Source organism: Lathyrus oleraceus, chromosome 6 (genome assembly GCF_024323335.1).
Source record: "Lathyrus oleraceus cultivar Zhongwan6 chromosome 6, CAAS_Psat_ZW6_1.0, whole genome shotgun sequence".
NCBI lineage: Eukaryota > Viridiplantae > Streptophyta > Magnoliopsida > Fabales > Fabaceae > Lathyrus > Lathyrus oleraceus.
In genome coordinates, this window is record NC_066584.1 from 473236462 (window position 1) to 473308550 (window position 72089).

At 39.9% G+C, this 72089-nt stretch overlaps 2 protein-coding genes, 1 non-coding gene and 1 pseudogene across 3 annotated transcripts; 3 read left to right on the forward strand and 1 right to left on the reverse strand.

Moving 5' to 3' along the window:
- Nucleotides 1–12741: 12741 nt before the first annotated feature.
- Nucleotides 12742–12848, forward strand: LOC127098779 (small nucleolar RNA R71). Its single transcript, XR_007793475.1, has one exon. It is a non-coding gene; the product is annotated as a small nucleolar RNA R71 (small nucleolar RNA).
- An 8196-nt stretch (nt 12849–21044) lies between these two features.
- LOC127093971 (agamous-like MADS-box protein AGL62) lies at nt 21045–21703 on the reverse strand (annotated as a pseudogene).
- A 1531-nt stretch (nt 21704–23234) lies between these two features.
- LOC127096323 (probable ADP-ribosylation factor GTPase-activating protein AGD14) lies at nt 23235–42864 on the forward strand. Its single transcript, XM_051034908.1, has 2 exons — nt 23235–23385; nt 41933–42864. Exon 2 carries the CDS (start codon nt 41971–41973, stop codon nt 42862–42864), a length of 894 nt encoding a protein of 297 aa, XP_050890865.1. The 5' UTR covers nt 23235–23385; nt 41933–41970.
- A 181-nt stretch (nt 42865–43045) lies between these two features.
- LOC127096324 (glucan endo-1,3-beta-glucosidase 5) lies at nt 43046–43714 on the forward strand. The gene has a single exon (XM_051034909.1). The coding sequence runs from the start codon at nt 43046–43048 to the stop codon at nt 43712–43714; it is 669 nt and encodes a 222-aa protein (XP_050890866.1).
- The last annotated feature ends 28375 nt before the right edge of the window (nt 43715–72089 follow it).

A 72089-nucleotide genomic window follows, 5' to 3' on the forward strand; every position in this document is an offset into this window, starting at 1 on the left:
TCTTTGGTCTTGTTCTTCTGAGCTTCAGCTTGACCGGAGGACAATCCTCTTTGAGAGGCAAATGATGTACCACAATGTCTGTGTCAAGCCCTGGCATGTCCTGATAAGACCAAGCGAAGATGTCAACATACTCTTATAGCAATTCAATCATCCCCTTCTTCACATTATCTTCCAAAGTAGCCCCTATCTTGATTTCTCTCTTGGCGTCCTCGGTGCCGAGATTAATCACTTCAACAGACTCTTGATGCGGTTGAATGACCTTTCCTCCTGTTTTAATAACCTGGCAAGTTCTTCAGGGAGTTCACAGTCTTCATCACCCTTTTCTTCAGCTTGAAAGATTGGATTTTCAAAGTCGAAGCGAGCCATAGCAGAACTGTTATCAATAGGATCCGGTGACGTGCATCTGCATGAGTGATGGTATGTGCTTATGAGTGTGAACAAGAAGTGGAAACTAAACAAAACATTGCCAAATGTATATTTTTTTTATATTTTTGATTTTTGGAAACTGCAAAAATAGAAAGACAGTGAACAAAATATTTGAATGCAAAAAGACGTCCTTTATTTATGATAAAAAAATGCAGGTATCCACATAGATGAGCCCTACAATGAGTCATCACGCCCTGGGCGGAACGTAAGACTTGGATATGCATGAATAAACAAAGAAAATTACTCTTTAAGAAGAGTGACTTGGATAATCTCTTCAGAAGACCAGTTGCGGAGAACTTCACTCGGGACCCTTGGACGCACCCAGTTGTCAATGTCGCAATCATTATCCCCATCTTCTTTGTTGATTGTAGAGACCTGGCTGTACTGAATGATGCCAGCACTGGAGAAAGTAATCGGCCCCTGATGAGTCTGAGGCGTTGAAGTTGTAGAAGTCAATGTCGGCTGATACCCAATCCCAAACTTGTCTTCCTTTACAGGTAAATCCACCAGACGTCCCCAACCGGGAGCAACACCTGAATTTACCAAGGCATATGCCTGCTTGAAGGACGACAAAGATGCACCTACTTCAACCTCTTCCACTGGAGCTGCATCCTTGACTTGAACTGCCTCAAAGGCCTGACACAGGGTCTCATGAATCTCACCTTCTACCTCTACATACTTGACTATAGACAGGTTACTGACCAGAATATCCTCCTCACCACAGACAGTGATAATTCTTCCGTTGACCGGGAACTTGATCTTCTGATGCAAGGTCGAGGAGACTGCCCCGGCATTGTGGATCCAAGGACGACCCAGCAAACAGCTATACGAAGGACTGATATCCATCACATAGAATACGATGTTAAAGGTTTGTGATCCAATCTGAATTGGCAATTCTACCTCTCCGAACACCGACCTCTTAGAACCATCGAAGGCTCTTACCACAAGATCAGAAGGCTTCAAGATCAAACCTTCTACATCTAACCTTGACAGGGCTCTCTTGGGTAGCACATTGAGAGAGGAACCTGTATCCACCATAACATGGGATAGCACAGTGTCTTTACACTCCATCGAGATGTGCAAAGCCTTGTTATAATCGCGTCCAGCTGGCGTCAAGTCAGAATCAGTAAAACCCAACCCGTTGTTTGCATGAACATTTACAACGATCCCTTCTAGTTGGTTCACTGAGATCTCCTGAGGCACATATGCAACATTAAGGACCTTCAGGAGTGCCTCCCTGTGTGCCTCCGAACACAGCAGGAGTGAGAGAATAAATATCTTGGATGGCGTCTGAATCAACTGATCGACTACCTTGTAATCGCTTTTCTTTATAATTCTCAAAAGTTCGTCCACATCCTTCGCAAAAGCAGGCTCAGAGCCAGCATGTGGTGCAGAGGTACCCTCATTCACAACTTGCTTGCCTTTGGCCTTCGTCGCGGCGTCAGCACTATCAGGTTGGGTAACTGGTGGTGAGAACAGTCTACCACTTCTGGTGAATCACCCGATTCCACCAACATTGTCCACTGCGGGATCTTTTATCTCAATTCCAGGTTCACACTTCTGATCCTGCACCTCTTCTACTTTCAGTGGCTCCTCCACTCCAGGATCATGCATGTACACACTCCCCCCGTAATGCCAAGGAATAGCCCTTTCGTTGGTGAAAGGTAAAGGACCAGGGGTCGTGATGGTCATAGTGGATTGATGCGATCACACTGGTGGTACCGGTTGCGCTACTGGCGCACTGATCTAAGCGATCGGGTAGACAATTGTGATAGTGGCAATGTCATAGTCATACTCATAAATCTTATTTATTGAAGTACAAACATCTGAAACATCGGAATCAAGTCCAGCAAGTACATCAGAATCAAACACCATGTTTGGAATATCAGCAACAGCATCAGAAAAATTAATTACATCATTGGGAATTACAAAATCAGCAGGAACAACATTTGTAAATTCTTCAGCATCTTCAGGAAAGAGATGATCAACATCTGCATTCTCAACAACCCCTTCAACAGACCTTTGGGCAGATAAGTCTTCAGCTTGGAGGATACCATCGTCAAGCAAGGTCTGGATACCCTGCTGCAACTTCACACAACCCCCACTCTGTGCAACACAACCCAAACAACCTCTCCCACAGCCGGGGAAAACATCTGTCTTTAGCAAGTATTCTTTGATTTCTAACAGCGGAGTCTTCAGCTTCAACACCTCCTTGACTAATTTGACTTCTCCTTCAACCATGTTAACATTTGCTCTACCATGTTGCGGCATAGGATTGTTGACAACATTAGGAGTCGGCGCAAAGTTAATGGCCTTTGAATCAATAAGGTCCTGAATTACGTGCTTAAAAGCTTTACAGTTCTCAATAGTGTGGCCAGGTGCCCCAGACTGGAAATTACACCTAGCATTGGCGTCATAACCCACTGGAAGCCTGCCAACGGGAGGAGCCAAAGTGCGTAACTACACAAGTTGCAAATGTTGAAGGTTGGGAAGCAACTGGGCATACGACATCGGAAGAGTGTCGAAACGCCTATCCATCATCCTCTGTCTCTGTTGATAAGCAAGTCTGTTACCCTTTTGTTGTTGGTATTGATTTTGTTGACGTTGTGGTTGTTGTTGTTGCACTGGTGCTGCAGCCGGAATGGTCACAGCTGCAACATAAGGTTGTTAATGGTAATTCTGAAAGTTATTCCTCCGGTTACCCCTGTTCTGATAAGAAGATATGGCATTTGCATCCCCTTCTCTCCTCTTCTGTCCTCCTAAGAACGGCTTCTTTGACCCCGAAGATGATCCAACCCCGTTTTGGATCTTACACGTCTTCAAGTAGTTCTCCACCCTCTCACCAGTAGAGACCACATCAGCAAAATTCGAGGCGTTGCAACCCACTAGACGCTCCAAATAAGATACAGGCAGTGTGTTCATAAAGATGTTGGCCATCTCTTTTTCCAACATCGGAGGCTGAACACAGGAAGCCAACTCTCTCCAGCGTTGAGCATACTCTTTGAAGCACTCGTTACTCTTGAGAGACAGATTCTGGAGCTGAGTCCTGTCAGGTGCCATATCCGCATTGTACTGATATTGCTTCACAAAGGCCTCAGCCAAGTCTCTCCAGCAGCGAATATGGGCTCTGTCCAGCCTCATATACCACTCTAAGGATGCCCCAGCTAGGCTGTCCTGTAAGAATTACATGAGCAGATTCTCATCATCAGAATACGCGATCATCTTGCGGAAGTAAGCTTGTACATGAGTCTTCGGGCAAGAGTTGCCATTGTACTTATCAAACACGGGGACTTTGAATTTTGGCGGAACTCTCACGCCTGGGACCAGCCCCAAGTCAGCAACATCCACACCAAGAGCATTATGCCCTTCCACAGCTTTCAACCTCTCTTCCAGTCTCCGAAACATAGGGTCCATACCATGGCCCATGCCAAAGTCCTCCTGAAGCAGGGGGAATTGATCCTCTTGATCATCATGGATGGGTTGTTGACCAAGGTTGCCATGTGGGATTGGGATAGGCCCCGGTCCATTGGGTCCATTAGCCTCTCCAGCAGGAGGATCAGCCACAACCTCCGGTTGAGTAGTAGGGGGATTCCCCTGTACCAACAATCTAATCTCCTGCTGTCCCTGAGCCACTCCTTGGACCACTTTCATGAACTGATTCATGTGAATCCTCATCTCAGCGAGCTCTGCTTGTAAACCTCTCATTGCTCTCTGTTGATTCCTTCGGGTACCGTATCGGTGAATGCCTGAGTCAGCTATCCTAATAATGGAATACCAAACAAGATGAGAAGACTGCGGCGGTACCTGTTATGCAAGACATGCTAATGAATATGCAAATGCAATGACATGTTTATCAATTTCAAAGCGTATTCTACCCCCTTGATTCTAGTCTCACATTAGATAAACAGTGTAAGAAAACCCCGACTAGAATCAAGAAGAAGATATAAACCCCTAGGAATAGATAAACATGATGCATGCAATGCTTATGATTTAATTTTTATATCAGAGGAACTTTAAAGTCTTATTTACAAATTTTGGAAATATTAAACGTTTATCACATACGGAAATATCACATCAATTAATATTTGGAAATGTTTTTACGCCAAAGAAGTACAGTCTTGGTAACCAAATACAATATAAGAGAGAAGGAAAATGAACATCTTATGGATCCCTAGAAGCAATCGTCCAAAGCCCTCGAGACCGGAAGATAAGCTGCACGAAGCCTCTTCACCTCCCTCTCATAGGCTGCCTCCATATCTGCCTTCTCTTTGGCGAGTCGATCATACTTCCTCTTCCAAAACTTGGAAGACTAAGGAAGTAAAGAAGTCAATGCGTCATCAGGATCATCCATAACCTGGTGCTCAAGGAACTCTATCAAAACATCCTTCTCTCTGATCTGCTGAAGCAACTCCTCTCGTTCACGGATCCAAGCACGCGAACGGTCTTCGTCTCTCAACTCCTCTACTCCTTGGCTAGGGAGGGTTGAAGGCTCATCCACAACCAAAGGTGTGGGTCTTGGATACTCATAAGGCATGAGGTACTCGGAAGCTCTCCTCCTAACCCAATAGGTATAGGGTTCCAAAGCGATACAGTTCTTCGGACCTAGCTCCTTCCTTCCTTTCTTATGGATCTTGCGCCAAGCGCGGACCATCCTGCCCTTCAAGCCTTGGGGATCTTTACCCTTCTGAAAGAACATGCCCTCTAACAGAATGATATTGGGTTTATCCTTTAGGGGGAACCCAAGCTGACGACGTGCCAAAATAGGGTTGTAGTTAATTTCACCGCATGTACCAAGAAGAGGTACATTTGAGAATTCACCACAAGAGTCGATAATTTGCACACCATCATATACACGGTTGTACCAAAAGATATCATCATTAGTGAGAGACATAAGTCTCGTGGACCACCGTAGACATCCTTTGTTCTCCTTGAAGGCGGTCGTCTGCGGCAAGTGCGAAATAAACCACTTGTACAACAGAGGCAAACAACACACAATGGTACCATCGCCCTTTGCATTCCTCATATGCAAAGAGAAATAAGTGTCACCCAAAAGAGTAGGAATGAGATTAAGAGTAGAGAAAATCCTAATGGCGTTCACATCCACAAACTTGCCGATGTTGGGGAATAACACTAGCCCATAGATGAGAAGTACAAATATGGCCTCAAAGGCGTCCTCAGTCATGGCCTTCCCAAACATAGTAGCTTGATCAATGAGGAAATAAGACGGGAGACCTTGAATTCCACCTTTGGTAGTCATATGAGCACCAATAATAGATTCATCTATACGCAACAGATCAGCAATCTCTTGAGAAGAAGGAACTCTCTCCAAGCCACTGAGCGGCAACTGGTCTAGGATAGGTATGCCCACAAGATAGGCATACTCCTCAAGCGTGGGTAAAAGCTGGAAATCCGAAAAAGTGAAGCAACGGTACAAGGGATCATAGAACTGCACCAACACACTCATTAGACCTTCATCCACTTGAGTACCCATAATAGACAGAAGCTTCCCATGACGAGCCTTGAATTCCAAGGGATCTAATACATAAGATGTCAAACTCCTTAACTCTTTCAAGTCGGGTTGTCTGAAACTGTATTTCTTCGTATTCCTTCTTTGCTTATCCATGTCTTAAAATTTGCAAATAGACCTCTTAAGTTCCTTGAAAGTTTTCTCATTGTTGATGATATGGATGTGTATGAATGCATGAATGCATGGATGCAACAATCACACTCAAGGATCAAGCAAATCACACCACACAAAGGTCATGGGATGGATCAAGTCATCCTTAATATCAATCATCCATTTTGGTGGATTATGGTTTACACCTTATCAACACCTAAGTTCCATTGATATTAAGGATACACAAGAACGGATTAACCACGAATCAAGGGTTTGTTGCGAGTCGCGAGCATGGAGTCTTGGTTAAGAACCACCCAAAGGGAGTGTACTATGGTTAAACCTGACAATCATGTTCTACAAGAGGTTCCGATAGTTATCATCCCATCTTTCGGATATTATCGGATAAACGACTACTAGTATTCCAAAAATATTCTCAAGAGAGACTCTTATGAGTGTAGTATCACGTAACAATCGTATCAAATCTTACACTTGAACGATCTTCGCACTACGTCCTAAAAATAGGCCAAGATGGGCGTGGTAAACTAAGTTCCTTGGCTTCTAAGGCATATATTGGAAAGAGTAATGCCTAACCACGACTACTCGTGTGACATTATTGATCCCAACATAACCTCCTCCAAGTGAATGGGCTTGCAAGTCAACTTGCTAAGGAATAACTCCACACAAGTCAACAAGATTATGACATTCTCCTATCCTAAGTGCACTCGAGTTCGGGTATAGAAATCATCTCACGAAGATCACCAAGCATACAAAGAATTAATATTCAAACAATTCAATCATTACATACAATACAGTAATCCCAAATTGCACAAAAATATGTCACAAAGCAATATACCATACAATACAACAAATATGAAAAGTAGGCAAAACCCACTAGGCAAATGATAGTCCCCAGCAGAGTCGCCACTTTTCTGTAGCGGGGTATTCGTTACCATTAGAGATATTGACTAAATCCAAGGTAAACCATACAAGTCGAGTCGCCACCGCACTTCTATTTATCCAAAGGAATGGTTAGAAAGCGAACAAAAACCTAAAAGTTTTATCGAATCAAAAACTAGTAAAAATGTCAGAGATCTGGCTAAGGGGGTTGGTTATGCAATGGGAAGGTTTTAAGCATCCAAAACATCCTAGGTACTCCTAGGGAGCCCTTTTCATAAGTGTTGTTCTAGTCTAAAGGGTGTAGGTATATCTAAAGTACTATTTACTAAAAGGAAGGTTAAAAGAAAATGACTCGCAAGGATGTCGCATCCACTGCCTACGTATCTCATCTGAGTATGAGAATCAAAGTCTTCGTAGCTCGGCTACCTATGGGTTAAAGAGAAGTGTGCTCGGTAAGACGTCGCGTCTTATGCCTACGTATCTCATCTGGAATGAGAATCAGAGCAAAACGTAGTTCGGCTAACTAGGGGTTAAGGATTGTCATCTGAACATGGACTTACAAAAGAGGACACCAGCTGTGTCAAAGAAGGGTGGACAGTGTGTTCAACTTCCTAGCAGTAGGTGTCGCAGCTCTCTGAATCGAGTCTTAGGCAGTTACCTCTTTGCAATAGAACGGACTGACATGCCACAAGATCGGAGACGCACGGAAGGTCTAAAAATGGGGAAGCTCTGCTCTAGAGTTGTCATGCAATATGGACCTATGTGTTAGGATTTACAAAGGGGAACATTTACCTAATGTTAGCATGCAAAGAATAAGGGAATTCTACCTATGTTATCATACAAAGGGTTCTATCTAATGGGTGCTACCTAAACAGAACAAGAGTCGACGGATGGACCGCGGAGAGGAGTTACGGATAAGGGTAGATGACGATGCCGGAGGCAATCGACTTACAGGTAGATGGCGATGCTTGAGGCAATCGACTTACAAGAGGATGGATGAAAACGTGCTGGTTCTGTTAAGTTTTGAAAATGATTACTCGACGTTGGATCGAGCTTTTGATCTTATTTTGAAATGGTTATCGGATGTTCGTTTTAATTCTTGTATTAACAGGTGACTAAAGAAATAAAGAAATAAATATTATACACTTTATGGGAGAGGGGTACATTTGTTATGAATGAGGATTGTTCATGGCAAACAAACAATAAGAATATATGCCTCATACATCATACAAGTAGGCAACAGTTATCAATCAGATCGGATAAATAAACAATATATAGTCAAACCAAAAGTCAATTAATAAGACTAGGTTAGAAATAAATCAAGAATAAATAGTAAATTAATCAAGAAAATTATGAAAAATTAAACTAAATAAGGTGGGGTCAGGACATCATCATCCCCCAAAAATATTTTAAAAATAATGAAAATTGACACGTGAATTAATTAAAATAAAACAGAAGTCAAATTAAAAGTCAACCAACCAAACTAGGTCAAAAATAAATCCAAAATAAATTGAAAATGTGAAATAAAATTCCAAGAAAAGGTCAGGTTGACTATGAGACAGTGGTCAACCTTCATCTCAAAAATCAAATGCTAACAATAATTTTAAGTTATAAAAATAAAATCAATAAAAAAAAGTGTGTTAAAAGGGACCATTTAGAATAAATAATTAAAATAAAATATTAATATTAAAAAAATAGGAAAATTAAAATTATATAAAATTAAATAAAACGTTAATAAAAGTGAAAAATATTTTTAGGTAATTTTATGGAGGAAGAAAATATTTTAAATAAGAAAAAGAAATACGAAAATGGAAGGATTAATGGTGATGAACATGGTAAGCAAGCGTACATATATCAAAACATGGCCATGGAAGAGATGATTACCTAATGGAAAATAGAAGTGGAATGAAATATGATATGTGATGAAGCTTTGCCTCCTTGCCACGAAATTCCAATGCTCCTTTAGGGTTAGGGTTTCAGCTTCTTAAATAGGGTGGATTAGGTGTTCTCATGGGCTTTTTAATAAGTGATTTATCCATATGAATAAAAGTGTGAAGTGAGGTGTAAAATGTTGTTATTTTGGGCCAAACTTAAGTGAATGGATGTCCAATGTATGGCCAAAAGAGGTAAAAAAAACGTGACTGGTTTGTGCAGTATGCTTAGAAAATCTGATTGGGCCAGCCAGACCCAAAATCTGCCTAGAAAATCAAGTCATGGTGCCCAATTTAAATGAATGTATCTCTCAAACCATGGATCCAAATGAGATGATTCCAAAAGGATGTGAAAGAGGATATGGCAAGGTACAATTGTTGTGAATAAAGTATTTTCAAATAATGCCTTGAAGTGCAAGAAAACTGGCCAAGAAGTCTTGACAAATTTTGAAGGTTTTGGACTTAGAAATTTTTCTAAGTGTCCTAAAAAAATGTCTCACTTTGACTAAGCATAACTTTCTCAATTCTAATCCAAATGGAGCAAACTTTATATCTCTAGAAATCTTGGAACAATAGGAACAACTTTCATGTTGGAGAAAAGTTTCAAATGGAGCTTTTATCTTGATGCAAAATGGGCTTAAAGTGACTGCAACGATCATGAAAACTTGCCCTAAATGGAAAGTCAACCATTTCCAAATTAAGTAACTTTTCCAATTCCTGATTAAATGATGAATCCATGATCGAACCTTGATCAAATTTCACATGTAGGATCCCCTAGGCATGGATTTTGAGATTCCACTCTCAAAATGTCAGGAGTTGACGTTTCTTGCCCCATAGTTGACTTTTCCCAAACTGTGTGATTCCCGATTCCATTGATCAATTGAAGCACTTCTAGCTCAAATAAAGAGCTTATTTTTTGTATGTAGACCCTTGTGGACATATGGAGGGCCATGGAAAAGAGTTTCACCCAAAGAATTAGAAATAAACTAGTTTTATACCAAACCCCAGTTTTAGGGCAAAATGATCAGGAACTGATTGCACTGATTGCCAATGGATCTTTCTGAGATAATTGTGAATCTTCCTAGGCCAAGATGCCTCTCTAATCATGACATGGATGAGCTCCTCTACTTCCAACCAAACATTTCCTGTTGCATGTAGCCATGAAACCCTAATTTCTGATTAAATCCAGATGAACACTCTGATAGCTTTGAATCCTTCACTGATGAACTGAGGACCATAATAAGATACTTGGACCCCTCTGAGACCCTTGAGACTTGTATACTTAGAAAATGAAGTCCAATTCTCAATCTTGCTTTGTGTGAGCTCCTTTTGTTAAGGAGTGATCGATCAAAACCTGATCTCCATGTCACTAATGCAGTATGAAATGAGTATGACCTAATATGATGCTAATGAAGTGTAAAACATAATCTCATGCTTCCAGGAAAAATGAAGGGTAAATTTTGGGGTATTAAATATGGGTATTTAGAAAAATCTAGAATATCCATCCAGATAAGAAAAGTAAGAGTGTCTGGAAAGACGCTCGAGCATTTGATCTATGAATGGTAGGGGAAATGGTCTTTCCTAGTTGCCTTATTGAGCTTCCTATAATCTATGCATATATGCCATCCGCCTTCTATACGTTTAGCTACATGCTCTCCCTTCTCGTTATGCACGACTGTGATACCTCCCTTTTTGGGTACTAGATGTACAGGACTTACCCATTTACTATCGGAGATCTGATAGATTATACTAGCTTCTAGAAGTTTAAGGACTTCCTTCTTTACCACCTCACTCATTACAGGGTTGATTCTTCTCTGATGTTCTCTGGAAGGTTTTGAATCTTCCTCTAGCGAGATCCTATGCATACACACGGATGGGCTTATACCTTTTAAATCATAGATGTTGTATCCTAAGGCAGAGGGGTATCTTCGTAAAACATTCAAGAGTTGGTTTGTCTCGTCGTGGTTTAAGGTGGCACTAACTATTACTGGGCGGTTCATTTCTTTATCCAAAAACTCGTATCTTAGGTTCTTGGGCAATTCCTTAAGTTCTTGAGCTGGTTTTTGAGAATTTGGTGAAAGGTCTGGAGTAAGATTCAAACATTCGTTAGTGTGAGGTTCTGTTTCCTTTAGCTCGTCATCCCTTTCATTCGGGTTTGAAAATGGTTCGATCACAGGTTCTTCTTGATCAAATTCCCTTATGCATTCATCTATGATATCGATCGCGTAACATGCGTCTCCTATGATTGGTGCCATCAGGAATTTTGAAAGAATAAACTCTATCTTTTCATCCCCTACTTCGAAAGTTAATTTTCCTCTTTTAACATCTATTATAGCTCCGGCTGTTGATAAAAATGGTCTACCTAAAAGGATATGGATATCGTCGTCTTCCTTGATATCCATGACCACAAAGTCTGTTGGGATATAAAGTTGACCGATCCTAACTGGGATGTCTTCTAAAATGCCTACAAAATACTTAACAGACCTATCGGATAATTGGAGGGACATCTTAGTTGGATGTAATTCTCCTAAGTTTAACCTTTTACACACAGCTAAGGGCATTAAACTCACACTAGCGCCTAAATCTAGGAAAGCTTTATCGATCACATGACTCCCTAGAATGCAAGGTATAGAAAAACTACCAGGGTCTTTCTCCTTCTTAGCAAGTTTATTCTCGAAAATAAAGTTGCATTCCAAGGGTTTGGGATCGTCAAGCCTACGCTTGTTGGTTAAGATGTCTTTGAGAAATTTGGCGTAAGATGGAATTTGGGTGATGGCTTCGGTAAAAGGAATCTCTACATGAAGCTTCTCTATTACTTCTATAAAATTTTGGTATTGGTTATTGATTTTAGTTTGTTTAAGTCTTTGTGGATATAGGATTAGTGGTTTGTACGGGGGTGGTGGTTTGTTAGTTTTATCCTTGGCTTCTCCTTCTTGGTCGGTTTGTTGTTTGGGTTCCACCGATTCCTCTTCTTGGTTTCTAGGTATATTTTCTTTAGAAGCTTTGGACTCTCTCATTGCTGGGTTATGAGGCCCTTCGTAAACGGTCCCACTTCATAATGAGATAGTGTTAGCTTGCCCTCGAGGGTTGAGTTGAGGTTGTCCAGGGAATTGTCCTCCAGGTGTAGTTTGTCGGGCTTGGTTTTGTGCTACCTGTGAGATCTGGGTTTCAAGCATCTTGTTGTGAGTGATTATCTGATCAACCTTGGTCCCTAATTGCGTTATCAGTTTGTTTACATGAATGTTCTGGTTTAGGAATTCTTTATTTTGCTGAGTCTGTCCTGATATACAGCTCTCCATGATCTTCTCAAGGTTAGGCTTCCGGGGCATAACTTGCATAGGTTGATTTGGTTTTTGGGCTTGATAACCTTGTGGTCTCTGAGGTGCATAATTTTGGATAGGGTTCTGGTTTTTATAGGAAAAATTTGGGTGATTCTTCCATCCAGGGTTGTAGGTGTTTGAAAATGGGTTACCTTGGGCGTAATTCACTTGGTCGGTGTTCAGGTCGTTCAAAAGGTTTCACTTTGTCGATTTGTGTCCTTTAGATCCATAAAGTTCACACTCTGTGTAGACTACTGCTGCGGTTTTAGTGTTTGTAGACATACGTTCGACCTTAAGGGCTAAAGCGTCCATTTTTGCCTACATCATGTCTATAGAGCTTATCTCATATATTCCACCTTGGGTCTCCTTTTTCTCTATTGATGCTCGTTCAGTTCCCCATTGGTAATGGTTTTCGACCATATCCTCAATTAGGTCACAAGCTTCAGGGTATGGTTTGTTCATCAGCGCGCCACCAGCGGCAGCGGCGATGCTCATCTTTGTGTTATAATGGAGTCCATTGTAGAAGGTATGAACGATCAACCATTATTCTAGGCCATGGTGTGGACAGACTCTTAACAGCTCTTTATATCTCTCCCAAGCTTCAAAAAGTGATTCTCCTTGGTTTTGAGTAAATCTAGTTATTTGGTTTTGAAGAACAACAGTCTTACTGGGGGGAAAGTATCTAGCAAGGAATACTCTCCTAAGGTCTTCCCAGGTAGTTATTGAATTAGTTAGAAGTGAATCCAACCTTGAACATGCTCTATCCCTGAGGGAGAAAGGAAATAATCTTAAACGAATCGCATCAGGTGAAGCACCGTTGGATTTAAAGGTGTCAGCCAGTTGGATAAAGACTTTTAAATGTTGATTTGGGTTCTTAGTAGCGAGACCCGCGAATTGGTTTTGTTGCACTAATTGCAGTAAAGATGGTTTTAGTTCGAAATTGTTGGCAGGAATGAGGGGGTTTACTATACTAGAAATAGGTTCCTCGTCAGAGGGTTGGGCAAATTCCTTAAGAGGTCTCCGGTCGTGATTCTCGGCCATAGCTTTCTTAATTCGGACGAGTAAGAGGCGTGTACGAGTGTAACGTTCGGGTTCCGCTAAAGGATCTACTAAATTTCCGGTACTACAGGTTCTTCGCATTTACCGGCTAATAATGCCTTAGTCTAGACGGTGTAACAACAGGGTACGAAATTTGACAAAGTTGATCCCCAGCATCGGCGCCAAAAATTGATCGCTCTATTCGCAAGTGCATGAATTGTGTCAGAGTAATATAAAAGAATATTGATCCCACCGAGACCAAATCGTCAATCTATCGATTACTATCATTACGATGTTTATCTAAGGCGGTATAAAAGAGATATTGATGTCGCAGAATAACAGTAAATAAAGAAAATAATAAATACAGTGCAAATAAAGACAGGCTTGAATGTATTTCACGTCAGTTAAACGATGTTTCGATTGTCTAAATAGAACTACTTATGGGGCAATATTTTCTACTCTTGAAAAGAATCCATTTAACAGGAATTGTCGCTTTCGCGTATTCAGAACCGAGTTTACCCTTAAATTGAGGCCTTTTATTGTCACTTATAAAAGGTGCGCAGAACGCTAAAGTAGTAAACTTATTTTTAAGAAATAAGACTTGTAAACTTAGTTGAAAAGTGATTTTGATTTGGAAAGTTTACCCAAGGAGTTTCCTGATTTTAAATCTATCAACGCGTCCGAAAACAGTTTCAAAAATCGTTTTTCTTTAAAGTGATAAAAATTCCTAGTTAACTAAGTCAGGGTGCTTTCGCACTCCTTGAGTAGTTAAAACTAACCAAGTTTATTTCAGAAAACTCGAATTAAAAATCAAAACAGCCTTTAAAGCATTTGTACATATTCAATATGTGAAACATCTATTTAACCGTGATCCTTACATTCTAACCTTTGAAAGATTTAGCCAGACATGGTAATACAAACAAACACAATGATATTGATCATGATGAAAAGTTGTTTTAGAATGTAAGGCGTAAAGAATAAGTAAAACGTGTAAAATAATTAAAATGAGCAATAAAGATAATGGCGAGAAATTTAAATAAAGTAAAGACAATGACAGGAATTAAATAAAGTAAAGCATGACAAGAAATTAAATAAAGTAAAGCATGACAAGAAATTAAATAAAGCAAAGCATAGCAAGAAATTAAATAAAGTAAAGCATGACAAGTAAAATAAATAAAAGCGATTAAATTAGAATTTGCTCCAAACGGAGGCTTTAAATCTGGTACAAGGAAAATAAACCTTTGACTCTGAAGATAAAGACGACAGCAGAATCAAAGTGCCCCAACTCAATCTCACTAAGGTGCGATAACCCCTCGAAGTGACGAATTACCGCTTTTACAAATGATAATATAGTCTTAGTGTTGTAAACTAAGTTGGATGATTTGGAAATGAACCAGAACGACCTATTTATAAAGGGATTCAGCAGATTGTAAAGACCATGGTGCCCTTCAACTTCTCCTTAGTGGAAACGTGAAATGCAAAGGTGGCGCCCGCCACCCCTTCATGGCGCCTGCCATGTGTGTAAATGGGAAAGTTCATGGAATTGTGGCGGTTACCTCCTGGTTGAGGGCTGATGAGTCATGGCTTCTCCTATAGCGGCCGCCATGCATAACGCCATGTGTACAATATTTGCCGAAAAACCCTAATTTTTGGTCTTTTTGCTTCGTTTTTTCTAAAAGGGTCCCGAAAGAGATAAATATCTGAAAACAACATAAAAGAGAGCATAACACAAGCAAAATGATAATAAAGACCTAATAAACATGTGAAATCCGAGTCAAAAACGCGGTGTGATTTAGTGTGATCAGACACCATACAAGCACAACTTTTCATGCTCCCATCCATTTGCCTATAAATACATCCACTCCATCAACACTTCTTTCACACCATCACTCTCACTAATTCTTCTACAATACTTCTTCTACAATTTCATCTGTAACAACTTCTTGTAGTTTCATCTACACCAACCCCCCGACAAAATGTCTATCCTCAGAATGGACGAATCACATAGAGGAATGGTTGCAAACATCGTAACATATGTAAGTTTTTTTTTTGTTAACTTTTTATCTTTCATCTTCACCAACCCCCTTTTATTTTAACATACCAACTTAGTCAAGTTTTTTGTTCTTTCTTTTATAGGATGTATCAAGGTTCCGGACTCGGGTCCACGAATATGTCCATATGGACCCGATGATTCAACCTTATGTTGAACTTGCCGGTTTTGGTCATATAAGCAAGATTTTGTCTTGGTCCGTAGATAACAAATTCATTCTAACTTTATGCGAAAGATGGAGACCAGAGACACACACATTTTGGTTCCCAACCGGTGAGTGTACCGTGACGTTAGAAGATGTCTACATGCTTTTGGGACTGCCCATTGAAGGTAAGGCTGTTAATGGTAAAACCAACTATGCAAATTCAATTTGCATGGATCTCTTGGAGACTGATTTGTTAGATGATAACGCAAGAGGTCAAGGTATACTACTTTCACGCCTTAAGTCGTACTATAATAGTTTATACTTAGATGAGCATTCTACCGAAGATGCTCGAATAATAAAAACTAGGTGATACATTATGCTGTTAATTGGCTCATTTTTATTTCTCGAAGGTAGTGGTTCTAGCATGCATATTATCTATTTACCTTTACTTAGATATGTAGATAGAATAGGAGGTTACAGTTGGGGATCTGCTTGTCTAGCTTATCTCTATAGCTCTTTGTGCAAAAACTCACACAAAGACACATCTACATTTTCTGGGTGTGCTATTTTTCTACAAGCATGGGGTTGGTCAAGACTACCTTCCCTAGCACCTGTCAACAACAACCCTTTTCACATTTTCGTATGCACAAAAGTAAGTTGTTTAAATTGCTATATCTTTACTTACTTCTTTAAAGACTATTATCTCTAACTAATATTTTTTGACTTTTTCGTGTAGATGGTCTGCACGTGGTATGAGTTACAACAGATGTCCAAGACACTGTATTACTCAGTATCACAACCTGTTGGATCACCTTCGACCGACAGACATAAGGAAAGTAACTTAATAATTTCGTTATATTTTGTTAACTTCTTCTACCTAGATTATAATCCTATCTTCTTTCACATTTCAGTTCATTTGGCGTCCATACCTTAATTTGGATCATGACCATCAGGTCAACGCTGAAGACGCGGCCGTATGAACTGCATGCACACCGATAATACGGTTCACAATTGTGGAGATGCACAACAGTGATCGTGTGAAGCTGCAGTTCGGTATGCCCCAAAACATCCCAGATCCCCTAGCTAGCCTAGGAGAATGGCATCTGCACAAAGTTAACGACTAATGGAACTTTAATCCATGGCAAAGCTTCGCAAGATCGGAGTGTCGCAAATGGAAGCACCATCATGACCATGTGTTAACTGACGCAGTCATGCCAACTGAAGAAAAACCAAGTCATACTTATATGGCTTGGTATAGATTGGCTGGTTTTCAGTTCATCTCCGAGGATATATACTTGTACGACCCACGCCAGATGAGTTACACACCTGACACCTCAACACCAAACCCCTAACAACAATGTCAGACCGGATACACATAACCCCCTGTCCGTTAAACGTTCCCTTCAACCAACACACAAACATACAACCAAAATATGCCATACACCCAACCCCAATACCAAGAGCATACCACATACCACCACCAACAAATTGACCATCAACCTGAGACTCAACATCGCTTCGCACCCACCCCATCACCCTACCAAAGTCTCCTAAGCCAAAACACCCAACGATCATTCAACACCAACCGCCCCTCTTCCTACCATAGCCAAGAAGCCCAAACCTCACAAAACCAAAACATCCAACAACCCTATCTATACCAAACACCCCAATAACCTTTCCAACCTTTCCTCGACGAATTGTTCACACCCATGTCTCCCTTCAACCGTCCTGGTCACCCATCAATGAGTCAACCACAACACAACTTCTCTGGCATGGGTCATGAGCTCAGCTACGGCGGTACACCATCGATGCATACTGAAGACTATGTCGACTTGTCTGACTACCTCAATAGGCTTTCTCCTGTAGTTGGAAGTGACGCTCCTGGCCCCTCAGATGCTCAAACACCGGTACTGAATCATCAAGGTGGGTTAAGGCCATGGGTTAGGGTAGCTAGAGGATGTGAGACTAGAGGTCGGTTAGGTGATCCCAGTCATCATCATTAGGTTTCTTTGTGTAAACGGCAAATTTTATTAATATCAATTGGTCCTATATCAAATTTATCTATCACGTATACCATTTACCAAAAAAATATATCATTTTACACTGAGGCTCCAATTGAATTAGCGCTTCCTCTTAAGTACTACACAGGGGCGCCACCTGTCCTAGCCAATCCAATTGGCGCCTCCATTCAAGTATTTAAAAGGAGACGCCAATTCAATTGGCGCCTCCTTCTAAAAGTGGGGTAGTTTGAGATTATTTTTTTGAAACCAGAGGTATTTTGGGAATTTCCTTGAAAAAGTGAATTATTTTTGTAAAAATTTTCAAATTAACTATTCTAAATTATGTGCTTAGAGTTGCCTTGGGCAAGGCTAATCATATATATATATATATATATATATATATATATATATATATATATATATATATATATATATATATATATATATATATATATATATATATATATATATAGTGAGGGGTGCTAAATATGCTAAATATATATTTTTAAAAATAAAGCAATGCTTAAAGTTTTTTATTATTTAGTTCTTTTAATATATTTTGTCTTTCTTTCTTTATTATTTATTTTAGTATTTTACATTGCTTTATTTTTTCTCTCTTTATTTGTTTAGATTATTTAATACTTTCTCATAATACTTGTATTACTTTTTTTTATTGATGACAAAAGTGGTAGGATGTATTTGATTTTAAGGGGAAGTAATTTATCATAAATTTTTTTTAAAATATTTTTTTTTTAAAAATAAATAAATTAAAATAACGTATTTTTTATATTAATCTCCAAACTACCCCATTTTGAAGAACTGATGTCAGATGAATTAGCGTATGCTCTCTAAGTTAAAGAGGTGGCGCCAATTGGATTGACTTATGCACCTGGTGCTGCCAATTCAATTGGTGTCTATGTGTTAGGTTTAAGAGGAGGCAACAATTGGTCTGACACCTATGTGTGTTGTGTAATTTTTTTTTTGAAAAATAATGTACATTTTATATAAAAATTGAAATCAGACCAATTGGTATTAATATTAATATGCATTTACATACGAATATCAAAAAGACTAATGTCGTTGACTGGGATGACCTAACTGACCTTCCGTACCACATCCCCTAGCTACCCGAATGTGTGACCCTAATCCACGTTGATGATTCACCCCATATTTTGAGGATTTGAGGGCCCAGGGACATCACCACCATCTACAGGAGAATCCCTAAGATATTTAGACAAATCTGCGTAGTCTTGTGTATGCAATAAAGCGCTACTGCCATAGCTGAGTTCGTGACACATGCTAGAGTAGTTGGGTTGTGTTTGAGTATTGGAGGGTGACCAGGACGATTGAAGGACAACATTGGTGTGAATGATGCGTCGAGGAAATGTTGAAATGATTGTTTTGGTGTTTGGTAGCCATATGGTTGTTGCATGTGGACAAGAGCATTTGACAAAGGATGTAGGTGGGACCACATGACAACAAACCTTGTGGAATGCATGAATGGCATCTTCAAAGGCATTAGAAATCTACCAATAACCGCATTGGTGAGAACAACTTATTTTAGGTTGGCATCGACCTTCGCAACCAGAGGTGAAAGATGGAGTGCAGTGTTAATGTCAGGTCAATTATTCAGTGAATGTTGTATGAAAATGATGACAGAGGAAACTATCAAAGCTAGCACACACACAGTTACAATCTTTTACCATCATAGACAAAATTTCAGTGTACAGGAAACAATGGACCATAATGAGGGGAAACCAAATTTATCATATGATGTCAGACTAAACAGAAGTTGGTGCGACTGTGGCAAGTTATAGGCCTTCAGTATTCCTTGCTCCCATATCATTACGGCGTGCGCACATACTCGTCAGGATGCTTACGACCATCTATTTGATGTTTACAAGGCCATTACCATCATGAATGTCTATAACAAAATCTTCTCAATGCTAGCAATGGAGGAATATTATCAATGGGACATAGTTTGACACAACGATGAGATGCGAAGAAAGAAAAAAGGACGGCCAAACAACACGCATATTAGAATAGAAATGGATGTGGCTAATAAAATGATAAGATTATGTAGTATATGTCGTCAACCCGGACACAATAATAAAAAATGTCTCAATCTCGGAGCAACATCTGCATCATAATTTAGTACCTCCTTTTAATTTGTGTAACCTTTGATTTTGATATATTAATAACTTTTTGTTAAACAAGGTTAACAACAAACATCACTCCAACTTAAACACACTTAAAACCGAACAAGTCTGAATAAACAACACAAACAACAGATATCAAAACATATAAAAATATTAAACCACAACATTTAAAAACAACATTTCTAACTGATCACAATAATCAAACTGATATCATTTGGTCCAAACATCACTTCCCTAACATCCTTATCATTTTTAACTCGCACTCATCCATGTACGACATCGAGTCTCTCAATACTTCTAATTTTTTTTGCCTTCAAGTATGTTTCCGTCTAACCAACGAACCAACTCCCTCTGTAGTTGCTTGAAACAATAGATGTTTCAAAAGAGCATCTCCATCGGAGGTTTGTCTCTCGAATAAATCAATTTTCCATAGCGGAAACGAAGACGAACCATGTTTGAAATATAATGAAAAGAGATGTGGAAAAATGAATCACACAACACCTCTATTTATACCAAAAAAATTACACAATAGATAGAAGAGTCAGATCAATTGGCGCCTCCTCTCATTTTTTACACATAGACGTCAATTGGATTGGCAACACCATGTGCTCTAGCCAATTCAATTTGCGCAAATTCACTGACATCTATGTATTAACGTTCTTTTAAGTATGGTAGTTTGAGAATTAATCTGAAAAAGTGAGTTATTTTGGAAATAAAATTCAAAAAAAATGAATTATTTGAGTATAAATTTCAATTTTCCTAATAATTTTTATAAAGAGTATTAAAATATTTCAACAAATTATATTTTAAGAGTTTGACTCTAGTTATTACTCGAAAAAATTATTTTTACATCTCCTTCTTTTATTTTAAACTTTGGCATAGTTTTGGGGTGTTTATCATGATGCTCTATCTCTTTACTCTATATTTTTAAAACTGCTCATCAAAATACATTAGTTTATCATCAAAGAAGGAGAATTGTAGTTGAATCAAAATTGATTTGGAGAGTTGATCTCTAATTTGGATTTTGATAATAACATTATGTAAGATAATATATTTATTGTCTAATGTGTGTTACATTTTTCTTTTCATTCTAATTATGATTCGATATTATCAAGCTTTCAAAAGTATAGATTAAATTTTTAATTAATTATTTGTATTTAAATGGTTGAACAAGGCCAATTAGAAAAAGCATATAACTAGGAGTTTTCCGTATCATTTAACTACAATTTTAGGTGGATTTCGATGTTAACATGAAATCACTATTTAAATTCAATGAGTAGAATTTCTACAATAAACCAATAAAGGTTTCATTTGATTTTAAATTGTTGATGACAAATAAGTCTCAATTATAAGGGTTAAGAAAATAAAGTTTTTTTTATAGATCAATTCTGGCCACATGTTAAAAGATTCCTTCTTATTTTTCTCCAATAATCCTGACAATTATATATTTTACTGCATATATTAGAGATAGATGTTAAAAGATGAAGCATTTCCAGCAAACTCCGGAAGAGTTTGAGTAAGATCACCATGAATTAAAACCTTCTTAGTATGTTGAACAACAAGAATCTTAAACTCCTCCAAAGTTTTCTTTAATAATTTAAGTTGACCCATATTCATATCATCAAATAGACAAGCCCACCAAAATTGAGCCTCAACCACCTTCTTTAATAATTTAAGTTGACCCATATTCATATCATCAAATAGACAAGCCCACCAAAATTGAGCCTCAACCACCTTACGGATACGACTTAGTTCATTACCAAGTTTTTACTCGTCATCAAATATGTTGTTAATTTGAGTTAATTGAGCATTAAGCTCGCGCAAATTTGCATTGAGGTGAGCCTGAAAAAATTGGATTGTATTGTTGTTTTAGGGTGGAATTTGAGAAAGATATTGATCTATGACGGTATAGATATTTGGATGACCAAAAGAAAATACTTTTTCACTTGGTGAAAATACAACAACAACAATATTTGCACCACAAAGGATGCAAAACTCACTAGCTTTCTTGAATAGCCCGCTATGACGCTTTGAGAGAATGTCACTTGTAAGTGACTCTCGTTACTCATCTTTTTCATCTCCGACTTTTGGCAACCTCGACCTTTCCTTTCATTTGACATGGTTGAACCACAAAATGAGACACGAACAAAAGAAAAAGAGTAGGTGGATGAGTTTTTTTATTTTAGAATAAGAAATTATACATAAAAACTATATAAAAATCGAGATTGATCAAAACTCAAAATAATTATAATTAAATTTATTTTTTATTAATACATAATTGTGTTTTTGATGTATTTTTTAACTATTATAATTGTATTTTTTTAAAAATTTGGACTCATTTTTAAAATTAAAACGAGGCTTCCGAGATGATTGGACCGATCCTATTTTTTTGTATTTAATTAATGTTAAATTTTTTGGGAATTTCTTAATATATGTTTCTTAGCCATCACGTGAAAATACTTAAATGCCCCTATATTAGAAGATGCATCTCTGGACACTCCAATTCCTGATTGAAATTTAAAATACTCCAGAGATGCATCTATAGAATAATGCCAGAGATGCATCTCTGTAACGTATCGGAACAACGTATTTCATGTTATGTTTTGTTTACGCGTATTCAGATGAAGATTTATAAATGTTATGTGCCATGTTAAGCGACGAGATTTAAACCATACAATTGATATACAAACAATAACTTACATAAATTCTGATGGTAAAAAAATGTCATATATAAATAAAAGACCAATAAATGGCAAAACAAGTCGAGAACAACAATAAAGTAGCATGATATCAAAATAGAATACAATTCATAGTACTGCTGCTATATACTAATGCATTACTGTGTATGACGGACTACATCGTCTCTGGCTCCTCGGCCTCCTCAGCCATCAATTCCCCTCTGTCATACCCCGATTTTGACCCTGAAATTTTTTCATTTTTTTTTATTTGGCACTTGGCCTAAAATTCACTTGCATACATTCATTCCCAAATCCATTTTTTTATTGATAGACATTGGTCATTATCTAGCTTCTTGATCATGGTGTATTTTGATTATAAAATGGATTTTAATCATTTGACTTTTTTTAATTTTCAATTTGATTTTAATTTCGAATTAAGTTTAATTCCAAGTTTCAATTTAATCTTAATTGTTCATTTTACTAATGATTCAAACTCTGATTGATTATTTCCAAATGAATGTTAGAGTTGATATCAAAGTAATTTTAACGAATTATAGATTAATTTGATTTTAATTTGGTTTATGCTGATTTGTTATTATTATTTAAATTGATATTTAGATTAGTCTTGGATTATTCCTAAAATCCATAACCATTTTTATAATCAAATATCCAAATTCCTTAAACCCACAATTAAATCCACTTTTTTCCAATCCAACAACCCAACTCTATTTTTAAATCCATATCTAAAATCCATATCCATTTTCATTATCCATTCGGAACCAATTTAAACCAATCCATATCCAAAATCCTTTCAATCATAACAATTAACCAATTAACCCAAAGTTCATTAATCTAAAACAATTACCCAACAAAAAAACAAGTCCCAATTCCAATCCCATAAGAATTCCATAACAGACAGCAACTTTTCAACCTTAAGATCTTACAATTCTGGCAGTTCAATTGATTTTTTTTCTCGGAAGCTGTCCAATCTTCAGGGTCCCTTCAAGATAATGCATCAGGAATTTCACTGCCATCTGAACCTGCAAGATCTGTTAGCTTGGATCTTTCCAAGGCACCAGTAGCATCAACTTCATCTGTTGTTCTTTCTCAAACAGCTGCACCATCTCAAGCTCCATTGGGAGATCTGTTTCAATTATCTGACATGACTGTAGCTACATCTTTCAAGGGAAATCAACCTACACAAACATCCCAAGTCGCATCTATTGATTTCTTTGTGGAGGCTACTGCAACCTCTGATGCAAAATCGGTGGAGATATCCATCCCTAAAAATGAAGGGTGGGCAACATTGGATACGCCTCAGTTCACATCATCTAATGCACACGTGGAAACTCATCCGGCAGTACCTTTAAGTGATGAATCTTTGCAGGATAGATTTGATCCATTTTCCACCGTGAATGGTAATATGCAATGGCCATCTTTTGAAATTTCTAATGTTGGTCTATCTTCTGTTACATCTGATGTATGGCAAGACGGTGTATGGAATGCCGTAAAACAAGTTCCTGTTGCGGCTACAGATACTCAATCATGGAATGCATTTGAAGATTCTGCACATTTTCCTGTGGATGGAAGTAGTCAAGGATTAAATTTGCACTATTTTTCATCAGAGATTTCGGGTTTAAGTGCTTCTTCTGAGGGACCCAATAAAGATGGAATCCAAAGTGTTGCTCCTGTTGGAGGTTTTGCTAATCATGTCATCCCATCACACGGAGATATTCAGCCTAATGGAATCAGTCGTAAATCAACTAATCCATTCGATTTTCCCTTTGATTCTGATGTAGAGCCGAGCAATTTGTTCCTTGATATGGGCTCTTTGCAAGCTGCTCTTCCAGATGCCCTCTTACCAGCCACATTTGGTGGTATCCCTGAACCCTGGCTCCCTCAAAATACAGCGACACCATATATTTCCTCTGCTGGTGAAGGTGGTTTATCATTCATGGCCGTGCAAACTCCAAGTTCCATCATGACATCTGCTAAGAAGTCAGTTACTTTCTGTACTTCAGTGAAGGTGGAAAGAACTTACATCAACCTTGAGTAATAGAAACTCTACCTTGGTTCAGCTATGGCACAAAAACAGACAAATGCATTCCAAGTTTTAGATGACAGCATACCACAAGTCTACTGCAAATGGCCTGTAATCAAAACAAAATATCTAAAGACATGAATGCTAACCTTTCTCTCTCTTGATGGAAGTGTTTCTGAGAAGTGAAAACTTCAGCATGCGTTTTCTTGTTGCAGTTGCGTTTTTAGTGTCTTGTGTGAGTGGAATCGGCGTAAACTGGGGTACTCAATGTATGCATCTTTTGTCACCTACCACGGTTGTGAGAATGCTGAAAGATAACGAGATTCAGAAGGTGAAGCTGTTTGATGCTGATCCGAATATCTTAGACGCTCTTAAGAAATCTGGTATTCAAGTTATGGTGGGGATTCCAAATGACATGCTTTATACACTTGCTAATAGTGTTCAAGCTGCTGAAAAATGGGTTTCCAAGAATGTTTCTGCTCATGTTTCTTCTGGAGGTGTTGACATTAGGTATGTTGCGGTAGGGAATGAACCATTTCTGTCAACATACAATGGCACTTTTAAAGCCACTACGCTCCCAGCTCTGCAAAACATCCAGGCAGCTCTTACAAAAGCCGGTTTGAGTACTCGAGTCAAAGTTACCGTCCCATTAAACGCGGATGTGTATATAAGCTCAACATTGGCTGTTGCATTCAAGTCATGTTGGAAGCCTTCTTTCACATTCAACATTTCAGCCACCAGAGATCGTGCAGACAGTCAATTGCAATATGGATTTGGCAAAAAAAGAAAAAACATTGAAATCAAAATAAACTCTCACCAATTTCACTGCAGTAAAAAAAAAGAGCTAAAAATTCCCAAGCGTTAAAAATCCAGAATATCCCGATTAGGCAATAGAGACAAAACTCGAAGAGAAAGTTTGAGCTCAGATTACCTTTCCCGAATTGTAGCATCAAATAGGATAAAACTGATTCTGAGCAGACAAAAGCACTTCTGGAATTTTTTCTTCTTTGAACTTTTGAGTACCAAATCAAAACCCTAATCAGCAGAACATAAATAGAGAGGGAGAGTGAATCAGTAAGGGGAGGAGAGAACGGCGAAGAGATTTCAAAGACAAAAACCCTAAATCCCAAAAATCAAAGAAAAGCCAGTATTGGAAGAGAGGAGATAGATTCAAGCTCACCTGATTCATTGTCGTAGCCAAAGGTGAGATTCCCGCTTGATGTCTCTGTGAAACCGTGGATTTACGCTTTTGTTGTTTAACGTTGTTGAGTGATGGGTAAGCGATGATGAGCGGAAGTTTAAGCGAAGGTTGAGGACGATGAGAGTTGAGAGAGAGAGATTCTTTGAGTTTGATAGAGAATTCGTGAGATTGTGAGAGACGGAGACGGAAGTGTCTTCTGTTTTGGTTTCCTTTTTTTTTTTCTCTTCTTTTCTTTAATTTTTTTTTATACAGAATAAGTTTTTAAAAAACATTAAAGATTTTGTTTAAAATTCCTAGGTTATTAGTTAATATTTGTTTTTATTTATACCCCATTGAAAACCCAACAGCCAAGCGGCTGGGTTAATTAGGGTAGTCCAACAGATTTCTCTTTTTTAGTTTTTTTATTTTAATTCTAATTTCTAATCCATCTTAGTTTATTTATCTAAATTAGCATGTAAATAATAACTAGTCATGAGTGGTCTGGTGGAGAGGAGTGGTTTCTATGGTTTTTAGTGTAGTGGGTTCGATACCCACAATGAGCATTTATTTTTTTTTAGCATTTTATTTTCTTTTAGCATTTTATTTTATGTTTATGTTTTTATTATACTCATGGTTGATCTGTTTTCTTTTAACTTCATCATTCATTCAAAACCAGTTTAAACTATAAAAATCATATTTTTCTCGATTTAATATCGAGTCCATTTTCCACACCTTTTTAAGCATCGCCATCAACCTCACATAGCTTACTCTTGGGCTTTCTTACAATGAGCCGGTTCTCTTGCACTTACACTCATATTTCGCATCATTTGTTGTTTGGGCCTGATCTAATTATTTCATGATTTTGAATCCCCATTTGACAAAATGTACCCCACTTCCCCAATGTGTATATAATGTTGTATTGTTTTATTTCTCTATTTGTTTTAGACACTAACACAAGAGTAAAATCCATCATTTCTGAAAAAATACAAAAAATATGACTCGATCCAACGTCGAGTATTTTCTCAATAAACAAATCAACACATTTCGCCCTCCTATTCTATTCCTTTTCTTTCAAACTTTCATCAAATGCTTGATTCAACGTCAAGCCATTTTCTCTAATAAAAACTCAAAAAATATTAATTCATAGTCAAGACTTTTTCAATAAAGATGGAAGTGGAACGTGGTGTATACCACGCACTCCTGAGACTAGGATTCGAGATGTATATCTCGCCAATCCTAGCTCTCACCATCATCCAATTTATCCACTTTGCTCTATCAAACACTCATTCAAATCTTTCTCAAACGTCCATCAATACTTGATCTAGGTCAAGTCATTTTCACAACAAAACTCAAAATACCTAATTCTTATTTAACACTTTTTCAATAAAGGTGGAAATGGAACATGGTGTATACCATGCACTCCTGAGACTAGGATTCGAGATGTATATCTCGCCAATCTTAGCTCTCGCCATCGTCTAAAATTGTCAATGCGGTTTCTTCAAACCCTTTCTCAATCAAACCTAAAAATACGTAATCTCTATTAAACACTTTTGTAAATAAAGATGGAAATGGAACATGGTGTATACCATGCACTCCTGAGGCTAGGATTCGAGATGTATATCTCGCCAATCCTAGTTCTCGCCATCACTCAAAGCACATTCAACCAATCAAACTCTTTTTCCTCGCCGCCGTGCGACCAATCAAAAACCTTTTAAAATAAAAGATATATTGCCTTAAGAGATACAAAACAATATTTCGGCCACGATTGTTGAGTAGAGATAAATGACGCTTTTCCGAATGTAGATTTGTAAATCCTAACACCTAAGTACATATTGCATGACAACTCTAGGGCAGAACTTCCCCATTTCTTTTAGACCTTTCGTGCGTCTTCGATCTTGTGGCATGTCAATCCATCCTATTGCAAAGAGGTAACTGCCTAAGACTCGATTCAGCGAGCTGCGACACCTACTGCTAGGACGTGAACACATTGCCCACTCTCCTTTGACACAACTGGTGTCCTCCTTTGTAAGTCCATGTTCAGATGGCAATCCTTATGTAGCCGAACTACGGCAACTCTGATTCTCATGTTCAGATGAGATACGTAGGCACAAGATGCGGTGTCTTGTCGAGTTTGACTAACGACTAACGACTAATCTTTGTTTGTTTTCTCCCTCGTTGCGATCGAGACCTTCCCTTTCTCTTGCCCTAGTTGCAATCGAGACTTTTGTTCCCGTTAGTTAGCCGAACTACATTATGCTCTGATTCTCATTCCAGATGAGATATGTAGGCATAAGACGCGATGTCTTGGCGAGCACACATCTCTTTCACCCATAGGTAGCCGAGCTACGAAGACTCTGATTCTCATATTCAGATGAGATACGTATGCAGTGGATGCGACATCCGTGCGAGTCACTTTCTTTGACCCTTTCTTTTAGTAAATAGTACATTAGATAAACACACACCCTTTAGACAAGAACAACAAGAGTGGATCCCGTAGAGTACTACGGATGCGTAGGGGTGCTAATACCTTCCCTTCGCATAATCGACTCCCGAACCCAAGATTTGGTTGCGAGACCTTGTCTTTTCCTTTCCTTTCTCCAGGTTTACTTCGAGCGTTTCCTTTCCCTCCTTTGGGATAAATAACGCACGGTGGCGACTCTTTTGTCATCTTCTTTCTCGCCGGTTGTTTTTTCTCACCTTTGTATTTTTCGGGTTGCGACAGCTGGCGACTCTGCTGGGGACCCGGTTTCCCTAAGCGAGTCCCTCCTAGCTTTTGTAGGATTCTTGTTTGTTGGGTGTTTATTCTTTTGTACAGTTATTTATTTTCAGCATTTACCCGCTTTACCTTATTGCATTCATGTACATATGTTTGTTGTATCTGTGGGTTTTGTGGGTTGTTTGTTTGTTGGGTTGGGACTGTTCTATGAGAGATAAGCCCACTACCCAGGCTTGAGCGTACACACAGGTTTTAAAGTGGATAGTCATGAGGCTTGCGTGGCATGTTGCTACGTTAAGTCGTTCATGAGACCCACATTCCAGACGAGGTTTCTTTGGATATGTTTTGTCCTATGGGTGTTCCATAACGACAAACGTTCCTTTAGAAATCGTCGACTCTGGTGACCATTTCCCGAGAACTCAGTCGAGGCCTCTCCTCCGAGACGCGTTTATGTTAGCTCTGGTGGGCGCATTCTCGCTGCTCAATCCGAGGACCCCGAGACTGGGAACTTGCTTTAGGATATTCTGTTGAGGGGAGTCAGCAGAGGTCTTTTATCCCGTAATAATGCCAAACCTTCAGTGGTAAACGTATTATTCTCGACTGAAGGGCCGAAGTTGACGAACTTCTGTTCCTAGAACCTACTAGTGAGGGGCGGGCTAAATTCAGGAAACCTTAACCTCCAACCAACCCGGTTTTATGGAGCAGAGTTTTGATCTTATATTATATTCTTCAGTGGGTTTTCTCTTCAGACAGTGCAACCCGACATATGTTCAAGCAGATACAGCAGTCCTGATTTCCATGTCACCGCATTGCATCACATCATTTTGCATTCATATCACTTAATACATGTTTATCTATTCCCAGGGGTTTATATCTTCTTCTTGATTTCGGTCAGGGTTCTCTTGTTTTTCTACGATGGACATTGGCAGAAAGAGACACGTCGCCTACAAGTTTCCTGTGGTTTGTTTGGAGCCTATTCAACAGACGACGAAGTTAATGAATCACGATTCTCTAGGAGGATTCCGGAAGGAGTACGGTTTGATTCTAAGTTTCGTCACGGTTCTTTCCAAGGATCAACATGATGCTCTATTCACACTGCTGCAGTTCTATGACCCTCCATTGAGGTGTTTCACATTCCCGGATTATATTTTGGTCCCTACTTTGGAGAAGATTGCCAGTTTTCTCAGAGTTCCTATCAAGTCACAGTTGTTGTTCTACAGTTTTGAGTTTCTGCCCGATCTCAGCATGGTTGCTTCGGCCACATATTTGAGGAAATCAGTCTTGAAGGCTAATATGTGTCAGAAGGGAGGAGTCAGTGGTTTTCATTTAAGTTTCTTACTGGGAGAAGCAAAGAAGAAGCTTGAAGATGGTGACCAGAGGGGTTTCAATGATGTGTTGGCTCTTTGTGTGTATGGGGTTGTCCTGTTCCCTAATGTGGCAAAATTTGTGGACGTAGACGCAATACGCCTTTTTGTGTTGGGTAATCCAGTGCCGACCTTGTTGGGAGATTTCTTTCATTCGGTGCATCACAGGAATGAGAATAGAAGAGGAGGATTGGTGAATTGTTGTGCGCCTTTGTTTTATAAGTGGTTCAGTTCTCACCTACCCAAATCAGGAGCGTTCGTTGATGTCGAGGACTCGTTGAGTTGGTCGAAGAGATTGATGGGGTTGAGAGCTGAAGATATTTCTTGGTGGTCTGACCGGAGCTTGCTTCGGGCGGATATTATTCACAGTTGTGGGAACTTCCCAAATGTACCATTGGTAGGAAGAAGAGGAGGAATCAACTATAATCCTTCTCTAGCAGTCAGACAGTTTGGATATGCTTTAAGAACTCCGCCTTTGGAAAAGGATGTGGAAGAATCTCTGTTTTTCCATTCTTCGCCTGATTTGACTGTATCCCGTAAGGCAGCTGAGGCCTGGCTCAAGGTGATCAAGAGAGGAAGAACTGTGCTTGGAAAAGGAGATTGTAGAACTTACCCTCAGTATGGAGAATGGCTTCAAGGAAGAGTCGAAGAGTTTGGTCTGCCGTTTCCTATTGAAGAACCTTTATATCCACCTACTACTGAGCAGTCAACAATGGTGAGCCGAGAGGAGTATGACAAATTGAAGAATGCCATGGAGGAGCTTCAAATTGAAAACTCGGAGTTAAGTGTGAAGTTGCAAGACTATATGCATCAATTCCATGAGGCAGAATATCAGAAGGGGAAGCAGTCAGATTGCAAGGGGAAGCAGAAAGGAAATTAGCTGTGGAGGTGGATTTCTTCAAGAAGACAGACAAGGCCTTGGGATCATCCAGTTCTGAGTTGAGGCGAGTCAAGCAACAGTTAATGGATGCTCATGGAAAATTAGCTGGGTGGCAAGAGCGATGGGATGCATTTTCAACTTCTCGGAAGGAAAAGGAGGAGGAGATGGTGACCGAACTGACTGGTCAGATGGGGAAATTGAAGACTTTGCTGAAGGAGAAGAACAATGAGCTTTTGTGCGCCCGTTCTACCAATGGTTACATCACCGATCAACTCAATGAGGCTCGAGGACAGATTGAAGAACTTAAGATGTTGGCAGGTTTGAAGAAATCCAGACTTGAAGAGGTATTCGGAGAAGATGATGGGAATTACTACAGAGAGCACATCAACGAGTTGGATGGAGCTATTCACCAGAGGAATCTGCTTATCCAGCGTTTGATAGAATTCCCGGATCATCCTGACACGATAGCATTGCTGGCTGAAGTGAAGAGCAGTCCTTATGGTTTGTACACAGGAGGCTAAGTCCTGATTATTGCCCCTCCCTTTACTTATTGCTTTGTTGTTGTATAGTGATGATCCACAGGCTTGTTGTGGAGAGTCTCTTTTGATGTACTTTCGGCTAAGGCCCCTTTCCTTGAACTTGTTTGTATGATGGTTTCCCTTTATTGCATATTGATCTCAGAAGTTTATCCATGACTCGGTCTTCTTGCACTATTCACCTGATGTGAGACTGGAATCAAGGGGGTAGAATACCTTTTGGATTTGATAAACATGTCATTGCATTTACATATTCATTTTCATATCTTGCATAACAGGTACCGCTGCGGTGTTCTCATATTATTTGGTGTTCCACTAGCAGGATAGCTGATTCAGGAATTCACCGGTACGGAACCCGCAGAAACCAGCAGAAAGCAATGGAAAGTCTACAAGCAGAACTTGCTGAGATGAGGGTCCGCATGAACCAATTCATGGATGTGGTTCAGGGAGTAGCGCAAGGACAGCAAGAGATTAGACAAATGATACAAAGGAATCCCGCAACTACTCAACCAGAGGTCGTGACTGATCCTCCAATTGCAGAGGTTAATGGACCAGGGCCTGTCCCGATCCCACATAACAACCACGATCAACAACCCATTCACGATGATCAAGATGATCAGTTCTTGCTGCCAAAAGACTTTGGTTTGGGCCATGGCATGGATCCCATGTTCAGGAGATTAGAGGAGAGGCTGAAGGCGGTAGAAGGACAAAACCCCCTGGGGGTAGATGTTTCTGACTTGGGATTGCTCCCAGGCGTGAGGGTCCCACCAAAGTTCAAAGTCCCAATCTTTGACAAGTACAATGGTAGCTCTTGCCCGAAGACCCATGTGCAAGCCTACTTCCGAAAGATGGTTGCATACTCTGATGACGAGAAGCTACTTATGTATTTCTTCCAGGACAGCCTAGCTGGGGCATCCCTGGAATGGTACATGAGATTGGATAGAGCCCACATCCGTTGCTGGAGGGATTTGGCGGAAGCTTTTGTGAAGCAATACCAGTATAATGCAGACATGGCCCCAGACAGAACTCAACTCCAGAACCTGTCTCTTAAAAGCAATGAGTGCTTCAGGGAATACGCTCAACGCTGGAGGGAGACAGCTTCCCGTGTTCAACCTCCCATGTTGGAAAAGGAAATGGCCAACATGTTCATGAATACGTTGCCTGGACCTTACCTGGAGCGTCTGGTGGGGTGCAATGCCTCCAACTTTGCTGATGTGGTCTCTACCGGAGAGAGGGTAGAAAATTACCTGAAGACCTACAAGAGCCACAATGGAGGTGGATCTTCATCAGGAGTAAAGAAGCCGTTTATGGGAGGACAGAAGCAGAGGGAGGGGGTGTGAATTCTGTGTCTTCATATCAAAACAGGAGGAATAATTTTCAAAACTATCATCAGCGACCGTATGTTGCGGCTGTGACCATTCCAGCTGCAGCACCACTACAACAACAACAGCCACAACGTCAGCAAACTCAGTATCAACAACAACAACAACCGGGTAACAGACCCGCCTATCAACAGAGGCAGCGGGTGATGGACCGGCGTTTCGACACTCTTCCAATGTCGTACGCTCAGCTGCTTACAAGTCTTCAACAGCTACAACTTGTTCAGTTACGCACTCTGGCTCCTCCTGTTGGTAGACTTCCGGTGGGTTACGATGCCAATGCTAGGTGTAGCTTCCACTCTGGGGCACCTGGCCACAATATTGAGAATTGCAAAGCTTTTAAGCACGTAGTTCAGGACCTCATAGATTCAAAGGCTATCAACCTTGCACCGGCTCCTAATGTCGTCAACAATCCCATGCCACAACATGGTGGTGCAAACGTGAATATGCTGGAAGAAGAAGCCAAGTCCGTTAAGGATGTGTTGAAGTTGAAGACTCCGTTGTTGGAAATTAAGGAATGCTTGCTGAAGGCCGATGTTTTCCCCGGTTGTGGGAAAGGTTGTTTGGATTGCGCTACACAGGGTAAGGATTGCTCGAAGCTGCAGCAGGGTATCCAGGTCTTGCTTGACAATGGTACCCTCCAAGTTGAAGACTTGTCTGTCAAAGAGTTTGCTGAAGGGGTAGTTGAAGAGGTGTTTGAAGATGCTGTTGAAGAATTCACAGATGTTGTTCCTGCTGATTGTGTATTTCCCATTGATGTATTTAATTTTTCAAATGTTGTTGCTGATACACCAAACAATGTGTCTGATTTTGATGTAACTGAACTTGATTCCGGTGTTCCGGATGTTTTTGTTTCAATGAATGAGATTCCTGAGTATGACTATGATGTCGCTACTATCACCATCTTTTACCTGACTAATCAGATCAGTGTGCCAGAAGCACAACCAGTGCCACCAGTGCGACCGGCCGCTATGACAATCACAACCCCTGGTCCTTTACCTTTCACAAGCGATAGGGCCATTCCTTGGCATTATGGGGGGAGTGTATACACACACGATCATGGGGTGGAACGACCTTTGAAGGTAGAAGAGGGTCAAAAGTCTGAACTCGAAGTTGAAGGTCCCGCAGTGGACAATGTTGGTGGAATCGAGCGATTCACCATGAGTGGCAGACTATTCTCGCCACCCGTTACCCAAGCTGAGAGCACTGATGCCGCGGTTAAGGCCAAAGGCAAGCAAGTTGTAAATGAGGGCACTTCTGCACCCCGGACTGGCTCGGAGCCTACTTTCTCGAATGATGTGGACGAGCTCTTAAGAATTATAAAGAAAAGCGACTACAAAGTAGTCGATCAGTTGATTCAGACGCCGTCTAAGATATCCATTCTCTCACTCCTATTGTGTTCAGAGGCACACAGGGAGGCACTTCTGAAGGTCCTTAACGCTGCATATGTGCCTCGGGAGATCTCAGTAAACCAGCTAGAAGGGATCATTGCAAATGTTCATGCAAGCAACGGGCTGGGTTTTACTGATTCTGACTTAACACCAGCTGGACGCAACCATAACAAAGCTTTGCATATCTCAATGGAATGCAAAGACACCGTGTTATCTCATGTGCTGGTGGATACAGGTTCCTCTCTCAATGTGCTACCCAAGAGAGCCCTGTCAAGGTTAGAAGTAGAAGGTTTGATCTTGAAACCTTCTGATCTCATGGTGAGAGCCTTCGATGGTTCTAAGAGGTCGTTGTTTGGAGAGGTAGAATTGCCAATTCAGATTGGATCACAAACCTTCAACACCGTATTCTATGTGATGGATATCAGTCCCTCGTACAGTTGCCTTCTGGGTCGTCCTTGGATCCACAATGCTGGGGCAGTCTCCTCAATACTGCATCAGAAGATCAAGTTCCCAGTCAATGGAAGAATTGTCACCGTCTGTGGTGAGGAGGACATACTGGTAAGTAACCTGTCTACCTTCAAGTACGTAGAGGTAGAAGGTGAAATTCATGAGACTCTCTGTCAGGCCTTTGAGTCAGTTCAGATCAAGGATGCAGCTCCGATGGAAGGGGTTAAAGCAGGAGCCCCTATCTCATCTTTCAAGCAGGCGCAAGCCTTGGTGGATTCAGGTATTGCTCCCGGTTGGGGACGTCTGTTGGAGTTACCAATGAAAGTGGACAAGTTCGGGATTGGGTACCAGCCATCTTTGACATCTACAACTTCCGCACCTCAGACTCGTCAGGGGCCGATTACCTTCTCCAGCGCTGGCATCATTCAGTATGGCTAGATCTCTGCGATCAACGATGAAAATGGAGATAGTGATTGCGACATCGACAACTGGGTGCGTCCGAGGATCCCTGGTGAAGTCATCAACAATTGGTCTTCCGAGGAAATTGTCCAAGTCACTCTTCTAGAGGAGTAATTTTTCTTTGTTTATTCATGCATGTCCAAGTCTTACGTTCCGCCCAGGGCGTAATGACTCATTGTAGGGCTCATCTATGTGAATACCTGCATTGTTTATCATAAATGAAGGACGTCTTTTGCATTCAAATATTTTGTTCACTGTCTTTCTATTTTTGCAGTTTTCAAAATTTCAAAAGAATAAAAATATTTGGCAATGTTTAGTTTAGTTTTCACTCACTGTTCACACTCATAAGCACATACCATCACTCATGCAGATGCACATCACCGGATTCTATTGATAACGATTCTGCTATGGCTCGCTTCGACTTCGAAAACCCAATCTTCCAAGTTGAAGAAAAGGGTGATGAAGACTGTGAACTCCCTGAAGAACTTGCCAGGCTGTTAAAGCAAGAGGAAAGGGTCATTCAACCACATCAAGAGGCTACTGAAGTGATTAATCTCGGCACCGAGGGCGCCAAGAGAGAAATCAAGATATGGGTTGCTTTGGAAGACGATGTAAAGAAGGGGTTGATTGAACTGTTGCAAGAGTATGTTGACGTCTTCGCTTGGTCTTATCAGGATATGCCAGGGCTTGACACAGCCATTGTGGTACACCGTTTACCTCTCAAAGAGGGTTGTCCTCCGGTCAAGCAGAAGCTCAGAAGAACAAGACCAGAGATGGCTGTCAAGATAAAAGAAGAAGTGCAAAAACAGTTGGATGCAGGGTTTCTAGCGGTTACCAATTATCCGCCATGGGTCGCAAACATCGTTCCAGTACCTAAGAAGGATGGAAAGGTACGGATGTGTGTCGACTACCGGGATCTGAACAGAGCTAGCCCTAAAGATGATTTCCCATTACCTCACATCGACGTTTTGGTGGATAACACAGCTCAGTTCTCGGTATTCTCCTTCATGGATGGCTTTTCTGGCTATAACCAAATCAAGATGGCACCAGAAGACATGGAGAAGACAACTTTCATAACCCCATGGGGCACCTTCTGCTACAAGGTGATGCCGTTTGGTCTGAAAAACGCTGGGGCAACATATCAACGAGCTATGGTGACTCTATTCCATGATATGATTCATCATGAAATCGAGGTTTATGTGGACGATATGATTGCCAAATCTCAGACAGAAGAAGAACATCTGGTGAATCTGCAGAAGCTGTTTGAGCGTTTAAGGAAATTCAAGCTGAGGCTTAATCCGAACAAGTGCACTTTCGGGGTGAGGTCTGGAAAATTGCTAGGTTTTATTGTTAGCAGAAAAGGGATTGAGGTGGATCCTGACAAAGTGAAAGCAATACAGGAAATGCCTGAGCCAAGAACAGAGAAGCAAGTCCGTGGTTTCTTAGGGAGGTTGAACTACATTGCAAGGTTCATCTCTCATCTAACAGCCACGTGTGAGCCAATTTTCAAATTGCTGAGGAAAGATCAGGCTATCAGGTGGAATGACGATTGTCAAAGGGCTTTTGAAAAGATAAAAGAGTATTTGCAGAATCCCCCTATCCTCATGCCTCCAGTCCCAGGGAGGCCGCTGATTATGTACTTGACAGTACTTGACAATTCTATGGGTTGTGTTCTCGGTCAACACGACGAGACAGGTAGGAAAGAGCATGCCATCTACTACTTGAGTAAGAAGTTCACAGATTGCGAGTCGAGATACTCAATGCTTGAAAAGACATGTTGTGCACTTGCATGGGCTGCTAAGCGATTGAGACAATACATGCTGACTCATACAACCTTACTGATCTCCAAGATGGATCCAGTCAAGTATATATTCGAGAAGCCAGCTCTCACCGGAAGGGTTGCTCGTTGGCAAATGGTACTGACAGAGTATGATATCCAGTATACATCCCAAAAAGCCATCAAGGGGAGTATTCTGTCAGACTATCTTGCTCAACAACCGATTGAAGACTATGAGCCAATGAAGTTTGATTTTCCAGATGAAGACATCATGTTCCTCAAGATGAAAGACTGTGAAGAGCCAGTTGTTGGGGAGGGACCTGATCCAGATGAAAAGTGGATTTTAACGTTTGATGGGGCCGTCAACGCCAAAGGAAGTGGAATTGGCGCTGTCATTACTACTCCGAAAGGTGCCCACATGCCTTTCACCGCTCGTCTGATTTTCGAGTGCACCAATAATGAAGCTGAGTACGAGGCCTGTATCTTGGGTATTGAGCAAGCCATTGATCTGAGAATCAAGACTCTGGACATCTTCGGAGATTCAGCTCTAGTGATCAATCAAGTGAATGGTGATTGGAATACTCTCCAGCCCACTCTGGTCCCCTACAGAGATTACACGAGAAGACTGTTGACTTTCTTCACAACAGTAAAGCTGTATCATATACCTCGTGATGAGAACCAGATGGCAGATGCTCTTGCTACTCTATCCTCCATGATCAAGGTGGTTCGGTGGAATCATGCTCCTAGGATCGATGTTATGCGCCTTGATAGGGCCGCGTATGTGTTTGCTGCTGAACTGGTAGTTGATGACAAGCCCTGGTATCACGACATCAAGTGATTTCTGAAGAATCAAGAGTACCCTGCAGGGGCATCCAACAATGACAGAAAGACCTTGAGAAGATTGGCAGGCAGTTTCCTCTTGAACAAAGACGATGTGCTGTATAAGAGGAACTTCGACATGGTTTTGCTCAGATGCATGGACAAACACGAAGCAGACATGTTAATGCAAGAAGTTCATGAAGGCTCCTTCGGTACTCACGCCGGCGGACATGCAATGGCTAAGAAATTGTTAAGAGCGGGTTATTACTGGATGACCATGGAATCTGATTGTTTCAAATATGCTCGGAAGTGTCATAAATGCCAGATTTATGCTGACAAGGTGCATGTGCCGCCAAATCCTCTGAATGTGATGTCTTCGCCGTGGCCGTTCGCTATGTGGGGCATTGATATGATTGGAAGGATTGAGCCGACTGCCTCCAATGGGCATCGCTTCATCCTTGTTGCCATCGACTATTTCACCAAGTGGGTCGAAGCAGCATCGTTCGCGAATGTCACCAGACATGTGGTTGCCCGTTTCATTAAGAAGGAAATCATTTGTCGCTATGGGATTCCCGAGAGAATCATTACTGATAATGGTTCCAATCTCAATAACAAAATGATGAAGGAGTTGTGCCAGAACTTCAACATTCAGCATCACAATTCTTCCCCCTATCGTCCTAAGATGAACGGTGTTGTTGAGGCAGCAAATAAGAACATAAAGAAGATTGTGCAGAAGATGGTCGTTACGTACAGAGATTTGCACGAGATGCTACCCTTCGCCTTGCATGGGTACCGCACTTCAGTACGTACGTCGACAGGGGCAACCCCTTACTCCCTTGTGTATGGTATGGAAGCGGTCATGCCTGTCGAAGTGGAGATTCCATCTCTAAGAGTCCTGTTGGATGTCAAGCTAGACGAAGCTGAATGGATTCGAACAAGGTTCAACGAGTTGAGTCTTATTGAAGAGAAGCGAATGGCAGCCATTTGTCATGGGCAGTTGTATCAGAGTCGGATGAAGAGAGCCTTTGACCAGAAAGTGCGCCCTCGATGTTTCCAAGTCGGAGATTTGGTGTTGAAAAGGATCCTTCCTCCTCAGACGGATCACAGGGGCAAGTGGACTCCTAACTATGAGGGACCGTATATCGTCACCAAGGTTTTCGATGGCGGGGCCTTAATGCTTGCAACGATGGATGGTGAAGACTTCACTTCCCCGGTAAACTCAGACGCAGTTAAAAAATACTTCGCATAAAATAGACCCGCTGGACGGTAAAAAGAACAGTCCAGGCAAAAATGGGCATCCCGACGAACCAAGAAAATGAAAAGGTTCGGGCAAAAATTAGGGATTTAAAAATGAAAAGATCGTACACCCGGTAAGTTGAAAACCTGAAAAGGCAACTTAGGCAAAAATGGGTATCCCGGTGGATTGAAAACCCGAAAGGGCGATCCAGGCAAAAGTTAGGGATTAAGTGAATGACTGCGTTCTGAGTAGTTCTGAATCTCATCCCGTGTCGATAACCGGAAACTTTCGAAGGATAGGAAACAGCCCAATCACCTTTTTCAAAAAGCTGATCATCTGGAGGATCTTGAAGACGGGCAAGTCATAGCAGAATTGGAACCCAGTAGAAATCCATTTCACATTGCCACTAGATTAATTTCTGTTTTGCGATTACCTCTTCCTAGGGATTGCTTCCTGATGTAAATGCCTATTCAGAGGCCATTCAATCAATAAAATCATGTTACTCAGTATATCTCTGCTTTCATTTTCATTTTACTGTTTTGTTTGCAAAAATGACGTCCGAATTTTTGATAAACATTGCATCATGACACATAAGGGCTTTACAGGTATATGCTTAATAAACATTTAAAGTTGAGGTGAATTTTAAGTGCTTTGGATCATCTATTCAGAACAGATACCCTCGGGGAATTTCCTAAGCATGTGTGTCAGACTATACACTCCCCAGCGGAGTTGACAGTACCAGACTGTATCTTCCCAGCAGAAGCAGCTGCTCCTCAGAGTTCGATGCCAGATCGAGGATTTCAATCCCAGATCGATGATCTCTTTCCTGGAAGCATAACCTCGGTACCGTATCGGTGTTTGCTCCCCCCTGCTGAGTCATCTCTCGTAGATTATGGTTGCCAGAACCACTATCGCTTTCCCCAAAAACAGGTTTGCAGCGCCGTTCTCTCCCCAGTCAGAGTCTCGGTATCTCGTCATTGCCAGAACACCGTGTGGCCGGTCATTTCCCCACATAGTTCATTACGCTGTGCATCTCCAACAGTAGTGCCAGGGTCCAGAAGATTGTGATCATTTCCCCAACAGGATTCCTTGCTTCAGCTTGGCATTTTCCTCAGCATTTTGCATCCCTGCATGTAGAATCATATTGCATTGCATCCTCCCAAATCGCGTAGCATTTCCATTTTCATGGAGCATTACGCCATCGCAAAATTCAAACATACGCATGTAAGCATAAAACATTCTCGGTATCCCAAGTGATAAGCCAGAAGTTTGTTTCCAGTGCTCAGACTGAAAGTTTGTTCATGGCTTATTATCCCCAGCATGGAGTTTGTTTCCAGTGCCCACGTGCCGCCTCAATTATCATGTTCCCTATTTCTGCCGAGGCTGATAGGCATGAAGTTTCCGGTATCCAGACCGAAGTGGCATTCAGGCCAGTTTTTCCGGTATCCAGACCGAAGTGGCATTCAGGCCAGTTTTCCGATATTCAGATCGAAGAAGTTTCCGACAATCAGGTCGAAGTACTTGTGGCATTCAGGCCAGTTTTTCCGGTATCCAGACCGAAGTGGCATTCAGGCCAGTTTTTCCGGTATCCAGACCGAAGTGGCATTCAGGCCAGTTTTTCCGATATTCAGATCGAAGAAGTTTCCGACAATCAGGTCGAAGTACTTGTGGCATTCAGGCCAGTTTTTCCGATATTCAGATCGAAGAAGTTCCCGACAATCAGGTTGATGCAACTTGTGGCATTCAGGCCAGTTTCCGGTATTTAGACCGAAGTGGCATTCAGGCCAATTTTTTCCGATTTTCAGATCGAAGAAGTTTCCGACATTCAGGTCGATGCAACTTGTGGCATTCAGGCCAGTTTCCGGTATTTAGACCGAAGTGGCATTCACGCCAGTTTTTTCCGATTTTCAGATCGAAGAAGTTTCCGAGATTCAGGTCGATGCAACTTGTAGCATTCAGGCCAGTTTCCGGTATCCAGACCGAAGTGGCATTCAGGCCAGTTTTCGATTTTCAGATCGAAGAAGTTTCCAACATTCAGGTCGATGCAACTTGTGGCATTCAGGCCAGTTTCCGGTATCCAGACCGAAGTGGCATTCAGGCCAGTTTCCGATTTTCAGATCGAAGAAGTTTCCGACGATCAAGTCGAAGTACTTGTGGCATTCAGGCCAGTTTTCTGATTTCCAGATCGAAGTGGTGTTCAGACCAGATTTCCGGTGATCAGACCAACATTGATACTCTCATATTCCGATGCTTAGTGTTCAGACTAATGTGCGGCGTTCAGGCCATGGGTATTCCTGTGTTACCATTTATTTTGGTATCCAGGTCAACTTTCTGTTTCGGTACTCAGGCCGATTTTCACCGTACCAGACGGATTCTTCTTTTGAGATTGCTTCTTTGCCGATTCTGACAGGCATTGTTAATTATTTCATAGGGATTTAGGATCAAAATCCGGGTCTTCTTAATATTTAACCATCTCCCACTATGATCATATGAAGAACGTCCTGCTTCATATTCTCTAGTTGAAGACGCTTAAATAGGGGCAACTGTCATACCCCGATTTTGACCCTGAAATTTTTTCATTTTTTTTATTTGGCACTTGGCCTAAAATTCACTTGCATACATTCATTCCCAAATCCATTTTTTTATTGATAGACATTGGTCATTATCTAGCTTCTTGATCATGGTGTATTTTGATTATAAAATGGATTTTAATCATTTGACTTTTTTTAATTTTCAATTTGATTTTAATTTCGAATTAAGTTTAATTCCAAGTTTCAATTTAATCTTAATTGTTCATTTTACTAATGATTCAAACTCTGATTGATTATTTCCAAATGAATGTTAGAGTTGATATCAAAGTAATTTTAACGAATTATAGATTAATTTGATTTTAATTTAGTTTATGCTGATTTGTTATTATTATTTAAATTGATATTTAGATTAGTCTTGGATTATTCCTAAAATCCATAACCATTTTTATAATCAAATATCCAAATTCCTTAAACCCACAATTAAATCCACTTTTTTCCAATCCAACAACCCAACTCTATTTTTAAATCCATATCTAAAATCCATATCCATTTTCATTATCCATTCGGAACCAATTTAAACCAATCCATATCCAAAATCCTTTCAATCATAACAATTAACCAATTAACCCAAAGTTCATTAATCTAAAACAATTACCCAACAAAAAAACAAGTCCCAATTCCAATCCCATAAGAATTCCATAACAGACAGCAACTTTTCAACCTTAAGATCTTACAATTCTGGCAGTTCAATTGATTTTTTTTCTCGAAAGCTGTCCAATCTTCAGGGTCCCTTCAAGATAATGCATCAGGAATTTCACTGCCATCTGAACCTGCAAGATCTGTTAGCTTGGATCTTTCCAAGGCACCAGTAGCATCAGCTTCATCTGTTGTTCTTTCTCAAACAGCTGCACCACCTCAAGCTCCATTGGGAGATCTGTTTCAATTATCTGACATGACTGCAGCTACATCTTTCAAGGGAAATCAACCTACACAAACATCCCAAGTCGCATCTATTGATTTCTTTGTGGAGGCTACTGCAACCTCTGATGCAAAATCGGTGGAGATATCCATCCCTAAAAATGAAGGGTGGGCAACATTTGATACGCCTCAGTTCACATCATCTAATGCACACGTGGAAACTCATCCGGCAGTACCTTTAAGTGCTGAATCTTTGCAGGATAGATTTGATCCATTTTCCACCGTGAATGGTAATATGCAATGGCCATCTTTTGAAATTTCTAATGTTGGTCTATCTTTTGTTACATCTAATGTATGGCAAGACGGTGTATGGAATGCCGTAAAACAAGTTCCTGTTGCGGCTACAGATACTCAATCATGGAATGCATTTGAAGATTCTACACATTTTCATGTGGATGGCAGTAGTCAAGGATTAAATTTGCACTATTTTTCATCAGAGATTTCGGGTTTAAGTGCTTCTTCTAAGGGACCCAATAAAGATGGAATCCAAAGTGTTGCTCCTGTTGGAGGTTTTTCTAATCATGTCATCCCATCACACGGAGATATTCAGCCTAATGGAATCAGTCGTAAATCAACTAATCCATTCGATTTTCCCTTTGATTCTGATGTAGAGCCGAGCAATTTGTTCCTTGATATGGGCTCTTTGCAAGCTGCTCTTCCAGATGCCCTCTTACCAGCCACATTTGGTGGTATCCCTGAACCCTGGCTCCCTCAAAATACAGCGACACCATATATTTCCTCTGCTGGTGAAGGTGGTTTATCATTCATGGCCGTGCAAACTCCAAGTTCCATCATGACATCTGCTAAGAAGTCAGTTACTTTCTGTACTTCAGTGAAGGTGGAAAGAACTTACATCAACCTTGAGTAATAGAAACTCTACCTTGGTTCAGCTATGGCACAAAAACAGACAAATGCATTCCAAGTTTTAGATGACAGCATACCACAAGTCTACTGCAACTGGCCTGTAATCAAAACAAAATATCTAAAGACATGAATGCTAACCTTTCTCTCTCTTGATGGAAGTGTTTCTGAGAAGTGAAAACTTCAGCATGCGTTTTCTTGTTGCAGTTGCGTTTTTAGTGTCTTGTGTGAGTGGAATCGGCGTAAACTGGGGTACTCAATGTACGCATCTTTTGTCACCTACCACGGTTGTGAGAATGCTGAAAGATAACGGGATTCAGAAGGTGAAGCTGTTTGATGCTGATCCGAATATCTTAGACGCTCTTAAGAAATCTGGTATTCAAGTTATGGTGGGGATTCCAAATGACATGCTTTATACACTTGCTAATAGTGTTCAAGCTGCTGAAAAATGGGTTTCCAAGAATGTTTCTGCTCATGTTTCTTCTGGAGGTGTTGACATTAGGTATGTTGCAGTAGGGAATGAACCATTTCTGTCAACATACAATGGCACTTTTGAAGCCACTACGCTCCCAGCTCTGCAAAACATCCAGGCAGCTCTTACAAAAGCCGGTTTGAGTACTCGAGTCAAAGTTACCGTCCCATTAAACGCGGATGTGTATATAAGCTCAACATTGGTTGTTGCATTCAAGTCATGTTGGAAGCCTTCTTTCACATTCAACATTTCAGCCACCAGAGATCGTGCAGACAGTCAATTGCAATATGGATTTGGCAAAAAAAGAAAAAACATTGAAATCAAAATAAACTCTCACCAATTTCACTGCAGTAAAAAAAAAGAGCAAAAAATTCCCAAGCGTTAAAAATCCAGAATATCCCGATTAGGCAATAGAGACAAAACTCGAAGAGAAAGTTTGAGCTCAGATTACCTTTCCCGAATTGTAGCATCAAATAGGATAAAACTGATTCTGAGCAGACAAAAGCACTTCTGGAATTTTTTCTTCTTTGAACTTTTGAGTACCAAATCAAAACCCTAATCAGCAGAACATAAATAGAGAGGGAGAGTGAATCAGTAAGGGGAGGAGAGAACGGCGAAGAGATTTCAAAGACAAAAACCCTAAATCCCAAAAATCAAAGAAAAAGCCAGTATTGGAAGAGAGGAGATAGATTCAAGCTCACCTGATTCATTGTCGTAGCCAAAGGTGAGATTCCCGCTTGATGTCTCTGTGAAACCGTGGATTTACGCTTTTGTTGTTTAACGTTGTTGAGTGATGGGTAAGCGATGATGAGCGAAAGTTTAAGCGAAGGTTGAGGACGATGAGAGTTGAGAGAGAGAGATTCTTTGAGTTTGATAGAGAATTCGTGAGATTGTGAGAGACGGAGACAAAAGTGTCTTCTGTTTTGGTTTCCTTTTTTTTTTTTCTTTTCTTTTCTTTAATTTTTTTTATACAGAATAAGTTTTAAAAAAACATTAAAGATTTTGTTTAAAATTCCTAGGTTATTAGTTAATATTTTTTTTATTTATACCCCGTTGAAAACCCAACAGCCAAGCGGCTGGGTTAATTAGGGTAGTCCAACAGATTTCTCTTTTTTAGTTTTTTTATTTTAATTCTAATTTCTAATCCATCTTAGTTTATTTATCTAAATTAGCATTGTAAATAATAACTAGTCATGAGTGGTCTGGTGGAGAGGAGTGGTTTCTATGGTCTTTAGTGTAGTGGGTTCAATACCCACAATGAGCATTTATTTTTTTTTAGCATTTTATTTTATGTTTATGTTTTTATTATACTCATGGTTGATCTGTTTTCTTTTAACTTCATCATTCATTCAAAACCAGTTTAAACTATAAAAATCATATTTTTCTCGATTTAGTATCGAGCCCATTTTCCACACCTTTGTAAGCCGATTGCTTTTTAAGCATCGCCATCAACCTCACATAGCTTACTCTTGGGCTTTCTTACAATGAGCCGGTTCTCTTGCACTTACACTCATATTTCGCATCATTTGTTGTTTGGGCCTGATCTAATTATTTCATGATTTTGAATCCCCATTTGACAAAATGTACCCCACTTCCCCAATGTGTATATAATGTTGTATTGTTTTATTTCTCTATTTGTTTTAGACACTAACGCAAGAATAAAATCCACCATTTCTGAAAAAATACAAAAAATATGACTCGATCCAACGTCGAGTATTTTCTCAATAAACAAATCAATTCATTTCGCCCTCCTATTCTATTCCTTTTCTTTCAAACTTTCATCAAATGCTTGATTCAACGTCAAGCCATTTTCTCTAATAAACACTCAAAAAATATTAATTCATAGTCAAGACTTTTTCAATAAAGATGGAAGTGGAACGTGGTGTATACCACGCACTCCTGAGACTAGGATTCGAGATGTATATCTCGCCAATCCTAGCTCTCGCCATCATCCAATTTATCCACTTTGCTCTATCAAACACTCATTCAAATTTTTCTCAATCGTCCATCAATACTTGATCTAGGTCAAGTCATTTTCACAACAAAACTCAAAATACCTAATTCTTATTTAACACTTTTTCAATAAAGGTGGAAATGGAACATGGTGTATACCATGCACTCCTGAGACTAGGATTCGAGATGTATATCTCGCCAATCTTAGCTTTCGCCATCGTCTAAAATTGTCAATGCGGTTTCTTCAAACCCTTTCTCAATCAAACCTAAAAATACTTAATCTCTATTAAACACTTTTGTAAATAAAGATGGAAATGGAACATGGTGTATACCATGCACTCCTGAGGCTAGGATTCGAGATGTATATCTCGCCAATCCTAGTTCTCGCCATCACTCAAAGCACATCCAACCAATCAAACTCTTTTTCCTCGCCGCCGTGCGACCAATCAAAAACCTTTTAAAATGAAAGATATATTGCCTTAAGAGATACAAAACAATGTTTCGGCCACGATTGTTGAGTAGAGATAAATGACGCTTTTCCGAATGTAGATTTGTAAATCCTAACACCTAAGTACATATTGCATGACAACTCTAGGGCAGAACTTCCCCATTTCTTTTAGACCTTTCGTGCGTCTCCGATCTTGTGGCATGTCAATCCATCCTATTGCAAAGAGGTAACTGCCTAAGACTCGATTCAGCGAGCTGCGACACCTACTGCTAGGACGTGAACACATTGCCCACTCTCCTTTGACACAACTGGTGTCCTCCTTTGTAAGTCCATGTTCAGATGGCAATCCTTATGTAGCCGAACTACGGCAACTCTGATTCTCATGTTCAGATGAGATACGTAGGCACAAGATGCGATGTCTTGTCGAGTTTGACTAACGACTAACGACTAATCTTTGTTTGTTTTCGCCCTCGTTGCGATCGAGACCTTCCCTTTCTCTTGCCCTAGTTGCAATCGAGACTTTTGTTCCCGTTAGTTAGCCGAACTACATTATGCTCTGATTCTCATTCCAGATGGGATATGTAGGCATAAGACGCGATGTCTTGGCGAGCACACATCTCTTTCATCCATAGGTAGCCGAGCTACGAAGACTCTGATTCTCATATTCAGATGAGATACGTATGCAGTGGATGCGACATCCGTGCGAGTCACTTTCTTTGACCCTTTCTTTTAGTAAATAGTACATTAGATAAACACACACCCTTTAGACAAGAACAACAAGAGTGGATCCCGTAGAGTACTACGAATGCGTAGGGGTGCTAATACCTTCCCTTCGCATAATCGACTCCCGAACCCAAGATTTGGTTGCGAGACCTTGTCTTTTCTTTCCTTTCTCCAGGTTTACTTCAAGTGTTTCCTTTCCCTCCTTTGGGATAAATAACGCACGGTGGCGACTCTTCTGTCATCTTCTTTCTCGCCGGTTGTTTTTTCGCACCTTTGTATTTTTCGGGTTGCGACACCCTCGTTCTATGGAGATGTCTCTGGTACATCAATGCCTTCATGCCTCCTTCATAACGGTATCTAGGACATGCCTCACATCAGACTCATCAGGGAAGATACCTCTGTCAATGGTTGCCTGCGCAATCTCCACAATGCGATGACATCTAGGCAAGACATATTCAACATGATCTAATTGTGCATGCTCCTCCTCTAGTATCTCCTGATGAGCTGGCCTCGGTGGGTCACATAGAGCATCTTGCACCATATACAGATGTGAAACCCTGAAGAGCCAACTGACGTACCCATCCATGTAGCTCCAGTCGCTCGGGGATATGGTACTTTGTGCCTCCTCCAGTACCAGATGACTCTCATAATCATCAAACATAACATTCATCTGTCTATGTTTTAAAGCAGGAGGACCAGATACAATAGGGTGTTTGGGAATAGTCTGAGTATAGTTGAACTTCTGCATGACAAGCTCGGGAAGATGACGTGTAGTGAGACGTGATCCGCGGGCCAACTTAACACTATCTCATCAAATGGTCGCTTTTCACAATGATCGACATAGTTGTTGAAGTGCATGTCCTCCGCAATCAAGCGGTCAAGATACATTATAAACGGATCAGTCGCCTGGTTCCCTCTGAACGGGGAAAATGCAGTAGCACGCATCATATTCTCAGTGTAAGTCGGTACACTCGCCCAGTCGGAGTTGCGCGGGAAGTACTAGAGGATCCAGGCCTGAAAATTTTGGAACACACGAATCATAAGTAATTATGTTATAAAGATGAAAAGAAAATGGCATAAAAATATTAAAAGACCAATAAATATTATCGTCAGTAGTGTGATGTTGCATGTGACTTGCTTCGTCTTTCACCTACATCCCTATGATAGCTTCGAGTACAAGTATACCAAACAAGCGGCCCGCATTTGTACTTATAGATCCGCTCGAAATCCTGGAAGTACCGTAGGTAAATGACATTTGTATAAGTGGAACTATTGTCCATACAACTCGCAGTGCCGACCAAATATAACAGACATACTCTCATAGCATGCGCTTTGTGGAGCCTCACCTGCTCGTTATCACCTATATCCTGATGTACTCTATGGAGCTCAATTGTATATACCTTTTTCAAGAATTCAAATATAGCATGAGCCCCCTTTTCCTATCCAGCTCCTGCATCACCTCCCCCGGGTTAGCCCCTAGATAGTTTACCATCATCTTGAGTGCCTCGTCTTATCTAATCTTCCCATGATCTATGAGTCTCCCTCTGATCGGAAGATGTATCAAATATGACACATTGTTGAGTGTGATAGACATCTCGCCAAGCGAGATATGAAATGATGATGTCTTTGTGTGCCATCTCTCCACGAATGCATTAAGCATCATGTGGTTGACCGTAATATAATCGGTTGTTCGCAAGTCCTTCATGCTAGATAAGGACAAAGCATCTTGAAACCAATCCTCATTCGGCTGAGGAAAGTCATCCCGCGGTTAATAAACTTCAGCGCATCACGGTCTTGAAAAAAATAAAAACCAATGTCACAAAATTGTCAATTAAAATAAACATAAATTAAAAAGAATGAATCCAACTAATGCTACCTCTCCATCCCAAAAATGTTTGGCAGTATGGTCTGGGTACATAGGCATTAGTGACAAATCTACAGGGTCTCCTCCAAATTCCTCTGTCTCAGCATTCGCAACATCCTCATCCTCCAGAGGTGGCACTGGCTCAGCAGCATCAGCAGTAGAAGGTGACACTATCTCAACAGCAATAGTAGTAGGAGGTTGTAACTACGCAAAAAATATCGCCGTCGGTTTTTATTTATTCCAAAGGAAAGGAAAAATATCGAGAAATCCCCAAAAGAATGGTCATCACAACCATGAACAGGTTCAAAAGTCAGTTATGCAAGGGAAAGGTATTAGCACCCCTCACATCCATCGTACTCGATGAGAACCTTCTAAGATGTCTACGCTTGAATGAGTGTCGTTATCTTAATGCTTACTTGCTAAAGGTTTAAGGAGTGGAAATGGAATTTTTATTAGTGTGCTCGCCAAGGATTTGGGTCCTCGTGCCTATGTATGCTCACTTGTTGAAGTGAGAAATCAGAGCCCCGTAGTTCGTGGTACAAAATGTTTATGTGTTTTGTTGATTTTATACCTTGAGAAAAGGGTTTTTGAAGTGATGCCCTAAGGCTCAAACAAAAGGTTTGATGAGTTAACATTGATTTTAGGTTTTGAAAAGAGATTGTTCTTGACTTCGGATTGCACTAAAGACTATGGGTAAAGGTGAATATCTCAAACTACCAAGTCAAGTATCTTGTGTTCAAAATGCTCATAATAAGTGTAGGAAATCTCCATTCTCATCCCTTCTCTACCACTTAAGGCTCGTGGCATACAATCCTAATCGTATTTTATTATGTTTTGAATTTGATTTGAGAAAATATCGCTTGACGTTGGATAAGGGTTTGTTTATTATTTATGAAATAGTGACGATCATATATCTTAAGGTTAGCTAACAAGCAATAACAAGACAAAGAAAAGCGAATAAAAAGTACACCAAAATGGGGAGAGGGATACATGAAAAAATACAAGGGATTTGTGCGAGAAATAAAGAGTTTCATTGTAAGATAGCCCAAGAGAAAACCTTGTGTGTGCATAATGTCCTAAGCTAACAATTGGATAATTGAATTATAAAGCTTGTCTCCCTAAGTTAGTGCCATGAATGCTCTCCATTATTGCAATAAAAGATTACAAGTCTTCGGAAACTCCAAGTTGCATAGGTCAATCACAAAAGTCCAAGTTCAAATGCAAGGGTACTAACAAGTCTTCTAAGTCTCCAAGTTTAGGTCCATATGGTCCATAATACTCCATGTCTAATACTAAGGTCAAACATCAAGTCCATATTCCAATAATCCTCAAATTAAGTATTTTTAGTATTTTCCATTTTTATCATGTTTTTATTTATTTTAGATTGAATGACAAAATAAAGCAATAATGGTGAAGAATGGTAATGATAAATGAGAATTATGATACATAAAGTAAAGAAATAAATTGCACGAATTTAAATGTAAGGTGTGTAATGTAAATGTTAGAAGTTAGATGTTAGAAGTGTAAATGTAAATGTTAGAAGTTAGATGTTAGAAGTCAATTTAAAAAGGAACTGATTACTTGAGATTATCTATACACAAATCAAATTACTCAAAATATGGCGTATCAAGGGACAACCTATCAATGATTCAAAGTATCGAAAATGATCCAATGATCATTTATCAACAAGTTTGAATCAATGAAGATTAAATCAACCAAAATGTCCATTTATCAATGATTTGAAGTATGGAAGATGTATCAATCAAGCAATCAAAACAAAGTGAAAAGAAATACAAATCAATGGTTAAATGTTAGAGATTGGTAGTTAGAATTACTCAAAATCTAAATTGCAAGAAGAAAAGAAAATTAAATCAAATATTAATATTCTAATTAACCTATAATATCCTAAAATTCTAAAATCAATTAACTAAAATTACTTAACCTAATTAAAATAATATTCTAAACTAATCCTAGTTAACTTAATTAAAATAACTAATCCACATGAATCAAACTAAGTAAATCAGTCCAAAAATAAATGAATAAAAACGCAGGCCCAATGCTAAGGCCCAGGTATCCACATCCAGCTCAGCCAGTGGAGTGTCAAACCCTTGGGAGGTGCCAAGAGTACACGAATGGGCCTAGAAGCCCAAGCTGACACCAGAAAAAAACAAAAAAAACGGAGGGATTAACCTCACCTGGGCCAAACGAGGCCTTGATCCAATATTCCTCCATGTTATCAAAATACCACACACAATAGAAAGAAAATTAAATGGATAACCATTCTCACCGGAGCCTCTCCTTCCATAGCCAAAACAACAAACCGCGACATCGCATCGCCTACTTCGATCAAAACGAACGTAACCACATAAAAGTTCATTCATACGCACTCAACTCGACGTCTAAACCACATGACTGAACGCGAACTTGGATCGACGATCAATAGAATGGATCTCCAAGCTCCACGAAAAGCTACGGGGATCGTAAATCGTGTTGAGAATGTATCAAGTGTGAGTAGTGTGGATAATAGTCCCACATTGGTTGGTAATGTGGAGACTTGAGCATTTATAAGTGAGAGAACCCACTCACCTATTACCTTAAGGTTTTGGGTGAATATGTGGTGTGTCTCTCACAAAGAGGTTGCTCTAGAAAAGAAGTCCCACAATGTTCAATGCTCCCCGGTGAAAAACTCCCCCAACAAATGGTATCAGAGCCTTTGGTTTCAGAAAGGGACCGACTTACTTGTACCAAAAGTCAACGACGCCAGTTTGGTGAATAAGAAACGTTTTGTTGAAGAGTGTCAACGGCGCCAGTGTGGTGAATAAGAAACGTTTCGTGCGGTACAAGAGTTTGTGGAAGTAAGAAGAGTTTCCGCTTGAAGGGGAGCATTGTGGACTCATACTTGAGGGGGAGTGTTGAGAAATGTATCAAGTGTGAGTAGTGTGGATAATAGCCCCACATTGGTTGGTAATGTGGAGACTTAAGCATTTATAAGTGAGAGAACCCACTCACCTATTACCTTAAGATTTTGGGTGAATATGTGGTGTGTCTCTCACAAAGAGGTTGCTCTAGAAAAGAAGTCCCACAATGTTCAATTCTCCCCAGTGAAAAACTCCCCCAACAAATCGGAGCTTTAAGTCGTCGTACCTCATCTAGTTTAAGCATAAAGTCATTTTAGCATGTACCTCTGAGAAGTTAGGCGTGACGGCAACCGCGAAATAATTTCCAGGTTCGTTTCGCTCCTCCTCTTTTCTTCGCGATATTGCTTCCAATTCTCGCTTATGCTTGGCGTTGTTCTTGAGTTCGTCGTATGTGTTGCGTTGCAAGCTTCTGACGTGATGTTGTTGTGCGTTTCTGATTCAGCTTTTGAATGATTTACATGAATTGCAGGTTCTTCGGCGATGCGGTGAGTATTGATTCATAATAGTCGTTCTGAATTTGTTATTGTTTATTCTGTGTTGGTGATGAATGAACCAAGAAGAACTCTCAAAGCTCCAAGTTGAAGCAAATCAAAGATGATGAAAATGGGAGCGCGGGAATTCTTCACGTGCAGGTGAGAATAGCTGGTGAAAAAAACTCTCTCTTGAGATGCCAATTCAGTTTGTTTTATAGTGTTGATCAATAAGGGTAGTTTAGGATTTGTGATTGAAGTTTGTTATGAAAATTCTGGATTTGCAGGGACTTTGGCCGCGTTTTTTTCATTATATTTTGCATTCTTCTGTGCATACTTGTATTTCAACATTGAGACTCTCTTCCAATTACATTGCTTTTTTATTTTATTTGTATGTGACATTGCCTTTGGATTTTGCAATTTTGGTGTTTGGGCCTTGCTTTCATGTTAATGCTTATTCAAAATTGGAATCACCATGTTGAATTTTCTACTAGGAAACAAATTTGAGATGCGTGGGCCAAAGCCTTCTTGCCAATTAAACAACCATGGCCCGTGATTGAAGACTTGATATATGATGCATGAACTTGGACTAAATAGCATTGATTTATGTTGATTACAAGAATGGTGCAACACTTAAATTTGAATCCAAAAACAAGGCATCCTATTTGTACTTCTAAAATCAACTTGAAAAAGAAAAAATAGCTATGGACATTTATGCAAGATGAAATGATTAATAAAAAAGTATGGTTCTTACATTGAAATTCAAACAAAGGTTCCTTATTAAATCCAAATTTGAACATACATCATGAACAATATATCATGCAATGGGTAACACAATGATGAATCTAAAAAAAACATACCGAGGACCAATGAATCCAAATAATAACAAGACTTGCAAGTGAAGAAAACCAAATGGCTTAGATTTGAAGAAAGCTCATTATACTTATGAAATATGCCATGTACTAATATGGATTGAACCAAATGAAATGCAAGCCCTAGGGCGACTTTCGAATGAACCAACTGATTACATGAACTATCATGATATGTACTACAATGCATGAATGACCTCGACTAAAAATGGAACATGGCCAAAAGAAGTGGATGGAAATATGGATGTACTAATGAATCATTGTATCAAAAAACATGGAATCAAGAATCAATGAATAATTTTGAATGAATATGAATCTATGAGTGAAATGAGGCCTAAAAGCAAATGGGCACCTAGACAACAAGATAAGTGACAAACCCCAAAGATCAAGGTATGATCAAGCTTGACCAGATGCCTAAAGATAAGTGATTTACCATGCCAGTGAAATGGTCTACCAATTTCATAAACAAAGAAATTAGGGTTTGATTGATTGGTCCACCTCAAGTTGCTGAGAAACCCTAGTTTCCACTAGGCGCAGGCACAAAGGCATGAATTTAAGTCACATGTCTTCTTGTGTTGAACCATGCTTATGCAGATGAAATGAATGCTTATGAGGATATGCAAGTGATTAGGTTTAGTGACCTAGATGATCATTGTGAAGGGTATGGTGAATTTTAGGGTATGACAGAGGTGACACTGGCTCAGTATCATTAATAGTAGAAGGTGTGTCTGGTACCGTCAGTGAATCGAGTACCTTTGGCGCCAGGATAGGTGAAACCTGGCGCCTGTGTAAGGATGGAGGGAATGATGCGTCCGTTGGTGAAATTTGTCTCCTACAGGAAGAAGAAGATAGAGAAGCACGAGCCCCAAAAGTAGATGCCTCTGCATGGACATAGGGAATATGAGCCTCTGAAACCTGGCTATTCTTCGGCCGCATTAATGCATGTTGCGCAACCCTCATGTGCCTTAGTTTATCGTGTATATCTTCCATAATATCCGAAAGATAAAGTAAACTAGCCAATTAGTGCAAGCAAACAACACTACAAGCAAGAAAAAAAAAATAAAGAGAAAATTCCAGGCATGCATCTCTGGTTATTGGGAAAATTAAACGTTGAAAAATTCTGGAGATGTATCTCCAGAATTTTCTACAACTCAGATTGCGCCAGTGTGCACATGAGATCACAAAAAAATTGTTTTGATCATCTTTTTCAGCCAACAAACATGTTTTACATTGTGTTTAAACTATCATACATGCAATTTCTACTCATTTCTAACCTTAATCATCAATTTATACTCATTTACACCAAAACTCAAAAACTTCTTAAAACATCAAAAAACTTACAAATTTCAACTTTACTTCAGAATTTGACGATGTTTCTGATGTTGATTGAAGTTCCCTTGAGCTTTGTTGTTTGATTTTGGACTTAATAATGAGAAATAATTTGAGAGTAATTGAAGTGGTTTTGAGAAATTTGAGAAGTGAGGAAGAGGAAGGGTTTTGGCACAATTTAAGCTCCAAAATATTCTGGAGATGCATCTCCGACATTATTCTAAAGATGTATCTCCATAATAATTTAATGTTAATAAAGAATTGGTGTGTTCGGAGATGCATCTCTGGTTATTGGGAAAGTTAAACGTTGAAATATTCTGGAGATGCATCTCCAGAATTTTCTGCAACTCAGATTGCGCCAATATGCACATGAAATCACAAAAAAAAATTGGTTTGATCATCTTTTTCAGCCAACAAACGCGTTTTACATTGTGTTTAAACTATCATACATGTAATTTCTACTCATTTATAACCTTAATCATCAACTTATACTCATTTACACCAAAACTCAAAAACTTCTTAAAACATCAAAAAACTAATAAATTTCAACTTTGCTTCAGAATTTGATGATGTTTCTGATGTTGATTGAAGTTCCCTTGAGCTTTGTTGTTTGATTTTGGACTTAATAATGAGAAATAATTTGAGAGTGATTGAAGTGGTTTTGAGAAATTTGAGAAGTGAGGAAGAGGAAGGGTTTTGACACGATTTAAGCTCCAAAATATTCTGGAGATGCATCTCCGACATTATTCTGAAGATGCATCTCCATAATACTTTAAAGTTAATAGAGAATTGATGTGTTCGGAGATGCATCTCCGGAATCTGAGGATATTTAAGTATTTTTACGTGGTGGCTAAGAAACATATAAGGTGCCTTAAGAAATTCCCCTATAATTTTACTATATCTTTTTTTTCCAAAATATGTGATACATATTGTTTATTTCATTACTTATCAAATTTCCAAATTTCTTATACGTATAGGTTCTTGCCTTTTCAAAATAATAGTTTTTTAATGGAAAAATAATATATATATATATATATATATATATATATATATATATGAAAAAGAGTTCAATACAATAAACACCAAAAAGCATAATGAGTGTTCAAAATATAAAAATAAAAATAAAAACACAGCTAAAAGGTACAACAACAAAAAAAATGCCCACGACAAGGGGTTACCTAAAAAATAAACCACAACAACTAAAGAGTCACCTTGCTTCTAAAAGTTAGATCTCGAACCGATCAAATCCATTATCAACATATCAAATTCCAATAAAAGTTGAGTAAAATATCAACCACCACACTCTGAATAAAGTTAAACACTCGATCCACTATAGGTGTGCGTAGAGGATATGGTTCTGAAACCAATTCGCGAAGGTGCAATAATTCGCCCCAGATCTCCCTAAAAACCAATTGCCAAATAAATATTCGTTTCCTCCGCCTCAATTGTTGTCTTTGTGACTTCATTAAATATAACATTGTTTCTAGTTTTCCAAATAAACCATATCATAACAAGTCGATCCAAAATGTAACCACCCCAATACTTAACCCTACCTCTTAGAGAAAGGAAAAACTCAAAAAACACCCTAAGATCGAAATAAATAACAACTTGACAACGCATCCACCTAAACACTCTATACAAAACTAACCAGGTTATCTCACAAGTAAAAAAAGGTAAGAAGCAGTATCATCTGATAAACTATGAAAGAACCTAAAAGGATACTAGGGTCAGATAACACCTATCTCCTAAACAGGTTGACTCTTGAAGAAAATCTACCCTAAAGTAATTTCCATGAAAAAACTGGAATTTTAGACAGAGCCCGGCTACCCCAAAGGAGAATGAGTATTTGGCTTTAGAATGATAAGGGGACCCAAGAAGAAGTAAGACTTTCCCCCTGGACGAGGTAAGCATAGGCCACATAAAAAAATACCCTCACTAGAATGCTTTCAAATCCACTTATATGTGTCCAAGGTAAGGATAAAATCTCTAAGAAAAATATGAAACTCATCGGCAACGACCAACTCTCCAAGGAAGAAAGATCTCTTTCATATAAGGTTCCAAGTCAAATCCCGTTAATAACCACTCCTAACTCTCCCGTCAACTCTTTATGCTAGAAAGAGTTGGATAAGAAACCAGGATACTTGAACTTTAGAGGTATATTTGCTAACTATGGGTCCTCCTAAAAGAAAGTATGAAGATTCGAGTCACTTTTCTAGCAATGTTATTGAAGCTAGCGGAAATTTACTCGAACACATCACACGTTCGAACATACAACAGAGTCATCATCGAACTTTATTTACTCCCAGAGGAAATGAAAAACATCGATAAAACCTGGGGGGAAAAGATATGCTAGGTAAGGAAGTCGGTTATGCATGGGGAATGTATTAGCACTCATAACATCCATGGTGCTCCATGGGAACCATTTTGATTAATCTTGCTCGAATGGGTTTTATATCTGAAGATTACTCACAAAAGAATAAGGAAAAGAAAAGAAATAGATAAAGTGCTTGGTGAGGATTAGGGCCCTCATGCCTACGTATCCTCATAGTGCAATGAGGAATTCAGAGCTCTGTAGTTCAAAGAACTAGTGGTAGGAGGTGAAAACAAGAGTGATCAAAGTATGGTCTGAACCAAAGAGTAATGTTGTTTGAACTCCAACAAGGGATGAAAATATGAACCCAAGAGTAAAACTGACATTGACCAATATGTGGACTAGTTGGAAGTGTCTACCACTATAGGGTATAGCCAAAAATAATGAGAATTAAGTGTTTGGATACGAGCTAAACAACTCTTGGTTCACAAAGAGACACAAGGTGGAGCTCAAATAGATAGTGTATTTGGCTCAAAGAATAGGGTATATCACATGAAGTGAATGAAGGTAGAATAATGAATGCATCATGAAGATGAATGGAATGAATGACCAAAGTTACAGAAGTGAAGTGTTTGGTAACTAGTGACTGAAGGGGTATAATTTGAAACCAAAGGTCAAGGTGTATTGGAATCCATAGGGGAAATGGAATTTGTACCATAGAGGGAAACATCGTCTTATCCAAAAAAGAAGGAATTCAATGTCTGGGTACGAGCCAAACAACTCTAGGTACAAATGTGGATTGCCACTATATGGTCCTAAAAGGGTGTATATGGAATTCCTAAGGAAGTGTATTTAGGTTTCAAAGAAACAATATGTCACTAGGGTGAACGGTTCAATGATTGAAGGTATCTTATGGATCATGAAAGATATGGATGGTGCCCTAAGGAGAAAGAAGGAATAATTAGGATTATGCTCGCCAAGGGTTCGCATCATCGTGCCTATGTATTCTCGTCGTGCAATGAGAAAACCAGAGCATTTGTAGTTCGTGGAACCGCGAGAACAAAGGGAGAGGTAAGTGACGAAAAGTATAACTTGCACTAACATAATGGCATCAAGAGAATCCACAAAGGGAAAGTGAACTTGGAACCAAAGAGTGAACAGGCGTCTTAGCCAAAAGAAGGAATTAAATGTCTGGGTACGATCCAAACAACTCTTGATTCACAAGATAGATTGTCGTTATATGTCCTAAAAGGATGTATACGGGGCCCAAGAGAAAGTATTGTTGAGTACAAGGAGCAATATATCACTGGCTGGGGAACAAACAGTTTGAGATCAAAGAAGAATGGTATATTGGATCCATGGAAGGAATAGACTCTGAGACGAAGAGTAAATAGGCATCGTAGCTGAAAAATAATGAATTAAATGTTTAGGGACGATCCAAACAACTCTTGGTTCACAAGATGGACTGTCGTTATATTATCCTAAAAGGATGTACATGGAGTCTAAGGAGAAGTATATTTGAGCTCAAAAAGATGGTATTGATTGAATGAATGAAGAATTATGGATTAATAAATAGGTTAGCTCGCGAAGAATCTGAATTCTCCTACCTACGTATTATCATCATGCAATGAGAAAGTTAGAGTTTTCGTAGTTCAACCTACTAAGGCTGACAACAAGATAATTGAGGTAAAAGAAGTGATAGATTGATAATGGAATATGAAGAGACTTGACAGTTGATTGATAAAAATCACACTAAATTCTATGAATAATGGAGAATGCTTTGAATAGATAGGGCATATGCCTCATACGTAAAGTCACTCTAGACAAGGGTAGGAGAAATTCTGTCTCATTATTCCTCATTACTTAAGGCTCATGGTATATGATACTTCTCATAACTGACAAGTTGATGGAGAAGAATCTTCATTGTTGCTCCTTGAGTTGATGTTGCTTTGTATGAAGAAGACTTGGTAGTTTACTCGATTCGTATTGCACTAAAGTCTATGAATAAGGGTGAATGCTCTGAATAGCTAGGGCCTACGTCCCGCATGCAGAGTCACTCTAGACAAGGGTAGAATATACTTCGTCTCATCATTCCTTATTACTTAAGGCTCGTATCATACAATTTTAATTGTTTTTACCAAGTGTTAACCTTTGATGTATCTTGTATAATCCGCTGCTCAATGTGATTGGGATATCTTGCATGAAAGACTGGTCTTAAAGCTTGGAGATTCACAATGTTAGAGTTAATCATATTAAGTGATCAAGTGACTTTTGATCACTTGAATGGATTATGGGGTTATGCATGACCAAAGAATTTAATTGATCAAAATTTCTTTTGATCATTTTGAATTGTAGGGTTTGAATTGGCTTTATGACTAATCCTAATCTAAGGGTTAGAATTGAATTCACAAACTATTCCTAAGGGGAATATGCATTGGTTAATTGAACACATGATTAAAAATTCTAATTCAAACTCTAAATCTAAAGGAGCATGCATTTGTTATATGACTAAAATGACAAACTAAGCCCTAGAGGGGAAAAATAGTCAATTCACAAAAGCATGGATATTGAATTAAATTTCTAATTATGCACATTCTAACCAAAATCCTCTAAGTCCTAAACAATTCTAATTAATCGTAAAAAATCTAACTAGACTAAATCGATTTTAAAATCTAATTAAACTAATGGATTAATATTTCTAAGAAAAAACTATTAAACTAATCAACTTATTTCTAACAATCTACTCACCTAATTAACTCCTAATATTCTAATTAATCTAGAATTCTAAAAAACCAAAATTCTAAAAAAAATCATGTTTAACTAATCTAATAATTCTAATTAAACCAAAACATGTCAATTAATCTAACAAAGTCCTAATTAACAATTTCAGATCACCAACCACGAATCTGATCCACAACTTTCTAAATATGCCTAGCCTCGACGAAATCAAGACTAACCTACTCAACCCTACAAAACCGATTGGTAGAGTAAGGGATGTCCCCACTTATAAACCACTCACGCTCAGGACTGATACCATATTAAGAATGTGTGCTTTAGGCCTAAATCAACCCTACAAAATCAGTTGGTAGAGTGAGGGTTGTCCCCACTTATAAAGTCATGTTCAGGCCATATATTGTCCGACGTGGGACTCTTAACAAAATCACTCACCGACACAGTTTTGCTAGAACATGTACGAACTCTTTACGTCTTCCTTTAACTCGTGCCCCTGCGATTCATTTAGGTTTGCTTGTTGGACTCTCTTCTTCCATCTTCTGCTTGGATTCACATTGTCGTTGTTCTGTGAAGGAGTGAGGTTAGATTTGAATTGAAGGTTGTGAATTTTGCAGGATGAATGTAGAGTTTTGTGAGTCGTTGTGTGTGAATCCAAGTTTCTGCAGAATGAATGAATTTGTGAATCGTTGTGTGTGAATCCAAGTTTCTGCAGAATGAATGAATTTTTATTTGTTTCTGTTATGAAATGCACCCCAAATTCAATTAAAATTTTGATGTTTGTTGAGTTGGTTACGAATCTGTTTTTGTTCAGTTTATACTGTGTAATTGCGCCCATTAGCTTAAGATGGTTCTTTCCGTTTTTTCCGTTGTTAAAACGCAGTCATAATCTCACTTAGTTATGTGTACTTTTTTTGCAGGTTAATGTCGTTTTGTGCTTGAAAGTGGTTCATTTCGTTTTGGCTAGCTTTAGCTTGTGGTTTCAACTTCTGCGTTTTGGCTTTGCTGCTTCGTCGTTTTGTGCTACGTTCTGGCTTTTCCCAAAATTTGGCTTGCCTACGTACTCAACCTTGTGACTTTTATTTGCTTTAAATTTCTTCTTTTTGTCATATTTGATGTGGACTATGGATATGGACTAATGGATATTTGAAATGGGCTTAAGGAATTTGAATGGATTTGTTATTGGAATGGACATGGGCTACTAGATTTAATATCTAAACACAATTAAAAATTCTAAAAATCAATTTGAAATAAAAGATGATAAAATAATTTTTAAAACTAATCTAAATTTCAAAAATCAATTTGAACAAAAATTAATTTGAACAAAATCAAATTGAACTTCCAAAATCAATTTTGAAATTAAAATCAATTTGGAAACAACATAATACAATGATAGATGTAACAACAACATGCAGTGGATTGATGAATCCGAATGATGACAAGACTCGTAAATCAAATTTAATCATGGTTGAAGGAAATGAATGGATGAATATATCAATGAATCGTGCACTAGAAACATGTAACCAAGAATTGAATGAGCATTGGATATAAGAATGAAATGAGGTATAAAACCAAGTGGATACCTCATTAACAAGGTATGTGATAAACCTCAAAGGTCAAGGCATGATCATGCTTTATCAAATGCCTCGAGATAAGTGATTTACCATGAAAGTGAAAGGGTCCACCAAGGTCATATCCCAAGAAGTAAGGGTTTTCCAAAAGCATATCCTTCAATCAAGAGCCTTGGATGAACCAGGATGCTTCTCAATCAAGTCTTCAGCACATGAATCCCCAACTAGAGTTTAGAGGCTAAGATAGGACCCACATATCAAGCATGAAACCTTATAATCCAATCATTAGCAAATTAGGGTTTAAACCCCTTTGAAGAATATCATGATGGAGCCCATGCTTCACAGATCAAATCATTAGGGTTTTGCGTCCCCTACAACCAGATGAATATCTAAGATGAGCCTCTAGGATTTTATCCATTCTAAAACCCTAGCTTGCAAGACCAGAGCTTTGAATCTATAGTGATCAACCTGTTGGACGAATGATGCATATGAATGGAGCATGGGGGTATGCAAATGATTCTCAAGTTAAGAATTGAATGAAAAGATTAAAAGGGGGCAAGTTTTGGGGTACAACAACCATCAGAAGAAAAAAATCAGAGCTACAAACCTCTTTAGTCTAAAGAAGAGATATCTCTTTCCACCAGGAAGAAGATAAGCAAAAACCCATAACCATTCCTCATCTATGATAGGAAATTGAAATATCTCTTTATCTAGCTATCAGGACTATGATATCCCATAATATTGGAAACCCTAATTAATGGAGAATTATCGAAGAGTAATGAGAGAAGGTTCATAAAATAATTGGAGTCTAACTCAAATTATAGTAAATGACATGAATGGTAAATTAGTTAATAAGGTAAAGGCAATGAGGTATTTTCACCTAGCAAGTATATAACATAATTTTGTGAGAAAATATCACAAATTTCATTCATCATCCATTCAAGAAATCATAATTAGAGAGAGAGAGAGAGAGAGAGAGAGAAGGAAAAGTTTGTTCATCCTTGGAGAATCTTTCTTGCATGTTAAGTGTCATACGGTGAACTGACTTTAATGTGTTTTTAATCGCAATGTCGCGGTTAGCAAGAGTCGCCACCGACTTTTCTTTTATCCAATAAGGAAAGGTGGAAAAGAACAGGAAAGACCTTAATTTAGATTCTTAGGTTCGGGAGGTACATTATACAAAGGGAAGGTGTTAGCACCCTTTGTATCCATGGTTATCCATGGGCTCTTAATTGCTCAATCATTTATGTTTTTCTAGCTTGAAAAAAGTGTTTGAGAAATGTGTAGGAAATGTTTTGAAAAGGAGAATTTAACTTTGTAATGATTCTTGTATGAATGTATACAAAGTGGTTATCTCGTTTAGTTTTGAAAGTCGTTTAGAAAAATATAACTCGGCAATGATCCTAGTACGGATGTATGCCAAGTGGTGATTTTCTAAAAAGGATGTTTTGAAATGTGTGAGGTGCGAAAAATATTTTAGGTTATGAATAAGCAATTAAGAGTTATACCTGTCCGAGGTCTTTACGGGCATTTCCTATCCTTATGAGGGTAAAACTGTCCTTACTATTGAGAAGTAAGTAGTTTTATCCTTTGGATGTAAAAGGGTCATCGTAGGGTCATCGATTGGTCATTGAAGGCAACAGTTGTGAGGATACCTTAGCATTCGAAGGGACTATCATCATTTAACCGTAGGCTACACCGAAGGGTCATCGAGGGACAAAGGCAACATTCGAGGGACTATGATGATTTAACCGAAGGGCCTTTGCTAAGTGCATCCCCACATTCGCGGGACATGACCGTAATACGATAATCGTGGGGTAACAGAGAGAGGTCCAAGATCACTTATTTAAAGGCAAAGTTTTACAATTAATTAGGTAGCCGTAATCAATTAGGTAATTAGGTCCACATTAAAATTAATACATTAAGATCAATTAAGCCATTAGGGTGGATCTTCGCCATAACATTAATACATTAAAATCAATTGAGTAATTCAGGGTGAACCTCCACAAGGGTACCCCAAAAATAAAGTGGGGTACCTAACAAGCAATCCTTTCCTGGGGTATGTGAACCTTTACGAAACTCAACAAAACATGTCAGAACACCAAATCAGGGTGCGATCGAGGATTACACCACAAGGAAAAAGATCACAACAGTAAATAGGGTCGGATAAATGATGCATGACTATGATAAAACATGAGTGAAAAATCAGAACAGAAAAGTCAGCTACTGTCACGTTCGCTCCTGCCTCGCCTAGCGAAGGCTTAGCGAATACTCGCTGCATGCTCGCTTAGCGATGTGCTAGCGAGCGGCTGCAGATTCTGGTTTTGATATCAGTACAATTTCAACCAATTTTATGCCTTATGGCTTTCATTATCGCAATTATATGGTTAATCACTTAAGGTATTCAGGTAAATACTAAAGTTCACATGCCAAACTTAAGATATTTTCATAAATTTAATCATGATGCCATATGCAAATTAAGAACATAAGGCAGTAATAGCAATGTAAACCTGTTTGCAACTGAATTGCGACTTCGAATCGGCAAATCGGATTGAATTGGGCAGAGGTAGACCTTGGTGCCGCCGAGTTCCTTCAGGGTTTGCCTCCCGTGAGTGTTAGGATTTGCTTGCTAGGGCTCTCCTTTCTCCGTTTTCGTTCTTCCCCTTTCGTGACTGAAACTTGGCTATTTATAGTGATTGTGATGACCTAATGGGCTCAGAATGAAGCCCGAAAATTCTGATATATCGCAAGCTTCGCTAGGCGAAGGAGTTGCTCGCCTAGCGAGCAAGCTGGTTTGGGCTTTTTTTCTGGATCGGGTGCTTCGCTGGGCGAGTTGCATAACGAAGGGTTCGCTAGGCGAAGGAATTGCTCGCCTAGCGAGCAAGCTAGTTTGGGCCTTTTTCTGGAGTGGGTCTGTTGTGAGCTGGCCTTTTGTTCCTTTAAGGTTAGTGCCTTGCAGAATAAGTCGGAGTGCTTCGAGAAATGTTATGTAAGATTAGTGGGCAAATTTTGGGGTATGACAGCTGCCCCTGTTCAATATTCTTGAACCGAGAGAGTTAGGATGGCAAGTATGTCGTTCGTGGTCTGGAGGTGGAAGATTATTGAACACTAGAATGCCCCAACAATTTGCGCTTGTCAATTAGTCTTGATGGAGGTGGGCTTAAAGATGCCCTCCAGGGAGTTTGATGATGAGAGCTTCAGAGTGCGTCATACACTAGACGATATCTGAAGGCAGGGGTGTCGTACTGGGTCATACGCTAGACCGTATAGTGAGTCCTCCGTTATGCTGTCGACTTCGCTGGGGCGTCAGAGTGTGTTATACGCTACTGGGGATAAGGGATCAGAATGGATCATACGCTAGACCGTATCTGAATAGCAGAGTGAGTTGTTCATTAGGCGGATGACTTCACGGGTGACTCCACTGGGGATGAAAGATTAGACCGGATCGTACGCTAGATCGTGTCTGAGTAGCAGAAGGGGCCGTCCGTTAGGCTGAATCAGATGATGAAAGGGGTAGTCGTACGCTAGACTACGCTTCAGAAATGTACCGTACGCTAGGTAGCATCTGAGGACTTGAAGGTCTAACTGGGTCGTACATTAGACCGTATCGGAGTTGTTGAAGGTCAGAATGGATCGTACGCTAGATCGTATCTAAGTTGAAGGAGTCATATGTTGAGCTGGATCAGAATGAACCGTATGTTAGGCCGTATCTGATAATATTTGTTGTGTTTGCAGTAAATGTCTGGGATGGGCTTATAGATGCCATCGTTAGGAGGATGTCAGAATGAATGTTGACATGGAGTATATCTGAAAGATGTAGTTGAATCCTGAATGTAATTGATAAAGATGTCTGTCTGAATGGATCTTTATTTTGACCATATCAGGAGGATACTTATCCTGAAAAATAGAGTTAGCTTCATGCCATGTCATGATGCCTGAGATGTTTTATGCTTCTGAAAATAAATGCGAACAATGTATGCATGCGTGTGCTGTGAAATGATGTAATGAATGAATTATGCGTCTGAAATAAATGTGAACATTGTATGCATGTATATATTATGAAATGATGTAATGAATGCACTATGCGTCTGAAACGTTTTTCCAGGGGACTCTACTGGGGAAATAAATCTCAGTCTTCTGGTCGGAGATATTTGTATTGATGACCCTTTCTTAGCTGGGGGTATTTGATTTTTTTTGTCTGGTGGTGGCAATATCCAACAGAGCCTGGCTGGGGATAGAAGGGATGACCAGTCTGTCTGGTGATGCCGACCTCTCCTGGGAAATAGCTGGTTCTTGTTGGGGAATAGAATTAGCGACGGATTCATTGGAAAGCATGGTTAGACCTTCTCCTCGATCCTGAAGTCTTGTAGTAATCGCTATTTCTATTTTAGGCATGCATTTTTTGTAAACATTGATCATATTCAAATGCATAAATCAATTCAAATTAAATCAATGGACGTTTACGCAAACAAAACAGAAAAGTAAAAACGAAATCATTTATTTGGAAATAAAATTGTGTTGATTTTGAAAGAGGGCCTGTAAACAGGCAGTTCGTGTACAGGGAGACAGAAATCCTAATAAGAGGAAATTGTCAGGCAAACAAAGAGAAAGCTATGCAGAAAAAGTCCTATCGATTCTAATTCCACTACTGTCATTATGTCTTCAAGTAATCTCATCCCTTGCTGTCGGATGGAAGTGATTGGCTTGTTCAGTCCTTGGAACATGGGTGAAGCTGACTGAGAACGGGACATAGTCATACGCTTTAATCCCTAATTTTTGCCTGGACCGCCTTTTCAGGTTTTCAGTCCACCAGGATACCCTTTTTTGCCCAAGCCGCCTTTTCAGGTTTTCGACTGGCCGGGTGTACGTCTTTATATGTTTATCCCTAATTTTTGCCCGAACCCTTTTGGTTCGTCGGGATGCCCTTACTTTTGCCTAGGTACGTCGACCTAGCGGGTCTCTTTTACGCGTAGTATCTTTTAACTATGTCTGCGTTCACAGGATGCGGGAAATCTTCGCCATCCATTGTAGCCAGTATCATGGCTCCACCAGAGAATACCTTCTTAACCACAAATGGCCCTTCGTATGTGGGAGTACATTTGCCTCTGGGATCACCTTGTGGTAGAATGATACGCTTGATCACCAAGTCGCCAATTTGATACACCTGTCTCTTGACCCTTTTGTTAAATGCCCGGGTCATGCGCTTCTGATATATCTGCCCATGACAAACAGCCGCAAGTCTCTTCTCATCAATCAAATTTATCTAATCGAGTCGAGTTTGAATCCATTCATCCTCGTCTGAACCCGCCTCTTTCATGATTCTTAGAGAGGGAATCTGAACTTCCACTGGTAAAACGGCTTCCATTCCGTAGACTAAAGAGAACGGGGTTGCCCCTGTCGAAGTGCGTACTGAGGTGCGATAACCATGGAGAGCAAACGGTAACATCTCATGCCAGTCTTTGTACGTTACTGTCATCTTTTGTATGATCTTCTTGATATTCTTATTAGCAGCTTCCACGGCGCCATTCATCTTTGGCCGGTACGGCGAGGAGTTATGGTGTTTTATTTTGAACTGCGTGCAGAGTTCAGTAATCATCTTGTTGTTCAAATTAGTACCATTGTCAGTGATAATTCTTTCAGGGATGCCGTATCGACAAATAAGACTATTCTTGATGAACCGTGCCACCACATTTTTGGTGACAGAAGCAAATGAGGCTGCCTCTACCCACTTTGTAAAGTAATCAATAGCAACAAGAATGAAACGATGTCCATTAGAAGCAGTAGGTTTAATCTCTCCAATCATATAAATGCCCCACATTGCAAAGGGCCAAGGCGCTGTCAACACATTCAATGGAGCAGGAGGCACATGTACTTTGTCCGCATAGATCTGGCACTTGTGACAGGTTCTGGAGTGATGGTGGCAATCAGCTTCCATGGTAGACCAATAATACCCTGATCTCAGAATCTTCTTGGCCATTGCATGTCCACTAGAATGGGTCCCGAAAACACCGTCATGCATGTCTTCCATAATCCTTTCGGCTTCCTTTTTATCCACACAGCGAAGCAAGGTCGAATCATGATTACGTTTGTATAATACTCCATTACTCAAAAAGAATTTAGCGGAGAACTTCCTCAGGAATTTTCTGTCATTGATGGATGCCCCTTCAGGGTATTCCTGAGTTTCTAAATATCTTTTCACTTCGTGGAACCAAGGTTTCTCCTCTACTCCCTCAGTATTAAGTTCATAACAATATGCTGGTTCATCTAATCGTTCAATGGTGATCCTGGGAGCTTCACTGTCCCATCTGACTCTGAACATAGATGACATGGTAGCTAATGCGTCTGCCAACTGATTCTCTTCTCGTGGGATATGTTCGAATGTAATCTCTTCAAAGTATGGGATTAATTTCATCACCCGCTCCCGATAAGGGATGAGATTCGGATGTTTAGTATCCCATTCTCCTTTGATCTGACTGATTACTAATGCTGAGTCTCCGTACACGCTCAAAAACTTGATTCGCAGGTCTATAGCAGCCTTGAGTCCCAAAATACATGCTTCATACTCAGCCATATTATTGGTACAATGAAAACATAGTCTAGCAGTGAAAGGTGTATGGTAACCCCCGGGAGAAATAATTACAACCCCCACACCGTGGCCCAATGCATTAGAAGATCCATCAAAAACCATAGTCCATCGAGATCCCTGTTCGGATCCTTCATCCGGTCCAGGTTTTTCATAATCAGTAACAAGCATGACATCCTCATCTGGGAACTCAAAATTCATGGATTGGTAATCGTCCACCGCTTGATGAGCCAAATGATCAGCTAGCACGCTTCCTTTGATTGCTTTCTGGGTAGTATACTGGATATCATATTCCGTTAGAATCATCTGCCATCTTGCTATTCTCCCGGAGAGAGCAGGTTTCTCAAATATATATTTGATAGGATCCATCTTAGAAATCAATAAAGTGGTATGATTCAACATATACTGTCTTAGTCGGCGAGCAGCCCAGGCCAAAGCGCAGCAAGTTTTCTCGAGCAGTGAGTATCTTGTTTCACAGTCGGTAAACTTTTTGCTAAGGTAGTATATGGCATGCTCTTTTCGACCAGACTCGTCATGTTTCCCCAACACACACCCCATTGAATTTTCTAACACGGTCAAATACATGATTAGAGGTCTTCCTTCAACTGGTGGTGTCAGAATTGGAGGTTCCTGGAGATATTTCTTGATTTTGTCAAAAGCTTCTTGGCATTCATCATTCCATATCATCTCTTGATTTTTCCTCAGTAATTTGAAGATGGGTTTGCAGGTAGCGGTCAAGTGGGAGATAAATCGGGCAATGTAATTCAAGCGTCCCAAGAAACCTCTGACTTCTTTATCTGTACGAGGAACTGGCATTTCTTGAATAGCTCTCACCTTAGTCGGGTCGACCTCAATCCCTTTACCACTGATAATAAAGCCCAAGAGTTTATCGGATCTTACTCCAAAGGTGCATTTGTTCGGGTTCAATCTCAACTTGTATTTCTTCAACCTCTCGAACAGTTTGTATAAATGATCGAGATGTTCTTCTTCAGTATGAGATCTGGCTATCATATCATCCACATATACTTCTATCTCATGATGGATCATATCATGGAACAAGGCCACCATAGCACGCTGGTACGTTGCCCCCGCATTCTTTAAACCGAATGGCATTACTTTGTAACAGAAAGTGCCCCATTGCGTCACAAACGTAGTTTTCTCCATGTCCTCAGGTGCCATCTTAATCTGATTATACCCCGAGAATCCATCCATGAAGGAGAATACTTTGTGTTGAGCGGTGTTATCTACCAGAACATCGATGTGCGGGAGTGGAAAGTCATCTTTGGGACTCGCTTTATTCAAATCTCTGTAATCTACGCACATTCGCACCTTACCATCCTTTTTCGGCACTGGTACCACATTAGCAACCCATTGGGGATAAGAAGTAACGGCTAGAAAACCAGCATTGAATTGTTTCATAACCTCGGCTTTGATTTTCTCAGACATTTCAGGACGCATGCGGTGAACCTTTTGCTTGACAGGACGACAGTCTTCCTTCATTGGCAGACGATGCACTACTATGTCAGTATCCAGTCCTGGCATGTCTTCGTAAGACCAAGCAAAAATCTCAATATAGTCATGTAACATCTGAATCAATCTTCCTTTGACACTGTTTTCCAAACCTGCTCCTATTTTGACTTCTTTCTTGTCCACTTCAGTACCCAGGTTTACCATTTCGATTGACTCTTCATGTGGCTGTATAGTCCTTTCTTCTTGCAGTAACAGTCTGGCAAGTTCACCAGGGACTTCACAATCTTCCTCACTTCCATCCTCGGCTTGGTAGATCGGATTTTCAAAGTCATAATGAACAGTAGTAGGACTATTATCAACAGGATCCAGAGTGGGTACGGATCTGCAATTTGTTACGTGAGTGTGTGTATGAAAACATAGCTTGTTTGGAAGATGACAGGAAAGATAAAGAGCGCAATATTTGAATGCAAAAAGGTCCATTGATTTATTGAATATGAATATGCTTATGAAATGACAAACCCTTAACAAACTAGCTATTGTGCCCCGGGCCTGGACACAATGCTTTAAGAAGTTCAATTGTAAACATTAAAATTAAAAAAAATTTGCAACACTGAAATAGACAATATCAATTACTCCTGACTAAAAGAAATCGGGATAGTGTCTTCAGCCTTCCAATTATTGAGTCCGTTACCAGTTGTTGGGTAAATCCAGCTATCCAGGTCGCAACCGCTGTCAGCATCTTCTACAACATTAATCTGATTCTTGACTACCTTTTCAGAGTTAAACCCTAGGCCAAATTTATCAGACTTGTAGGGTACGTTGATCAGTTGACCCCAACCAGTACGACCACCATCTTCAACCACGACTTGAGCATCTTTCAGAGAAATCATGGCAGGAGGAGCACGAACAACCTTGGGCACACGGGGAGTCGGCTTACGGACAGGACTGGGCGGAGGAACCACTTCAAATGACTGAGACGGAGTCTCGAAGAATTCACCATCCATCTCCACATATCTGAAGGTCTGCACACTGCTGACAATATACTCTTCTTCCCCACACACAGTGACGATCTTACCCTCTATTGGATATCTCAACTTTTGATGGAGAGACGAAGCTACAGCACTTGCCCCGTGAATCCAAGGGCGTCCCAGCAAGCAGGAATAGGCAGGATGAATATTCATTACGTGGAAGGTAGTGTTGAAGACTTGAGGTCCTATTTTGATAGGGAGAACCACTTCACCATGGACAACACTCTTCGCACCATCGTAAGCACGCACCACAATGTCACTAGGCTTCAGTTCAATGCTCTTGCAGTCAAGTTTATCGAGCACGGCTTTCGGTAGTACATTCAAAGAAGAGCCATTATCGATCAACACATGAGACAAGGTGATCCCCTTACACTCAATGGAGATATGCAGAGCTTTATTGTGATTCTTCCCTGCTGGTGTCAGGTCAGCATTGGAAAAACCTAGGCCATTGTCAACAGTCAGGTTAGCAACATAGTTTTCGAACTGATCGACGGAGGTCTCCTGAGGTACATGAGCAGTCTTCAAGAATTTTATCAAGGCATGGGCATGGGATTCAGAAGATAACAACAAGGATAACATCGAGATCTTAGACGGGGTATGCCCCAACTGTTCCACCACATCAAAATCACTCTTGCGGATGATTTTCAGCACTTCTTCCATTTCTTGTTTGGTAACATCTTCAGTAGTGACTTCGACCGATGTCTCTGACTGAGAAGGGTGGACTGGTTCCTTTCCTCGAGTTTCAGGAGCGGGAGGTGAGATTTCTGGAGAGAAGATCCTTCCGCTTCGAGTAACTTTACTAGTCCCAACAATGTCATTAGGATTAGCAGAATTACCAACTTGCTTTACGCCATGGATGTAAACATCACCTCCATAATTCCACGGAATGGCTTTGCTTGAGGAATACGGTACTGGGCCAGGTGCAGTAATGATTAGGGGTGCTACCCTGGGCTCAGCAGTAATTTTCACAAGTACTCTGGGAGCAGTAATCTTCACTGGAACTTTGGACCTTGCAATCACAGATATTTCTTCAACAGTGTTTTCCACCTTAGGAATCCTTTCGAAGAGAATCGTACGATCATCTATCAGCCGTTGAATACCATTCCTCAATTTCAGGCAATCATTGGGTCGGAGTATACAGAGATCGCAATTTTCCGCACAACCTGGAAATAAACCAGCTTGCAACAACTTCTTCTTGATGGCCAAGAGAGGAGATGCTAAGTTAGCTACATTAGAAATGTGAGAATTGTCATCCACAGCAATAACAGCCTTGTCATGATTAGGCATGGGTGCAGTGATGACATTAGGAGTTTCCGGAGGCTCAAATTCAATTTCCCCAGCGTCGATCATATCCTGGATTTTATTCTTCAACGACCAACAATCGTTCGTATCATGCCCGGGGCTATCGGAGTGATACGCACACCTGGCATTGGGATTATAACGAGGAGAAGTAGTGTTGGGTTTCGTAGGAGGATCTCTGAGGGTGATCAAATTTGCTTTTAGCATACCCTGCAGTGCCTGTGCTAAAGTCATATTGATCTTGGTAAACTGCCTTCTTGGTCTGTCTTGTCTGTGCTGGAAGTTTTGAGCTGGCGGTGCTGCAATCGTAACTGCCCCAATGGTATGGTCACGATTCTTCTTACTACGACCCCTTTGACTGTACATAGCATTTGATTCATTCCTCCCCTGATAGGACCTTTTGGAATTTAACTTTGCGTAAACTACCAAAAAGAGAGGAACTTCTATTACTAATTTCTTAATCAATGTTCATTACAAAAAATAATAATAAAAATACAATGAAAGCTCAAGTTTCCCAGGGGCGGCTTCTTTTTGGGCGAAGATACGCATTGAGTCTTCGTTCCTCATTAAGCTGGCTGGTGAGCTCTAGTACTTTCTTCTTTTCTGCATTGAACTGAGCTTCGAAAGTATCCCTTTCCTCTCTCAACTGGGTCCAGGATCTCTTCAATTCCTCAACATCGGTAGGCATATCTGGATAAGGAATGATCTGAGAAGCACCTCCTTCAACTCCTGGTTCAACAATCAATGGCCCGACTGCAAGATATGGCATGACAAGTTCACGAGCTCTGGCGCGTACCCATCTGAGATAAGGTTCCATAGGAATGGAGTTTTTCTGTCCTAAAGTACTTCTTTTCACCATGCCCCAAGCTCGTACAAACCTTTGACGGAGATCTTGAGAGTCATTGTCATAGTCAAACACAGTGCTTTGAAGGATTACTTCATGTGGACCATCTCTTCGAGCATAACCAAACTGACGTAGGGCTAAGGCAGGATTATAAGTAATACCTCCTCTTATCCCCATGAGTGGTACATTAGGGAATTCTCCACAACGGTCGATGAGGGTAACATTTTCTCTGAGATTAGAACACCAGCGGATGTTTGAATGGGAGAGTGCCATTATCCTTTGAGACCATTTCAGATTTTGATCATTCTTCAAGACTGATTGAGGGAGGTGCGAAATAAACCACCTAGACA

Excerpts from the sequence above, each read along its gene's own strand:
- LOC127096323 (XM_051034908.1), top strand. The coding sequence starts at position 41,971 with ATGACTGCAGCTACATCTTTCAAGGGAAATCAACCTACACAAACATCC.
- LOC127096324 (XM_051034909.1), top strand. The coding sequence starts at position 43,046 with ATGCGTTTTCTTGTTGCAGTTGCGTTTTTAGTGTCTTGTGTGAGTGGA.